This window comes from Hibiscus syriacus, unplaced genomic scaffold (genome assembly GCF_006381635.1).
Source record: "Hibiscus syriacus cultivar Baekdansim isolate YM2019G1 unplaced genomic scaffold, ASM638163v2 tig00116958_pilon, whole genome shotgun sequence".
Lineage (NCBI taxonomy): Eukaryota > Viridiplantae > Streptophyta > Magnoliopsida > Malvales > Malvaceae > Hibiscus > Hibiscus syriacus.
Genome location: NW_024063484.1, coordinates 1525118 through 1586065, shown reverse-complemented (window position 1 = coordinate 1586065; position 60948 = coordinate 1525118). Strand labels below are relative to the sequence as shown.

Sequence of the window (60948 nt, the reverse complement as noted above, 5' to 3'; positions counted from 1 at the left end):
AACCCTAAATTTTATTTTTTTTAATAATCCGAAGTAATTACAAAGTAATATATATTCAATTTTTTTTGACTTATTGATATTGTACACGTACTCTAAATTTCCTTTTACTATTGAGATTATTTTCAAAAATAGCGTTGTAAATTAAACAATCGTTAATATGAGACTAATAAGTGATAATATGTGACAAGTGATATAAAACGATCTTTTAACTGTTTGATTTCGTGTCGAATGTTTTAATTTATAAAATATATAAAAGACACAATTTTAATGATAATTGATAACCAGGGCGTGGCTGAGGGGGCGCAAGGTGCGCGACTGCGCAGGGTCCCCAAAAAATAGGAGCTCGAATCGAATATCTCTATCAGTTGTTGCCATTAATAAGCATACAAATAGGGGGTCTTTAAATCGAATATATTTATCAGTTGTTTCTATTAAGAAGCATAAAAATAAGGGCTCAGAATCGAATATATCTAAAAAATAGAGGCTTCTTTAAGAGAATTTAGGGCACCCGACAACCTTGCCTAGCCCTGTTGATAACTGACGTGTACACAGAACCCTAACGTGTCAGACAACGAAAGCGAGTGTATTCACTTTACGATACACCGAGAAGCACCCAATAATTAACAGAAATAAGACAGTTTGGAAGCCGTTCTAGCTCTTCGCTGTCTATTAATGGGAAAAACTAAAAGCCGTTCGGCTCTTAATTCCCTCTCTGTTTCCTTTACTTTATCAGGAGAAAAATGGGTATTTTTCTCTTCCCGCAACCTCTTTTCCTATCTATTTACAGCCAACCGCACAAAAATGCATTTTGTAATTCGTTAAATGGTTGTTTCCTCGTGTAAAATTTGACAGGATGTGGAATTCTTTCATGGACAAACGAAAAACCTTGCTTTTTAAAGGGGTAAGCATTTCTGGGTTTGTTTTGTCTTTGTGTTTTCTGCATTGGGTTTATCAACTTTTATTAGTTAATTGGTTTGCCTTTTGCATCATCGTTGTTTTCATTTATGGGTCAATGAGGTGTGTTTGTTTTCTGTTTCGTTGGGATCCAAATAATTTGAAGAATTTGCAATTCTTGTGATTCAGTTGCTGATTGTTAGAAGTTCAAATCAACCCGTAGGATGGTTTCTTGTTAATGTTCATGCTCATGGGATCTAAAGATGAGTTATTGATTTGGATCTTCTATTCTTAGATTATGTCTGTTTGTATTTGTCAAAATGCAATCTATAAGGATGCTTTCATGAGGGATTCTTGGTATTTTAATGCTAACTGGGATCTAAATCTGAGTCATTGAATTTGTTTTCTGATTTTCAGATTCTAGGCTTGAGGATCTTGTTGGAAAGTTTGGCTGCTAGGTTAATTCAAATTGGATTTTGAATCCGGTATCGTGCCAATTGGTAATTGGATTCTGGATTCATTGGGTGTAACTTGCAGGCGAACTTCCGGCTAGATTTTTCTTGTTCTGCTCAGATAATCTTTAGATATGTCTGCGGGGAAAGCGGATGATTCGAAGAATTCATCATCGGTCCTAAAGTCTACCACGGCCGATATAATCATCGAAGCAGAAAAAGCCACTTATGTTAGACACATAAACATTTATCTCGCGGATGATCCGTATTTAAAGCAGTTTCTTCCTCTGGATCCAGCTACCAATGACATTTTCGATCTTGCAAAAGATGGTGTACTTTTATGGTATTTTTATCTGCGCTCCATTATGTATGTGCTCTTTCGGTTTTAATAAAAGCTGCTACGGAGGGTTGACACCGGTTCTGTTCTCATGAACTTTTGCAGTAAGCTTATCAATATTGCTGTTCCCGGAACAATACATGAACGAGCTATTAACACGAAAAAGGAACTTAGCATATGGGAGAGGAATGAGAACCATACCCTTGGTCTCAACTCCGCAAAGGCTATTGGTTGCACCGTGGTAAACATTGGTACCCAGGACTTAATCGAAGGAAAGGTTAGCACTGATAGACATATTCCTATGTGAGAAGAAGGATATTTCTTAGTATCCGATGTTTTTGACCTTGGTTACTTGTACTGCAGCCTAATTTCTTATTCGGTTTGATCGCTCAAATTATAAAGGTAGGCATTTAAATTGACGTGATAGATCGATAATAGTAGGGTGTTAAATCAAGTTGTTTTCTGCTACTCTTTTTCTTATCCATTCTATCTGTGACAAATGCAGATTCAACTGTTGGCAGATCTCAACCTTAAGAAGACACCTAAGCTTGTAGAAGTGTTTAAGGATGACGATGGAGGAGTAATCTATTTCTTTATCCCTTGATTGATGTTTAACTAAGGATTAATTCATGAAATAAACATTTCTTTCGAAAAAAGTGACTGATTTATTTCTGTTTGGACTATCGGTACCTACAGGATATCGAGGAACTTACGGGGTTAGCTCCTGAGAAGGTCCTACTAAAATGGATGAATTACCATTTGAAGAAAGGGGGCTATGAAATAACCGTTACAAATTTTCTTCAGATCTGAAGGTATTTGACTATGTTAATACTACGTTTAGCAGCAAGCATATGAGAAAGTGAATTTGGGGTTCGAGGTGGATGTTCATACAAGAATTCGATGAATGGCTTTATTTGCTTGCTTCGGCAGTGTAATGTTTTAGTCATTTCCATACCTGCAGGATGCAAAAGCTTATGCTTACCTGCTTAACATACTGGCACCGGAGCACGGTAATACGTTGACCCTTGAAACGAAGGATCCGATGGAAAGGGCTACATTGGTACTTGAGCATGCAGAGAAAATGGGATGTAGACGATATTTAAACCCTCAAGACATTGTTGAAGGCTCGTCAAACTTGAATCTTGCATTTTTAGCTCATATCTTTCATCATAGGTGAGAAATCACAAACCAAAAGGGATAAACTGGTACACTTTTCCCTCGTTGCATATTGTCTCTAGTTTATAATTGGGTAATAAAAACATGTGTGCTTTTGCAGGAATGGCCTGAGAGTAGAGAAAGAAAATATTTCTTTTGAAGAAAAGATGACAGATGATGTGGAACTTTCAAGAGACGAGAGACGCTTTCAACTATGGATGAACAGTCTCGGAATCGAGACTTGTGTTAATAATCTCTTTCAGGATCTCAGAACCGGGTAAGTTTTCGAAGCTGGCACTTGTTGCATATGTTTCTGGAATTTCAATTTCAGCTTATGAAGTAAGGCGTCGAACTAGTTCCGTAATCCAATATTTCAACCGTCAACATAAAGGAGCTTGACTTTGATACAGATGGGCACTTTTAGAGGTGCTTGAGAAGGTTGCTCCTGGATCAGTCAACTGGAAGCATGCAACGAAACCTCCGATTAAGTTTCATATTAGAAAGGTGGAAAATTGCAACCAAGTCGTAAAGATCGGGGAGAGGTTGAGATTTTCCGTTGTGAATCTTGATGGAAATGATATAGTTCAAGGAAATAAAAAACTTATAGTCGGTAATTTCCTCTGGCTTTTTTCTTTACTTAATATGATTATCTTCACGGCTTGGCACGTTTTGATTCCATTCCAAAGTTCAACCAGCACTTTAAGTCTGGTGTAAATTGAATACCTCAACCTGCATGAAAAGTCTGAAAGCTGTTTTTCATCTTTCGATGTGTATAGTTGTTGATCCTATATATGCTGTCATTTGAGCTTACGTAATTCGTATACAATGCTTTTTGTTGTTTAATACCGAAAAGAAAATTCAGATAGTTTTTGAAAGTGGATTACATGTATTACAGCTTTCCTATGGCAATTGATGAGGTATAACATGCTTCAAGTTTGAAGAGCTTGAGATCTTGCTCCCGTGGGAAGGACATAACTAATTCATATATCATAGCTTGGGCAAACAGCAAAGTTAAAAGCACCGGAAGATCCCATCAAATAAAAAGCTTCAAGGTTTCACAACGATTTCCGTTTCTTCTTATGATAATAATATCTATTTTGATAGTTAAAACTATCGATTTGTAAATGTTATCCTAAATCTGCAGGATAAGAGCCTTTCGTCTGGACTGTTCTTCCTTGAACTTTTAAGCGCAGTGGAGCCAAGAGTGGTCAACTGGAGCCTTGTAACCAAGGGTGAAAGTGGTACGATTACTTGCTAACTCGAATCAACTTGAAAGTTCTCTTTTCTTTGTCGGAGAAAATGTCGAGATACAACCGATCTTAACGGTTTTTATCCTTTTTGGAATCCTAGAGGAAGAGAAGAGGTTGAATGCAACATATATCTTAAGTTTGGCGCGTAAACTCGGGTGTTCCATCTTCCTGTTGCCTGAGGACATCATGGAGGTAACGTTGCAACTGTACACATTTCGCATTGTGAATCTCGAAATTTTTTAGTTTTTTACACTCTACAAATGACAATAAATAGGAAATAATTAAATTGAACATGTGGAATTCGCACATGGATGTTCTTATGGTCTGGCAGGTAAACCAGAAGATGATGCTCACTTTAACAGCCTGCATTATGTGCTGGTGCCTCCAAAACTCACCGAATAATAATAAATCGGATGCATGTCCAGCACCATCCAATACCGCCTCGAACATTTCAGTCTCACCATCCCAGTTTAAGAAGTGAAATGCTATTGTTGAGTAAAGGGTACTGAATGGCAATTGTTGTTTACCTCCATACGTTGTCAGACCATGTAGAAAGGAAAGGAATAGTATACTTGCAATCTATGTTACTCGGACTTGGCGGTAAGTGTTGGACAGTGACATTGTTAGTTTGTTTTCATCATATGTTCGGCAAGTGTCGAAACGAAAGGGATCATATTCTTTTAGGGTTTTACGGTTTAGGTGTATGCAGTGGATTGATTGTGATGCTACTTGTGTGTAGGAGAAACTTACACCGCCGACGCAGAGCAAGGAGTGGCTCTTGTTTCCGGCCAAGCAAATTCGAAATCGATCTTGAAGAAGCAGGCGAAATCGGGTATAGAAGTCGCCCGGATCAAGACCGGGAAGCCGAGTACTTACGGCAGCCATGGTCATGGTCCATGTCTTTAGTACCCTTACCAATATCATCAGCGTCCTGATCGCCATTACAACAGCAACTATTGTGAACCCTATGGAAATCCGTTAATTATTAGGGTTTATATTTGAGGCATCGAAATCCGTTTATTATTAGTGTTCACATATTGATGTATTATTTTTTTATGATATTGAAAGTCTTAAGTTTACTTTGTTTAAAATAAAGGCTTATTATGCTTAATTTATGATCTAATTTTATAATTAATAAAATAATTAACATTATTACATTTTAAAAGAAAATCTTTTTCGATTAACATTATTACATTTAATTTGTAAACCACATACACGCTAATGAGAGTTTGGTTGATAACGTCACGGACCGTGATGCTACACGACCTGTTAGACCTTAACTCTAATATTACGATAGTTTGAGCTTCAAGGTTCTAAGGGTGTGACAATAGGACCAAATTTTTAAGAAGTTTTATTAAAATTTTAAGTGATATAAAAAGTAATAAAAATATATTTAAATTATATAAAAGTTCAAAAAATTATATTAAAAATTTAAGTGATTTAAAAAATAATAAAATTATATAAATTATATAAAAATTTAAAACTTTTAAGTACCACTGCTCCCTACACTTCCTTCTGTTCATCCATGGTTAGCATCTTCAGGTCCTATGAGTATGACAAATTGAATTTGAACCTAAAAGCTCCACTTAAAAATTTGGGTAAATTACGTATTTAGTACATAAATGATCGATTTTAGTACGTTTTAATACTTAAACTTTTAATTTTTTTTCTAAATCATATATGTTGTTTAGTTTTTATTTTTTTTAGTACACCACCATTAAAAACTTAATGCCTTTAGTACCTAACATGTCATTTTTGGTCTGTTTTAGTACATAAACTTTCAAAAAAATAATTCAAAACTCAACGTTAAGTTTTTAACGAGTCCTAAAATGAAATAAAAAATAAACATTATGTATACTTTTGAAAAATTGAAAGTTTATATACTAAAACGGACCAAAACTGATTGTTTAGGTACTAAACGCATAATTTGAGCCTAAGTCCATTTAAATTCAATTTAATAAAAAAGAATTTGAGGTAAGCTTTATTGGTAGTTCCTAAACTTTTAAAACACTTAAATTTATAATTTACATTAAAATTAGTAATATTTTAATTCATTTTAAACCAAAATTGTGTTATATATAAGTCAAATATATGTAATGTAAAAATTAAATAATTTTTAAGTCCCATGTGTACTATAGTTAGATCATCAATTTTTTTAATTGTTAAATCAGATTTTTGTTACTAAATTAATGGTAATTAATAGTCGAGGGACAAAAATCGAACAGACTAATAACGAAAGGGATCAAAATTGAATCAATTATCAAAATTTAACAGATCAAAAATATAAGGGACCACGTGTGTAATTTACCCTATATTAATCTATAAAAAAGTTTGCATTAATTACTATTGTCACACCTTAGAGGTATATATATAATTTTACATCAAAAAAAGAAGGAACGTCATGAAACTTAGAAATGATATCATTTTGAACTAATAAAGTGATTCGATAATTAAAGGGAATGTTGTTTTCTTGAGATCTTAGATTCGAGTAGCTCAATCTGTAATGTGTTGTTAATAGTTATTTTTTTTTTAAATAGATATTCTTATAATCACTTAAACTATTTAAAAAAACAACGTTGTACGTCTTGTTACCTATATCTTATAATTAGTACCGTTGTCGATCGACAAGGAAAAAAAATAGATGAACGGCATATTAATTAAAGAAAACTATTTATTCCCATATTTAATATTAATTCTGTTTGTATATGATATAATATTAGACATGCTTTTTAAAGTAGAATCCCATGTGTACACACAGATTCGCTTACGTGTCAAACAACAAAAGCGAGTGCATTCTCTTTTAGAATAGCCAAGAAACACCCAACCATTAACTGAAATGAAAAAACAGTTTGGAAGACGGTTTCTCTTTGCTGTCTAATAACGTGAAAAAAAAACTAAAACCCGTTCAGTTCATAATTCCTCACTCTTTCCCCTTCACTTTCTCAGGAGAAAAATGGATCCTTTTCTCGTGGACAAACCGCATCGCCTAACCATGCTTTTAAGAGGAGTAAGCATTTCTGGGTTTGTTTTGTTTCTGTGTTTTCTGCATTGGGGTTTATCAGCTTTTAGTTAGTTGGTTTTGCTTTTTGAATCGTCTTTGTTTTCATTTATGGGTCAATGAGGCGTGTTTGTTTTCTGTTTCATTTGGGATTGAAATAGTTTCTGAAGAATTTCCAGTTTTCGTGATTCTTTCGTTGATTGTTTAGAAGTTAAAATCAACCGGCGGGGTGTTTTCATTTATGTCAGTTTGTATATGTTAAGATGCAATTTATAAGGATGCTTTCATGAGGGGTTCTTGGTACCTTAAGGCTAATAGGGATCTAAAGGTGAGCCATTGATTTTGTTTTCTGATTTCCGGATTCTGGAATTTAGGAATCTTGTTGGAAAGTTTGGCTGCTAGGTTTATTCAGATTGGATTTTGAATCTGGCATTGTGAAAATTGGTAATTGGATTCTGGATCCATTGATTGTAACTTGCAGGCGAACTTCCGGCTAGGTTTTTCTTGTTCTACTCAAATAATCTTTAGATATGTCTGCGGAGAAATCGGGTGGTACGAAGAGTTCATCATCGGTCCTAAAGTCCACCTCGGCTGATGCAATCATCGAAGCAGAAAAGCCACTTATGTTAGACACATAAACATTTATCTCGCGGATGATCTGTATTTAAAGCAGTTTCTTCCTCTGGATCCAACTACAAATGATCTTTTCAATCTTGCAAAAGATGGTGTCCTTTTGTGGTACTTTTATCTGTGCTCCATTATGTATTTGATCTTTTCGGTTTTTAATAAGAACTGCTACGGAGCGTTGACACTGGTTCTGTTCTCATGTACTTTTGCAGTAAGCTTATCAATATTGCTGTTCCCGGAACAATATATGAACGAGCTATTAACACTAAAACAGAACTTAGCCTATGGGAGAGGAATGAGAACCATACCCTTGGTCTCAACTCCGCAAAGGCTATTGGCTGCTCCGTGGTAAACATTGGCACCCTAGACTTAATTGAAGGAAGGGTTAGTACTGATAGACATATTCTGATGTGAGTAGGAGGAGATTTTCTTATTATATGATGTTTTTAACCTTGGTTACTTGTATTGCAGCCTAATCTCTTATTCGGTTTGATCGCTCAAATTATAAAGGTAGGATTTAAATTGACGTGATAGACCGATAATGTGGGATGCTAACTGAAGTTGTTTTCTGGTACTCTTTTTCTCATCCATTCTGTATGTGACAAATGCAGATTCAACTGTTGGCAGATCTCAACCTTAAGAAGACACCTCAGCTTGTAGAAGTGCTGAAGGACGAAGATGGAGTAATATATTTCTTTATCCCGTGATTGATGTTTAACTTAGGATTAATTCATGAAATAAACATTTATTTCGAACAAAAGGACTGATTTATTTCGGTTTGGATTATCAGCACTTACAGGATATCGAGGAACTTATGGGGTTAGCTCCAGAGAAGGTCCTACTAAGATGGATGAATTACCATTTAAAGAAAGGGGGCTATGAAATAATTGTTACAAATTTTTCTTCTGATGTGAAGGTATTTGACTATGTTAATACTACATTTAGCAGCAAGCATATGCTAAACTTAATTTGGAGCTCGATTTTGCTTGCTTCGATAGTTTAATGTTTTACTCATTTCCATATCTGCAGGATGCGAAAGCATATGCTTGCCTGCTTAACATACTAGCACCAGAGCATGGTAATATGTTGACCCTTGAAACAAAGGATGTGATCGAAAGGGCTACAATGGTACTTGACCATTCAGAGAGAATGGGATGTAGACGATATTTAAACCCGCAAGACATTGTTGAAGGCTCACCAAACTTGAATCTTGCATTTGTAGCTCAAATCTTTCATCAAAGGTGAGAAATCACAAACCAAAAGGGCTACACTGGTGCACTCTTCCCTCTTTGCGTATTGTCTCTAGTTTTATAGTTGGGTAATAAAAATGTGTTTGCCTTTGCAGGAATGGCCTGAGTGTAGATAACGAAAAGATTCCTTTTGAAGAAGGGGTGACAGATGACGTACACCTTTCAAGAGATGAGAGACGCTTTCGACTATGGATGAACAGTCTCGGAATCGAGACTTGTGTTAATAATCTCTTTGAGGATGTCAGAACCGGGTAAATTTTCTAAGCTGGCACTTGTTGCATATGTTTCTGCAATTGCAATTTCACCTTATGTACAGGCATTGTAGTAGTTCCGTAATCCAATATTTCAACCATTAACATAAAGGATCTTGATTTGGATACAGTTGGGCACTTTTAGAGGTGCTTGATAAGGTTGCTCCTGGATCAGTCAACTGGAAGCATGCAACGAAACCTCCGATTAAGTTTCATATTAGACAGGTGGAAAATTGCAACCTAGTCGTAATGATCGGGGAGAGCTTGCGATTTTCCGTTGTGAATCTTGACGGAAATGATAGTTCAAGGGAATAAAAAACTTATAGTCGGTAATTTCCTGTGTCTTTTTTCTTTACTTAATATGATTCTCTTCATGGCTTGGCACGTTTTGCTTCCATTACAAAGTTCAACCAGCATTACGTCTGGTGTAAATTGAATACCTCAACCTGCATGAAAAGTCTGAAAGTTGTTTTTCATCTTTCGATGTATATAGTTGTTGATCCTATATATGCTGTCATTTGAGCTTACGTAATTCGTATACAATGCTTTTTGTTGTTTAATACTGAAGAAATTCCGATCGTTTTTGAAATCGGATTACATTTATTACAGCTTTCCTATGGCAATTGATGAGGTATAACATGCTTCAAGTTTTGAAGAGCTTGAGATCTTGCTCCGGAGGGAAGGACATAACTAATTCATATATCATAGCTTGGGCAAACAGCAAAGTTAAAAGCACCGGAAGATCCCATCAAATAGAAAGCTTCAAGGTTTCACAACGATTTCCGTTTCTTCTTAATAATAATAATATCGATTTTGATAGTTAAAACTAATGATTCGTAAATACGTTATTCTAAACCTGCAGGATAAGAGCCTTTCATCTGGACTGTTCTTCATTGAACTTTTAAGTGCAGTGGAGCCAAGAGTGGTCAACTGGAGCCTTGTAACCAAGGGTGAAAGTGGTATGATTACTTGCTAACTCGAAAGTTCTCTTATCTTTGCCGAGATAGAGCCGATCTTAACAGCTTTTTATCCTTTTTGGAATTGTAGAGGAAGAGAAGAGGTTGAATGCAACATATATCATAAGCGTGGCTCGTAAACTCGGGTGCTCCATCTTCCTGTTGCCTGAGGACATCATGGAGGTAACGCTGCAACTGATCACAATCCACATCGTGAATCTCGAAAATTTTTATGTCTACAAGTGATACCAAGTAGGAAATAATTAAATTGAATATATGGAATTCACACATTGATGTTCTTATGGTATGGCAGGTAAACCAGAAGATGATGCTCACTTTAACAGCCACCATTATATGCTGGTGCCTTCAAAACTCACCGGAAGAGGCTGAGGCTGGTAATGGTTACAATAGTGCTTATACATCGGACGCATCTCCAGCGCCATCAACAGTCGGTGAGGATGAAAGTTCCTCACACTGTGGTGAAATCTCAATCTTAAACATCGGCAATGCCGCCTCGGACATTACGGTCTCACCATCCCTGTTTGAGAATGGAGATGCTATTGTTTAGTAAATGATAATGGCAATTGTTTACCTCCATAGATCGTAGATTACAGAAATTGTATTTTAGATAATATAATTTTTAATATAAAAGCATAAATTATTGTAAAGAAGAACAAAGGAAGTTGCATAGGAGAAGAAAGGAAGAATTAAATGAAACTGATTAAAATTGATGAATTTGTAAATATAAAGGACCAAAACTGTTATTTTCTCAATTTTTAAACTGTCGCGTCAGCCTTCTCATTATTGACATCAAAATAAAATTTTAGTGATTTAATTGAAAAAAAATGTTCAATAATCAAAATAAAATCAACACCATAGTTTAATGGCTAGTATGATAATTTACTCTAAAAAATAAAGTGAAATAAGCATAAGATTATGGATAAGAAAATTATTCTTGATAACAAATTTTTTTTTATTAAATATATTTATATTATTAAATTTATAATTGATCTTTGGATAAGATTATGGATAAGAAAATTATTATTGATAACAAATATATTTTTATTATTAATTATTTTTTATGTTATTAAATTTATAATTGATCTGTGGATAAAATTATGGTTAAGAAAATTATTTTAAATTTACTAATGCATGAGCAACATGGCATTGTGCAGTACCAAGAACGCAGGTCGATAGGGGTGTTAAAAAAAAATCGATATGATTCAACTCGTCGACCTAAAACTAAAAATATTGAGTAATTCTCTAAAAAAGTTTACCCGATCGGGTTGGGTACCAGACCCGTGATTTTTTCCGGGTAGTTGGTTTGGGTCTGAGCAGAAGTTTTTTTATATTCGGGTACCCGACCAAACCCGGCAATATATATATAGTTTAAATTATATTTTTATTTTAAGTTCTTAATATTTTTACGTTAAAATTAAATTTAAATCCCTATTTTTTTCTTAAATTTGTATTATGTACTTTTAAGTTTTAAATTTTACAATTTTTTATTAATTTGTCAATATGAGATTAAAAAAATCAAGATCAATATTAATAACTTTAATTTTTTTTCTTTTAGAAATAAACTTTAATATATATATATATATATATATCCTTAAAACTAACTTCAAATCACTAATTTTTGTGTATGAATTGTATATAATGAACCTTTAAATTTTTATGAATTTTCTATGTGTGTTTTTTAAATATTAAATTAAAAAAATAAAAAAAATAGATGAATCAGGTATCTGTGACCAAAAAATGTGGATAGCCAGCTTTTACGGGTACCCAGACTTAACGAGTTGGGTCACGGGCCGACAGATATATTACCCGATACTTTGGGTACCTGAAAATGCAAGTACCTGATTTTGAACACCCCTACCGGTTGCATGTTGTTTTTATGCATAAATGAATTTCTTCGATTTCACACATTTTACAATAACGTTACAAGTGTTGTGAAAGGAGACTCGTCAATTAACTAATTAACGGAGTCGGTTTAAGTGATAAACATGTTGATATCATTTAAGCATGTCTTAAATTTGAGTATTTGTATATGTATAAAATTTTCGATGGGAGACTCACTCACTAATCATGTGTGCGACGTAAGATCAGTTCAGATAAATCAAAACGAAACCTTAGAAACTAGAATGACAACGAAAATATGAAGTGCCATGTTTGTAGGATATTTAAATATTTATTGTCAAACGATGAAGAGAATACTTATTGTTTTTCAATTGCAACATTAACCATCTAAATTTTAGTTTATTTGTTATAATTGTGTAATAATGTGAGTAAATTTAATTTATCGATAATAAAAGTTGAATGATATAATCATGAACAAATTCAGAATTAAATATTGATAAGGGTCGAAATATTAGATTATTTAAGAAAGATATTAAGACTTATTAGGTATTTAAACTCGAAATTCAATATGAACCCAGCGACTTTAGTGATTAAGGGATTGTTGTTATCCTTAAGGTCTCGAGTTCAATCACATATGTAGGGGTATGAGCGTTCATTATCAAATAGTTAAAAGTTTCGTTAAGATATTACATTGTATTCACCCTAAATTAGGGGAAAAAACTCAAAACTCAAAAGACAACTTCTAATTTGTCTAATATTTAAACTTACAATGACTAAATTGTAATTAGACCAAGAAATTAAGAACACATACTTATCATTCTTTAGTTCGACCCTTACTTGATTAAATATTTAATATATTTTTATATTTTTAAATTTAAATATTTATTTTTACATAAACTAAAATACTATTAAACTAAAATTATATTGAATATATAAATTTTAACAGAAATCAAAAACCTCCTAAGCCCGGAGCTCCATCCCTAAATACAATCTATTTAAAAGGTAGATTACTCGATGTTGTTTTAAGCTTTTTCATTAAGGAGCAAATTTCATATGAAATTTTTTATAAATATTTTAAATTTAATATTAGAAGTTTAATGTGTGAAAAAATTTCACAAATTTATTCTTTTTTATAAATTTTTAAATTTTTTAATTAAACATTATAATTTTACATTTATATGTGTGAAAAAATTTCACGACAACTTGATCAAATTTATTCTTTTTTATATATTTTTTTAAATATTTTTTTAATCAAACATTATAATTTTATATTTATAGCAAATAAGTTAAACAAATTAATTTAAAATTCTAAATAATATATTTTAAAAATAATAATTTGCATTAGCATAATAATAAAATTACACCCGATGTTGGTACAAATGATTATTTTTTATTATTTTTTATAGCATTTTAATATCTAAGATTTTTTTGTCAAAGCAGTTGTTGTTGGATAGAAATTATTAGTTGATTAACAATCACCATATGTTATTGTTATTGGGGTTGTAAACGAGCCAAGTCGAGTTCGAGTATTGTTGAGCTCGACTCGACTCAAAAACTTGGAAATGGAGCTCGACTCGACTCAAAAACTCATGGGCCTAAAATTTTTAAGGTCGACTCGAACTCGAAATCATGAACTGAAGCTCGTAGAAGCTCGAAAAGAAAAAAAATCTTAAACTTAACTCGATTAAAGCCTCAAACTCGAACTTAAACCTAAACCTTAAATTTATGAAAACTTTATAATGCATTTTTTTGAGAAAAAAATCATCACATAAATGTTAATATTATTAATAATTTATTTTTTTAAATCTTAATATATTATATTTCCGAGCAGCTCACGATTTTTTTTGAGTCGAGTATCAAGTAGCTCGTTTCGGGTTGTTAAGAACTCGAGTCGAATCCTTTTAAGTTGACTATTTATCGAGCTTTGATCGAGTCAATTTTTAGTAACTCGTGATGTGTCTCGTCTCATTTACAGCCCTAACTATCGTGACATTTTTCATACATATTTAATTATTTACGTGACACATATCATATCATTATTTGTTATGATATAACATATGTTACGTCAGTGACTAAATACATATAAAAATATCATATCAATAATTCTTGTTTATTATAAATAACTATAAGTTTTCATCTAAAGTGATTTTGATCGAAATCGCCCTGTGAACCCTCAGCTCAACCTTCTTCTTCGATACAATCTCCATATCCACTAAAATTCCCTGTAAAAACAAAGAACCAAGTGATCTCACACGTAGGGTTTTCACGCAATATGCAGTAATAAACCAGTTCATGCATAAGGCCCAAGGTGACAAACGTTACGAAAACAGCCGGCAAGGAATGTTGCGGAATACGACTATCGGATAGAGAAAAATCACAACTGATAATTTGAGAAAATAAAAATGAAGATAAAGAAGACATAAATTTTACGTGGAAACCCCTAAATAATATAGGGTAAAAACCATGAATAATGGTAGAAGAATTTTACTATGAGAAAATAGGAATTACAACTTCTCTCGATCTAACAAGAAGAAAACAATGATAATTCTCTCTTGATAAAAAGGAGAAAACAACTCTCAAGAAAACTCTCTAAATTCTCTAGTATTGGGAGAAAACTAAAATAATTTGGGATGGTTTTGAAGCTAAATGAGCTAGGGTATTTATAGTTGAAGCTTAAGGACTAATCTTATAAATACCCTAAAGTTTAGTGACTAAAGTTTGTAATTTGCCCATTTAATTTTCAACCATTGTTGCACCTAATTTTGACATTGTATATTCGGTGCCTAATTTGGACCAATTTCCAGCCGCCCATGCTTTGACATTTCAACAATCTCCCCACTTGAAGATTTGATTGGAACAACCATATCTTCACACCATTCTTTCTACTTTGTACCATCATGTTGCTTACGTCTCTGACAGGCCACAAGAGGATCGACACCAGGTAAATTTATCAACATTGATTGTCTTCGTCATGAAATATGCTATGTTGTCTTTTGTATGGATCTTTTGCATATCTACCGTTCTTTCTTCCACCTTTTCACACATGAAATGGTATTGAACTTGTATGTGCTTTGTCCTTGAATGAAATGATGGATTCCTTGCTAGATGCAAGGCGCTTTGACTGTCACAAAATATAGAGACATACTCTTGATTGTGCCCAAGCTCCTCCAATAGCATCTTCAACCAAATCGCTTCTTTACTGGCTTGTGTAGCTACTACATATTCTGCCTATGTTGTGGATGTAGCCACAACTGACTGCAATTTTAAAACCCAGCTTACAACTCCACCAGCAATTTTGAACACATATCCTGTAGTAGATTTGCTTTTATCCAAATCCCCTGCATAGTTAGAATCTATATACCCATTGATTAGTAAATTTGATCCTCCGTAACATAATGCAATATTTGAGGTCCCTTTGATATATCTCAGGATCCTCTTTACTATATTCCAACGGTAGTTGACGCTTTACAACATAGAGCATCTCCATCATCTGAAGTGTTTGCGTTATTGCCTTGTGGATTGGAGTTTTTATTTGACTCCAACAATCCTTCTTCAAGTGACCCTTCTTTCCACAGTTGTAACACTTTAAATTCTTCTTGCTTCTTGACTTTGATCTATCATGTTTGTGATTGCTGCTTTGGCCACGTTCCGTTGATCTCCCTCTCATCGTTGTCAACGCTTCTGCTTGTTGCAGATTTACTTGTCTGTCTTCCTTGTTCTTGTTCCGATTCTTCTTGTAAAACAGCAGCCACAACGTCATCGAAGGCTAGACTGGTGACATTATTGTTTGTCAAGTTGATGATGAGTTGATCATACGAATCAAGTAGACTTTGGAGTAGAAGTTCAACACATTCTTGTTCTCCTATTGTATATCTTAGGGATGTAAGCTGAGAAAATAAAGTGTTCAGCGTGTTTAAGTGCTCTGTCACTAAAGTAGATTCTAGCATCCGAAGAGTGTACAATTTTCTCTTAAGGAAAATTTTATTGTGCAACGATGTAGCCTCGTACAATTTGGTGAGATGATCTCATATCTCCTTAGCTATCTCCTCCTCCTTGATGCTTGACAATACTTCATCTGCTAATGCTAAATGAAAGTTTGTCATATCATTCCTGTCCATTTCGATCCATTTGTTGTCATCTGTGAAATCTATCGGCCTTTCACTGAAAGCTCCTAGACAACCGTCTTTCCTCAGGATGGCATTCATCTTCAATTTTCACAATGAGAAATTTCTCCCATTGAACTTTTCAATATCAAATTTCGTTGTCATAGCTTCTATTACGGATAGCTCCCATTATTTCACTATCGTGAATAGTTCTCTAGAACCTTCAAAGAATGGGTAATATCTTCTTACTTTCTTATGTTGGAGGATCAACCTTTTGGTGGCAAACACAAAGACAATAAGCAGATATTACACACTCAAATCTGGCTCAGATACCAATTGTTGCGGAATACGGCTATCGGATAGAGCAAGATCGCAATTGATAATTTGCGAAAATAAAAATGAAGATAAAGAAGACACAAATTTTACGTGGAAACCCCTAAATAATATAAGGTAAAAACTACGGGCAACGGTAGAAGAATTTTACTATGAGAAAATAGGAATTACAACTTCTCTTGATCTAACAAGGAGAAAACAATGATAATTCTCTCTTGATAAAAAGGAGAAAAAAAACTCTCAAGAAAACTCTCTAAATTCTCTAGTATTGGGAGAAAACTAGAATGATTTGGGATGATTTTGAAGCTAAATGAGCTAGGGTATTTATAGTTGAAGCTTAAGGACTAATCTTATGATTACCCTAAAGTTTAGTGACTAAAGTTTATAATTTGTCCATTTAATTTTCAACCATTGTTGCACTTAATTTTGACATTGTATATTCGGTGCCTAATTTAGACCAATTTCCAACCGCCCATGCTTTGATATTTCAACAATGAACCCCATCTGGCTCCTATTACACATATCGAAACACTTCGTATCGGGTCGACAAGACGAAGCATGTTTGATACCCTGAGGTTCCACCTATAGACTAGAATATGATAAAATTTGATTTCAGAACTGTTTTGAGTGGGATTTTATTTGGTCGACTCTCCGTTTATATTATATCATTGAGTCGATGTTTGAAATTAACAGAAGTATTAAAATATGATTTTACCATATGTCAATTAGTAAGTTTATGTCTAGCTCATATTATCGTCATATTTTAACGGGAAAAAATGAGTATGAAAAATATGAATAGTCAGTATCCATGTTGTACCTTTTAATAATAGAGAAACTCAACAAAATAATTTTCTATAATCATATGATTTTTTTTTAATTTTTAATAGTTAAATAACTCAATAAAAAACGTTCTATAATCAAATATTATTTGTGAACTTTATCCTATTAATAATTTAGTATTGTAATGTAATTTATTGCAAAATTAAAAACTTAGCAGAAACGTAGGTCATGAGCTATGTCGTACCAGTCCATTTCTTATTTTTATTATTTTTTTCAAAAAATCGAAACAAATCAGCGCACTGGATGGAAGGTCAGTACAGCAGCAGCACCAAGGAAAGTATCCATTGGTTCTCATTTTCAATAACTTTTAGGTGCGATTGGTTTACAAAATGTAGGATTACTAGTAAGAATAAAAGATTATCAGGGAATAGGATTACTAGGAATGTTGTGTTTGATTGGTTTAGCAAGAATGTAAGATTATCGTGTTTGGTTAAAGGAATAAAATATTATTAGAACGTATATTTAACCAAATTATCTTTATTATATATTTGTTTTTTAATAATTTTGAAAATATTTATATATTTTCTTTAAAAAATTTAAATTCATAAAATTTATATAATTTTTTTACAAAATTGAAAATATAAAAAGGTTTAATGAAAGGGTAAAATTTTATTTTAACCATTGAACTTCATATAAAATTTTAATTATAGATTTTTTTTTTGTAAATATAAAATAGTTTAAGGATAAATTTGTAATTTAACATTCGTAGAATTTTTATTATTCAATGACAAAAAATGATATTTTTGAAAAGGAAAAAAAAATTAAGGGCATTTTAGTCTAAAACATCGGTAATCCAACAATACCTAAGGGAAGAGAGGTAATGACATTCCCGATAATATACCCCAAAAAATCTACTATTGATAATAAAATATGACTGGGAATGACATTCTCGGCTAACCAAACGAGGGAATGTGATTACATTCTCATGGGAATGTGAATCTCATATTCCCCCAACCAAATGCACCCTTAGGGTAAATTACATGGATCATCATTGTATTTTCACTCACTTTATTTTAAATTCGTTCAATTTTCTCACTGAACTTAACATAATTAGTATTTTTAGTCACTCAATTGTTATATATTTAACGGCGTTAAAACGATGTTGTTTTAGAAAAATAAAATTTTCACCAAAACGGCATTGTTTTGCATCTATATAACAGTTCATTTATAACGTCGTTAAGAGAGAAAATGGTCGAGTGACAAAAAATACTAATTATGTTAAGTTCAGTGTGGAAATTGAACGGATATAAAGTAAAGTGAGTGAAATAGGAAATAAAACAAAGTACAATAATTATCCGTGTAATTTACCCTAAATTTTAACATATATATATATATATATATGATTTTGTGTTTTATATTATATTTTAAGGGCAAAATTAAAAATAACCATTAAACTATCTCAAAATAGTCTTTTTAGACACTAAACCTTTTACAAATTAAGCATTAAATTTTGGATTTTTTGTTTTTACTAATTATTTCTTATAAATATTAAAAATAGTACTAACATGAAATTTTAATTATAGTCTAATGACAAAATAAGATATTATCCATTAATTTTAATATATCATGTCATCGTGTAAAAACAACTAACACCATGATATTTATTTTATAACAAAATTTAAATTTCATATTCATTTTATAATTTTAATAGTTTAACAAATTATTTTAAAATAATTTAATAATATTTTAAAAAAATATTTTTGAATTATGGTATATTATTAAGAGAAGTGCATGAACCATCATCATAGATCCAAAATGCAAAGGATATGGATATGAATACAATTGAGAAGTCTCCTTGAAATCCTCACCATTCATTCCTCTTGCTGTCAGAATTCAAATAATTTATAATTTATAATTTATAATTTTATTTTAAATTTAAATTAAATTAAATTTTTTTTAATTTTTTTAAATGTTATGTTTTAATTCATTTTATATTGTATCACCAAATTTAGTTGACCTTTATTCTCATATGTAATAGGGTAAGGGGGAGGTAGGATAGTAGGCTGCCCCCAACACTAGGTCGAGAACAGCTTCCGTAGGAGATCTCCGAATTATGAAATGCCCTCCGTGTAACTCGATCCTACGACCCTAAGGTTAAGAACTTTGTGCTCTACCAACTGAGCTGGATATATGTATGTTGTCAATAATTTAAAAAATATTTTAAACAAATAATATTATATAATCACATTAGAATTAAAAAACTAAACAAATAATATAAATTTAAAATTTTTAAATATATATATATATATATTATGTCACACGAATTATTATTATTTATTTATTGAAAGGAAATTTAAATTGACACATTAAATTGAATCACAACTAAGGACTGAGAATTGCTCTCTCTTCACTCTTGTGATTGAATTTAATGCATGAATGAAGTGCTCTTTCTTTCAACCCCTAAACCCTTTCATATTATTATAATTAGTAAATATTATAATTTAAGTTATAATATTTTTTAAGGAATTTAGTGTTTTATTTTATTAGATTAATTTTTTATTATCTTTAATATATATATATTATCGCATACAAAAATATAAACATACACCATTTAAATATATAAACTATTTGAAAATAATTATAACTATTATATTTTTTCTTTACTAAGATTAAATATGTATGGTTTAAAAATGTGAAAGAATAATTTAAAATAAGTATAAATGATTGAAATATAATTCAATGATATTTAATGTCGTTAAATTTTAAAAATAAAAATAATAATAATAATAATAATAATAATGTAACATCTAAATTTTTTATTTAGTGTAGCTTTTAAATTTCTCTTTAAATAATTCTTTAAATTTAACGTAGATTAAAAAATAAAACAATTCTTTAAATTCCTGTTAAGAAATTAATTAAACTTTTAAATATTTTAAAAATTAACTAAATACTTATATCACGTCATCATTCATCATAAATTTCTATATCGAAATCATACAATATAATTTCAATATCATAATGATTGATATTTTAATTTATTTAATCAAAAGTTAAAACTATGTTTTTTCCAATTTACAGACTATCGAGTACAAATATAATTTGAAGTCCACATTAATTTTATTTAAAAAAATTAAAGACTCATAAGCCTTTAATTATTATATAAAAAATTTAATATAAAAATTAATACTTAAATTATATTTAAAATTAACTTTTTAATAATTATTTTTTAAACAAATACATAATACTTTTTCCTTTACACTTTTAAATATCTATCAATAAAAAATGGTAAAACTTTCGAGATAATGTTCTGAAAGAAATTAATTCACGAACTAATACGCTCCCAAGATTAATTGCTCAAATAGGGTGAAATCCACAGTGTTGGCCGTAGGTCTCCATGTACTCCGGGCGACCTTGTAGGTCGCCATGCACTCATGGCGACCTCATGCACTCTGGGCGACCTACCCTTGCTTAAACAGAGAATGAACGTGTTGCATGGCACATGCACGTCCCAACACATAGGTCGCCATGCCCCCGGTAGGTCGCCATGCACTCCGGGCGACCTACCTTCGCTCGGCTTCCATCGGATTCCCTCGCATAGCTCGCTCGGTTGCCCTCGGATGCCCTCGCATAGCTCGTTCGGATGACCTCGGTCGGATGACCTCGGATGCTTTCGGATGGCCTCGGTCGGATGGCCTCAGATGCCCAGCGTATTAGGACGTGCATGACACATACAATCTCTTGTAGTTCGCCAAAAAGACATGACGACCTAGTAGGTCGCCCGAAAGGCATGACAACCTACGGCTAACACTGTGGATTTCACCTTATTTGAACAATTAATCTTGAGAATGTTTTATCTCGTGAATTAATTTTTTCTAAAACATTATCTCAAAAGTTTTGTCATTAAAAAAAATAGATAAATGACATACAATATGTATATATATTTTTAAAATAAAATATTATCTAAATATAATACGTGTAGCTTAATTATTTATTTTAAATATTTAACGATTTTTTAACAGTAAATATTATGTACACATTTTTATAATAAATCAGAACATTAGGGTTTTAACTTCGAATCCAATTTTAGAGAAAAATCCATAAATTGAAATACGATGAATGATATCACAAACCCTAAATCATAATCATAATTCGGAAAACAAAGATCTATGAGGCGATAAAAATCAAAGACAGATTCCATACCAATTAAGCCCAGTTTCATCAATCGTCTCTCTTTTTTCCCTTTAAAAAAGAAAAGAAAAATTCAATAATCTGTCGTCATCATCATCATGGTGATCAAAGGCGTAGAACAGTAAACTGGAGATCATCGGCTTCATCCAACGGTGGAAAATTGAGATCAAAAGGCAACATTATCCGGCACGAACCGATATCCACATCATCAACGACCGACGACGACGAATCGCAGTCACTATGACAATCCTCCGGCACCAGAGGCGGTGTTCTCGGATGACGCTTCCGAGCCGAGACCGCCGCGAAATCTGTCGAGATCTGTGGCGGTCCAGCCGTCGGTCTCGGCCCACTGAACGAGTCCACCGTACTGCTCATGCCACTCCTCGCGGGTCTCTGTGGGTTCACTTCCGGGTCTTGAAAATTACGGCGGTCAACGAAACCATCTACGAAAGGTGGGGTATCGGTGAGATCTACGGGGAAATTCGTTTTCGCTTTGGCTCCACGGAGTGACCTCGCAGCCGCATCGTAGGCTCGAGCGGCGTCTTCGGCCGAGTCGAAAGTCCCGAGCCAAACTCGGGTCTTTTTGCATGGGTCTCTTATCTCGGCGGCGAATCTTCCCCATGGCCTTTTTCTAACACCTCTGTACCTCGGTTCTTTCAAAGATCCGTTGTGTTCAACTCCCGGTTTCACTGCTGCGGCGGAGACGGCGGCACCTCTGGCTCTCCCCATCGGTAAATAATCGAAATCAGATGAGAAAAACGAAGTAAACTGAGAAAATCGACCCAGAGAAAACTAAGATTCTAAAGAAATTAAAAAAGAAGATTGAAGATGAAGGGCAAAATCAAGAAAGGAAATGGGAAAGGGAGACGAGGGCGGCGGGAGGAAGAAGATAGGTGGGATGGGAACATGAAGGCACCATCAAAGAAAGAGTTCACACAAAAACTGATATATTAATTATTTTAGTGGGTTGGTTTTAATTTTTTTTATTTTATTTCGTTAGGTCTAATTTGCTTTTATTCATTTTTAATATACTAAAATTTAAAATTTGATCCTTCAACTTTAATTTGGCATATTTTGATCCCTCATATCTTGTGATGTTATTTGTAAATTCAAATTGATAACGCTAAATACAAAATTAAGTGCCCAAATTATAGGCAAAATTAATTTTTGACGTCTAAATAATATTTTGTTAAAAATATATTTCTAATGTTTTATCCTTTATTTTTTTATGTGCCTATTGTTAGAGTAAACTGTAAGTGATATGTGTTATATTTATATTTTTTAATTTGTTAAAAATAAAATATTATTTAAAAATATTTTTTTAAAATATGAACGTGACATGTCATTTGGATTTTTTATCATTGAGTACTTAAAATTATTTTAAAGAGAATATTAGGTACCTATTTTTAATATAAAAAAAACTCTATGAGCATCAAAGTTATTTTGAGTATAATTTGAATTTTTTTTTACATTAAGTAAATTGATAATATCTTAAGTTCTTAATTCTGTTACCTTGAACTTGTATTCCTCTACATCTTCGGATCCTTGGGATACATTACAAATGGCAGAAGCTAACCTGTTCGAATCACCATCTACTTCTAAATCTTCTGTTTAAGAACATGTCGTAGTTAGACCTTCTGAGTTTCGGTTCTCGCCTCCGAAAGCTTCGCCTTCAAACTAGTTGTCTGCGTACCGCAGGACGATCCGCTGCACGTTTCGTTAGTGGATGAGTAGAGTCGGGTGACTCCAACGTCCCACCATTTCCGAGAGACTGAAACCACTGTTAATGGACTCTTGATCCGGGGACATAATGCCCCAATTTAACTTCCTTCCACTTGAAAGCCTGCCGTTCGTTCCTTCTACCAAGATCGTTTTTTTAGTTTTCGACTTTCTTTTGGCGTGATCTCCAAAGCCCTGCCATGGAAGAAACCTTCTTCAACTGTCTATCAGGCAAAGAACACACTCTGCTAATTCCTGTGCTTGAGGTATATCCGAATTCATTATCTGCCCCTGGTGAGCAGCTCGACCTCGGGTACTCGAGATGGCCTTCAGTTTCCCATCCACTCTCGTCTTCTTTCTCTACGTTTGCATTTGAATGTCTCAGAAAGCTTCCTTTGTTTTCATACTCATTTCGACTCGCCGTGTGAAATTTCGAGGCATGGCTGGCAGAACCACATGCAACACAGGATTCGATTTCGGTTTCACTGGCTTCGGGAAAAGCTTCATCTTCAAAAACAGCTAAAATGTCATACAGGTTTGGGCCATTAACTGTAGGTGCTACATATATGCAGGTTTTTCTTTCCAGGTTAATCTTGTTTGCTGCCAAAGTCTGCCAAGGATTTTACACGCCGTCTTTATCGGCCGCAGCCAGCATAACAGACTGTATTTCTTCTTTAAAGCCGAGTGAATCGGATTCATATTTGTGATACATAGATCTTTAATTCGACGAAAAGAATTGGTTTGAAGAAAGATCCTTGATCCTTAACCAATTAGAACGGTTTTGAACTAGTTTCCCACCCATATATCTAGTTACCAAGTCATATCCTATTCTGTACTGAAAAGTATTGCTTCAGCCATGGATACAAGCTTAACTTCTTACAGTACTCGGTCTGCGGTTTCGGATTCTTTTCTGATGTTCTCTTCCCCGGAGAAGTAGAATGCAATACTTGTGTTATCTTCTTAGTTGCATATGTTTTACTATATGTTGGTCGTCGGTTTCAATCTGCTTACAAAAAGGCAGAGGTATACATGTAATTGAGTTGAGTTGGGCCGAAATAGAAAAGTTTAGTTTTATATTTAAAAGTTATATTAATGTTTATAACTTTATATAATTAAATTAATTAATATATTTCATTGAGTTATATAATATAATTAAGTTTAGTTTTACCATTTTTTGATTGGAAATACATCTTTTTATTATTTTTATTGATTGTATATATATGTTATAATATTTCACCGAGTTGCTCTTGCACCGGCTGTTTTGTCTAGTTTATATAGGGACTTGAATCGTTGAAGGATTGATTCTGTGGCTCGATTGTGGCGCAAAGGTAATGGGTTGGTTAATCTTTATCACACTTTCAGTTAGTGCAGGTTTGGTTTGGGATAGGTTTCCAGGGTTGCGTCCGAGGCCTAATTCGATCTCGCGTGGTGAGCCGAGGGTAGCGGATGGAACAGGCTTAAGGTGAATGTTCCTGATGTGAAGCTAGCTATGGAGTCTGCAGGAGGAAGTTTCAATGGCGGCCCTATGTTATGTCAATTGATGTTGGCCTTTGTCAAAGTTTTATGGTGATGAGGAACAACATGTGTTGATCGATTCTCGTGTTTGTTTTAGACGACGAGATTCATTCGTTTGCTAGATGTTTGAGGGGCAGTGAGCTGTTGGACTAGGCAGCATAGAGCAGTATCTCCCACATCGGGTTTCGATGCAGTTCGGAATGGATCAAGATCTTCCTGAATGTTTTGCTAGATGCAATGAAAACACTGATATTGCTTAGAGAAATTACAGCAGACTGATTCGAGATGCAGCGTTGTATGTACCGCCAAGGCTTTTCGAATCGGATGTTACTTCACAGTACTGGCATTGGTGGAAGCAATCAGTGGTGGCTCATCGTGATGCTATCAAGCCATTTCTTAAGGTGCCTAGGAATCGAAGAAACATGATGTTTCAGGAAGGGAAAGGTTGCAAAGGAAATTCGAGCAAGGAAAGGAAGATGAAGAGGTGGAAGCAGGGGATTCTGTTCCGGATGCCGACGTGGAAGATCGATTAACGATAAGAGAATTGTTGATTTGTGCTTAGCATAACAGTGAAAACATGGTAACAAGTGGTGCGAGTGAGTCTCCCCTAGGTGCTCAAAGGCAACCATGCTCAACTAATGAAGTTGAAGCACTTGCAGAGATGAAAGCAAATACGAAACAATACGCAGTTGACGCAGAAAGTTCTGATGAAGCTAAAAAGTACAAAACCTTGGACAATATCTGTAAACGTTTATCGGTCGGTGAATGTCAAAACATGTCAACGATCATGGCAGTCACACATAAAGAAGATATTGAGAAGACCAAATGTGAACCGAAACAGGATGCCGATGTCACAAAGAATGCAAATTCAATCGAAGAATCAAAAGGATTGGTCACAGATGATGTCAAGAGCAACCAGATATCAAAGATGGACAAAGGCGTTGACACTACTGATCTTTTCACCCTTAGTCTTGAGCACGAAACTCGGATTTGCAGGCTTGAAAAAGGGTTCGCTAAGCTGAAGAAGTGAAGACTTTTACAACAAAACTGGTTTTATGCGCACATATGCTATAGAGTCATTAGATCTAACGTTCTTGCAGCATCATATCGGCGCATTACTTCTTTACACGTTCTCTTGTAAGTATCCGATCCCAGAATAGACATTGCAGAAAAATAGTTAGAATTAAGGTTTTTTTTGTGACCAGATAGTGTCTGATCAGAAATGTGAAGCTTATATTGCATAGACAATGAAAAACAACACTGTATGACCATTTTGCTTGAAGAATTTATGACAACGAGAAGTTGTCAACAAATGTGAAAATTATCTGTTAGTTTCTGTGTTAGCAGATGTGATTTAAGTTATTTTGGGCTATCTGATTCAATGGAGTTCGGACAGAGATGAAGAAAACAAAACATCATGAGACATTGTTCCTCGTTCCCTCACAAGGGACCAACTACGATTCGGTTGCTTCCGGGTGGAGGTAGGTTTCCCGTTTCCCATAGATCAGCTGTTGATTTTCCTTCATTCTTGAGCATATGTATCAGACATTTTGTTCATGATTTTGGGATGTCTTCCTTTGCAAGGAGACCGAAATGAACTGTTTGTTGCATATCGGATGAGACACTAACAAGAAGGTCATCACACAAGAGCATCGAGGAACATCATGACACAAAAGTCTTGGCTCCATTTGCTTTAACCCTGATAGTTTTTAATTGGTAAAGGCGTTTCGAATTGCGATTGCAGTCGGGTCGTTTTATATATCGACAGCAGATTTTCGATGTCTACCATAAGCTAAGCATCAATGGCAGCTCAATCTTAAAGAATATTATATGTATTGGCTCTGTTATTCATGTCTGCTGGAACATGTTTCCATCAAGCCTGAATTAGAAAAACAAAGCAAAAAAAAACCTGCCTAATCCCTTAACATAATGATAAGCCGCCTGCCGGCATCCTTTTCTACCGAAATCCGGCCATCATGGTTCGCCGAAGACAGTGAACTACGATCTCTTCAGAGCTATCTCTTTCGTTTATGTTATTCGATGAATCGAAATTCTTTAAACCAGTATCTCTCATGCTTTTGCCTGCAAAAGAGAGAGCTTATGAGATTGGGACAGTGAAATGATCGAAGACCGAGCATATTTTGAATGATTTAAGAAAGAATACAGAACATGTCGAAAGTATCTCCATCAAAGGCATGAACAGGCAGCAATGTAACGAGAATGCATCGTCGTTCATAATTTACGACAATCACTCACCCGGGAATACAAGAAGGTCCTAGGATAGCAATGGCTGCTCCGAGAGCATTGATCGGCTGGACAGGCGTGTGGAAGATGATGATCGACGAGACTATAACCGATACGTTTCATGGTGTTGCCGATGCTAAACGTCAAGGGAGAGATCTGATCGAGGGACATGTATGAGACCTGGTTGTATAGATGATAGAAAATACTCTGGCAGCCACCACCTACCATATGAATATATCGACAATGTTTGTTAGCACATACCGTTACGATTAGATCCAAAAGAGTACCGAAACCGGCACGGAATAAAGATAACACCGATATCATCTAATGCTCATGTTACGAGTCCCTGTCTGGATCGTTAATCGAACTCAAAAAGTAACCACGAAGTTCAGTAAACATCGATCGAACAGAATCAATAAGCAATACGAATTGACATCATGAACCAGAATTCAACAACTTGAATCTCCCAATATGTTTTTTCTGTCACATAGGCAATGGGGCCTCTAAAATCCTTTAATTCTAACCTACCAGCAAGAGAAATTCCGAAAGTTCATCGAAGTCCAACAAATAAATCTACACGATAATTACGACTTAGTACGGTTATGTTATTACCAGATGAACTGTGGTCCGATTAGATACGGCCTCTTTCCATCCTGCTGCCCACATGTGCGGTCCCTCCACGGCGATTGCGAAAGGTGTGAGAATTACAAGCGACAGCATACACAAACAGGCGTAGTAATTCATCCCACTAACAGCATTCCCCTTCATGCCCTTCTTCGAGAATATGTTACGGAAGACGAACGCCAAGTTTGATATCATAGCTCCCATAAAACCTGAAAATACACGACGAAGAACCACCGAGTTCACCACTCCGGCTGGCCATAACCTCAAAAACAAATCGAGTAAAAGTACAAGCTCAACCCAAGTAAGGATCTTCAAGCATCATAAACAAGACACCATGGTAACTAATGTTCTTTACGGTCATATTGAAGTTGAGTCGGTTAAGGCAGCAAGACCGCAACCGCCGATGATAGGAAGAAGGGACAGGTAAACCGCCGGAGGGAAGGTCTCGCCGAGCAAGAACCTCGACAATGACACTGAACGCCGGTTCACTGCTTTTAATGATGTGAGTGAATGAAATTGCAACCTTAGACATGCTCACAGTAGCTGCAACATGTCCAATGGTATGTGCCGCAGCAACCTAGGAAAAATGAAACCAAAGAACATACATTAGAATTTGACATCTTAATTTCTCAGAAACAAGAACATCACCAGAAACTGAATCACAGACTATTTGATATGATATGAATTCCTATGATTTCTTTCACTTTCTCACCAACCAAACAACAAAAGTGGGAAAATCTCACCGGAAACATAGCCTTCCAGAACTCAATATCGATTTTCGGGGGCTCGGCAATCCTTTGGGCCCAAAACCAACATCATCAAAGAACCACAGGCAAGGGACAGAGTTGAAGTTAACCAAGGGAAAGGATAAACATTCAAAACCTTCTTGTTGTAGATATTGAAAACCACATTCAAAGCCCACCAAGTTGCAAAATAATCCCAATTTTCACTCTCTGGGCGGTTTCCGATTTACCTTCGGCCCCCACCGCCGCCGACGGTGACTTGTCAGCTTCATACGCCTTGTAATGGATCGCCGGTGTTTTCTCCTTATGAAAAACAACAACTCTCGATGGATGAGATGTGCAAAGGCTTTGACACTGAAATATGGCTCTTTTGTTGGTGTTGTTTTGAAGGTTTAAAGATGGTGAAAACGAAGATCTAATGGAAGGAGTTCTTTTGTGAACAACTGAGCTGGAAAATCCATGGTTAAAGCTGATTGCTTGATGCCGAAACTCATTTTGTTTCTCGAAATTTCTGATCAAATTCAAGCTGGGAATTTGCTAAAAACTTGAACTTTAAAGTTTTTAAGATCAAGAAACGACAAACAAAGATAGAAACTCTGAAATCAAATTAAAAATACCTGTAAACCCAACTTTTTTTTCTTCCCTTTTCCTTTCACCAGAAAAAAAACAATGAATTTACAAACTTCAAGCTACTACGTTCCTATTTATAAGGAGAAAATACCAAAGGTAAAATGGAAAGGAAAGAGGATTTTATGGAAAGTTCTTACTTGGAGTTTAGAGAGAATAACAAGGCGGTGAAAACTTTGAAAAATTAAGCTATGGAGAAACTTTCTTAAGCTATTTAAATCAAAGTCTAAATCCTAAAGTTTTTCTTTGTCAATTGAAGGTTTCATTTCTCTTGAAAAGGTCCTCCATTTTAAAATTAGGGTAAATTATATCATTCCTCACTTAACTTTATTCTCTCTCTTATTTCACTCATTGTATTTTCAAATTTTTTAATTTATTCACTGAACTTTCAGATTATTTCTCTTTTAAATTATTTTATTATTATTTTTTTATGACTTGACATTTTTTTTATTATTAATGATTCAAAATATAAAAAAAAAACAAAAGGTGTCAAGCGTCATCGTCGATCATCGTAGATGGTGGTCATCTGATCCCACATTTCATGGGTTGCTTCGCCTCAACACCCTGAGTACGAATCAGACCTTCATTTTGTCGGAACTTGCTTCAAAGTCCACGAATTGGAGATCGGAAATGAGAAAGCCTAAATGTTTCAGTCGAGATTCACGAATTTTAGGATACTTTTTAGTGCAACCGCCGCCAAGTTCGGACTCACTGGTTGAGGCAAATCGACCTATGAAATTTGAGACCGAATAACCACCATCTACGATGGTGGTGTCTGACCACATTCTATTTTTATTTGATATTTTAAATTATTTGTGTATTAAATAATAATAAAAAATATCATGTCATATAAAATAATAATAAAATAATTCACAATGATAAAAACAATAGCAATTCTAAATTTCACTGAATAAATTAAAAATATTAAAAATACAATAAATAAAATATGAGATGAAGAAAAATTCAATGAGAAATGATGTTTTTTACTCTTAAAACATAATAGAGAGTTTAAGAACTTCCACCGATGCTACATCAACTTTCTGAAGTCGGTTAGTCTTTTATTTTATAATTTCTTATTGCATGATAATATTCAAGTAATAGAGGCGACAATGCGTCATTTGGGTGGTACATTTGATTCGTCGTTGGATGATTGTCGTTCAGTGTGGGAGAGGAGGAGCTTGCAGCTGAAAGAGATCACCCGTACTACGTTAGCAACTAGAATAACGGGGCATGCAGCTTGTGGCGGTGTTATTCGCTATCATAGAATAACGTGCATGGGTGGTGAAAACTGAGTACGTTGCGAGAGAGGGTAACTTAGCATGGATGGATTAGTTAAATTGGCTAATGTTGGTGATCTCCAATGACGTTCGATGTTCCCCCTTATTCGATTGTTGGTTAAAGTATATTTGTTGGGATTTCTTGTTACGTGTATTCTTTTCCTCCGATTAGGTTTAAGGGGCTTCCTCGTCTATAGAGGGTTGTGGGAAAAATGATTTTCCCATATAAGACATTCACCATATTATTTCCTGAATTAGGGCTTCTTATTAGTCTGAAGACGCCATTCACTCCTAGGGTCTTCTCCATTTGTCTGAAGACGTCATGCAGTCGTGGGGTCTTCTTCATTTGTCTGAAGACGCCATGCAATCATGAAGTCTTCATATTTAGCTTGAAGACGCATGGAGCACCTGACATCTTTAGGTTGGTACTGTGCAATTCACCCTAGATGTGGAAATAATCCCCGGGTGGATTATATTGAGATTTTTTTCCCACATCATTTACTCAGTTATTTTGTCAGGTTTAAGGGATTATTTGATGAGGCACACGGTGATCTCTTTTTCACTAAAAAGATAATAATTGTTCATAGTCTTTCTTAACTATTGAAACACACTTTACAGAGGCATCTTTTGAACTCATAACTTCTAAAAAGAACTATTCTCCCCTAGTCAGACTATTATTTGATGGATTCATTTTCGTTCCACTTAATTTAATGATATTTACAAGTTATGATAATTATTTAAATATTTCATAATTATATAATTATATTTGTTGTGATGGTACATATAACGATTTATAATTAGGAAGGGCAACAGGTCGGGTTCGGGGCGGGTTTTGCTCGCCCCGTCCCCGAATCCGAAATGAATTCTCGTCCCCAATCCCGACCTGATCCCCGACGGATTTTTTATCGGGGCGCCCCGTCGGGGATTTTTTTTGCCCCGTCCCCGAACCCGACCCTAAATATTATACCCGAACCTGAACCCGAAAATATTTTATATATAATTAATATAAAATATATAAAATATTATATATATAATTAATATAAAAAATAAAAAATATTATATATATATATATAATCAGGGCAGGTCGGGGATACCTTTCCCTGAACCCGACCCGAACAAATCTCCGAAAAATATCCTCGAACCCGAACCCGACCCGATATCATTCAATCCGACCCGAACTTGACCAGGTTTCGGGTTTCCCCGTCGGGTTCGGGTCATATTACCATCCCTATTTATAATTATATTTATCGTCATTGAGATGTGATGAATAAAGAGAATTAAGTATACTGGACTCTTATTTAAGACCCTTGCTTTATTCCAAGCTGACAAATTGGTAAAAAATAATGAAAAATTTAGACAATGAATGATGATGATGAAAAATTTAATGAATGAAAAATAAAAAATAATTAAGTTTAGGTACTAAAACAAATCAAAACTAATATTTAAGTACTAAACATGTAATTTACCGAATCTTCTTTGTCTTTGTCAAATTATGCCATTGCTGTTAAATTTAGATAAAAGAGTTGGAAGACAGACAGGAGAAGCAAAGCCAGTGAAATTAACGAATAAAACGGCTGATTGTTTGTTTACCATTTGTCTCTGTCACGTCCCCTTATGTTTTGTGAGATACAACAATGGCAGAAAAAAACCATAATTAACCAGAAAATAATAAAAAAATAGTTTTTTTCCCTGAAATAAAAAGAAACCCCAAAGCAACATATACTCTCCTCCTCTCCTTTTATTTGCTGTTTTGAATATCTTGGCTGAGCTTTCTAAGTTTTCCCCTACATTTTCCTTTGATTTCTCATTGAAAGCTCCAGCTTTTTGGTGCTGTTTGCTGCTCAAAACAAGAGCAAAGATTTTCCTTTTCTGGGTTCATAAAGGGAAGTTTGTTGTTAAATGTGGGGGGCTCCTGCAGAACCTGCGGATTCTTATTATGAGGTCCGGCCTGAATGCACCGATGTGCCTGGAACCAAATTCAAGATCAGGGTTTGTCTTCATTCAAATTCATACATACACACACATATATATATGTATATGTATATATAAACGAAAACTTGGATCAATGGTTAAGACAATGCTGGAAATGAAGCATGTTTTGATGTGACGGGGTTCTTTTGATTTTGAGATTCGATCTTGAATATATGCATATATATGACAATAATGGTGCTTTGATTCAATAAAATGGAGATTTCATTTTTATTTTGCTTGTGCAGCCTGGTAAAACTCTAAGTGTAAGGAAATGGAAAGCTGCATTTTCTCCGGACGGGCAGCTGGATATCGGCCAAACACTAGGTCGAATCCACCGTGGGGTGAGTGCTCGTATCGGTCGTCGTCGAGATTCGAACTCTAAAGCTCTTATATTGTGTTGAATTCGGTGACCAATTACCTGCAAAATCAAATGCATCAATAATATATATATATATATATATGTTCTGTTTATGTTTGTTTAAATGCATATATTCATAGGGGATCCATCCAACAATTAGAGGAGAAGTCTGGGAGTTCCTACTAGGCTGTTTCGATCCGAGGAGTACATACGAAGAAAGGGAGCAGCTCCGGGAGGAACGAAGGTTAGCTCTCTTACCGGCAACCGATCTTATATCGGAGAATTATAAGTATCTGTAACGACATACAAGTCGAGACTTAAACTCGAGTCGCATGTATATCTCAGGGAGCAATATGAAAAATGGAAGATTGTATGTCACGAAATCTTTCCGGTTGTCGGAAGTGGTGAATTTATTACCGCGCCTGTAATAACCGAAGATGGTCAGCCGATTGAAGAACCTCTAGTGCTTCAAGAGGCACATAATGCAGGCCAGTTACTGGTCTAACATAATTTGTTTTTGTTGAAAATGAAATAAACCAGTTACTAATGTGTGATTAATTATCATTCAGCTGAAGCAGCAACTCCTAATAGTACAGAAATTGTGAATGATCTAATCAGTAATGGTCCTTTGGATAAGAGAATAATCAACTGGCTGCTCTTATTACATCAAATAGGTATCCCGATGATTCGTTAATTCAACTCGGGATGAATGTCGAATCCGGATATGTATCTAATGAGGATCTTGTTTCATTAGGTCTTGACGTTAAACGAACCGACCGGAGTTTAATATTCTATGAAAAGCAAGAGAATTTAGCGAAACTTTGGGATATTCTCGTTGTTTATGCCTGGATCGATACAGATGTTGGATATTGTCAAGGTAAGTATCGAATTTCGTCGAGTTTTTTTGTTTGGGAAGTGATGATTATATAGTTTTATGGAATGTTTGATTGCTTCATAAACAATGTTGACCAGGGATGAGTGATATATGCTCCCCCATGATAATTCTTCTAAAAAACGAAGCCGATGCATTTTGGTGCTTCGAACGTCTGATGCGCAGATTGGTATGTATCTGGCATATGTATGTTTGAATATGTGATGGATACGGGTACTCATCGTTGCATGTGTTTTCCGATTCTTTCGATTTTACCGTTGTCCGTGCTGTTTTCTTTTTGTACGTGTTTATTTCACTTCTTACAGAGGGGGAACTTCAAATGCACTGAAAGCTCTGTTGGGGTAGAGTCACAGCTTAGTCATTTGGCTATGGTAACTCAAGTAATCGATCCGAAACTTCATCAGCACTTAGGTACGAAACGGAAGTTATATCGATTCATTCTCTAGTGTTCTACATTGTTACGTTACTCGAACTCGGGTAGGAGTATCCGGATGCCGAACATATTTTGCTGATCTTCTCATATTTGCTTTACAGAGACACTGGGTGGGGGTGACTATCTGTTTGCTGTTCGAATGCTGATGGTTTTGTTTCGTCGAGAGTTCTCATTTTGTGATTCGCTGTATCTGTGGGGAGGTACGATACTGATGTCCGAACACATATCGAATAGCCGAGCATGAGGTTAGCATAACCCGGGCGTTTTTTACTCATAAATTTAGTTTGGATTGAATTGGAACAGATGATGTGGGCTCTAGAATACGATCCGGATTTGTTCTACCTATATGAAGAACCAACATTAAGTATGGAGGAAGCTAAAATGAGATCAAGATCGATGCGTCATTACGGGAAGTTCGAGAGAGAAAACATGAAAATAAAAAGCGAGGAAGCTCCCCTCCCGATTTCTGTTTTCCTTGTTGCAAGTGTCTTGAAAGATAAGAGCACCAAGCTACTCCACGAAGCTCGGGGCCTCGACGATGTTGTTAAGGTGAGTTCCGAATACGGAAACATTCTATACACAGAATCGAATTCTTATAACCGTGTTCGAATGCGTACCAGATTTTGAATGACATAACCGGAAGCTTGGATGCCAAGAAAGCTTGTAACGAGGCAATCAAACTCCATAAAATATCTGAAAAAAGTAAACGGTATGGTTTAACTTCTGTTCTCACGGGATCAATCAATTTTACCATGTCCTGATTTTAATTCCGATGTCTATATCGTGATGAACAGGCTAAGACGACGTAGCCCGCGAGGTAAATTCGACGGCGATGTTTGCTTCCCGGTCAAGAAAGTAATAATGAGAGTAACTTGTTTTGGAAGATTACAATTAACATATACATACAGACAAATAAATTTTGCAGGGCGAGGCCGAGGCCGAAGAATCCTGGGTTAGCTGATAGTTGTATATGGTGATACCAATCTTCCAAATTAATTGTATACTAAAACACTGTTTACCATTTCATTCATTTGTTGTATTAACCTATAGGTTAATGAAAACCAGTTTTTTGTGCTTATATTTTATGTTTTACTCGATATTTTCATTTTTTATCCGTATGACATTATGCGTAGTCGGGGACAAAACCAGGATCCCGACTCGAGAAGGGCACAGCAACTCAATGGTTCACCTTAACACCATTTCTAGACTCACTGGTTCAGAACTCGGGCTCATCGTATTCCTGATTCGAGCAATTTGATCATCCTCGGCACAGCAACCCTCTAAATCATCATGCACCGTGGTCAGTGTTTCATCTGGACTCCGGAGGTTGCCAGAGGATGTAGCTGCTAATTGGAATGAAAGCCAGCTCTGTAATAGCATCAGCCGTCCTATTCCTCTTCTTGAAAAACATGGGTGATTCGGACTTCCCACTCTCTTGCTAATAATCTTCAAACACCATGAAGTATGGCACAGTGGTCGGCAATAGTATCATCCTAACTGCCTCTTGGCTGTCCATCTCAAGCATGATTCGGCCAAGTCCCAGCTCCCGAGCCCGATTCAAACCAGCATATGCAACCCACGACTCAGACTCGATGACGGAACATACCCCTATATTGAGAGAAAAACCAACCAGCCAAAGACCTGCATGTTCTCTAATTACGCCGCCAGAAGCAGCAAGAAGCTAAGTGCATATATCGTCAATGAATACTTCAGATCAAATGAAACCGCATAAATAACATAAATAGAGAAGATGAAGAAGGAAAAGTGCTAATCAATGGGTGTAAGTCACGTAAAGCAACTAAATTAAAATTAAATGAAAAGTTCTATAAAAAAATAGAATAAAGAAGGAAAAGGCAACTGAAGAAGTAATTGAATTATAAAAAATTGATCCTAAAATATTGGGGGGATGAGAACAGTAAAGGAAAGAAAGTTTTTTTTTTTTTGTATCCCAAGGTGTCCCCAGGCTTCGCCTGAGACTAATCCTCCGAGGTACTGTCGGGCACGAAAGGTGGGAACCTCTCCCAAGAAGGTTTTCTGTATCCACAAGGGCTCGAACTTGAGACCACTTGCTTAAGCGACCAGAGCCCCTTCCACTCAGGCCAACCTTCGTTGGTAAGGAAAGAAAGTTTATAACGAAGCAAAGTTTGACCAAAAAAAAAGTTAAATCAAAATAAATTGCAAAATTTTAGGAAATAGGAAAATAAATTAAAATTTTTAAAACGACTACAAATGAAAATTAAAATCACGTAAAAGAGACATAACCTTAAACCTAATTAGATGAGTGAAAAGAGTTTAAAAAGGACGAAATTAGAATAAATACAGAGTTTTGGGGAAAATCTGAAAAAATAAATCATAATAAAATAAAGCGAAAAGGACTTAAATGAATTTTCAAAAAGAGATGAAGGGACTGAGAACGTAATTTGATCCTACACATTAAAAACGCGCGGTTTTTGGGGGCTCCGAACAGGTCACTGGGTCAGTATAAAGGCCAAACTTCAAAAACAAAGTTCTCTCAACATGTTCTTCGCGTTCTTCTTTTTCTGAATAACTTTTACCATTGTAAATTAAATATATTACTTAATTTAAATATTAGTAGGATAATTAATTTATTTAAAAAGATATTTGTTATCTTTCTAACTTTGAATATTAAAGAAAATTATATATTTTTATATATTTTAAATTAAAATAATACGTATTTAAGTTTGAATGGTAAAAGAAGTTTTATCATTTTAATATTTCAAATTAAAATATATAAAATAATACGTATTTAAGTTTGAATGGTAAAAGAAGTTTTATCATTTTAATATTTCAAATTAAAATATATTATTATCGGTTTAATGTTGAATATTAAAATATATTTGGTTAGATTAAATATCTCTTGAAAATACCTTATAAATAGTGAGTTAATTTGTTCGGTTAAACACAAGTTAAAACATCTCAAAATACCTCACAACTCAAATTTTCAAGAATTTCTCTTATCTTGAAAAAATTATCTTCTTCAGATTTTTCGGTGATAGTTGAAGGCAAGGATTGTTCGTGATCTGTATAGATGTGCTACTGTAAGTGATCATTAGTTGTTGTATCCTGGGAGACATATGACCAATGAACTCGAGCAGAACTCGAGCACCAAAGGAGTGATCAAAAATCTGTCTTAAGAAAACTGTGCAACAACAAGCCTCAACTGATTCCGATCGATAAATCAAAATAAAAAAAAAGTATTTTATTTTCATTTATTTTTATCTTATCATCTAAAAAGTTTATTTATTTTTATTTATTTTCTCAAGATTGATTTTGTCTTATTTAAACAAGCTATACAGTAGCACTTCCAAGAGGCTTACATTGCTAAATTCACTTTGGAGGTAAGCTCGGATCAAGAGCACTGGAGAGTCATGTTTTTCGAACAGGAAATTTTCCAAGTTCTTAAGAATTCTGATAGGAACCGAGCCCTAGGACCCGACGATTTTAACCTTAATTTTTTAAAGAAGTTCTGGTCAGATTCAAAGGATGTTGTGTTGCAATTTTTTGAAGATTTTTACAACTGTGGCAAGTTGAATCCGTCGTCGTTGGATGATTACAAACCCATCAGTCTTGTAGAAGGGATTTATAGACAATTGGGCGGCCGTAATTGGATGCTTGGATGGTAATTCACCGACAGAATATTTAGGCTACCCTTAAGGTGTTTGGATGAGGGAATGTGAGATTCTCATGATAATGGAATTCACATTCCCGTTTAGTTAGATCGAAAATCCTATTTCCGGTAATGTAAGATTATAAATAGTAGATTTTTTGGGATATATTACAAGAAATGTCATTACCTTCCTTTCCTTAGGTATTGTTGGATTACCGGCGTTTTGGACTAAAATGCCTTTAATTTTTTTTCTTTCAAAAATATATTTCTTCTGTCATTGAATAATAAAAATTCTACGAAGGTTAAATTACAAATTTATCCTTAAACTATTTTAGATTTACAAAAAAAAGTTTATAATTAAAATTTTATATGAAGTTTAGGGGTTAAAATAAAATTTTACCCTTTCATTAACCTTTTATATTTTCAATTTTGTAAAAAAATTATATAAATTTTATGAATTTATAATTTTTAAAGTTATAATTTTTAAAGAAAATATATAAATTTTTAACAACACAAAATACAATATTCCCAGTAATCATATTCCTTGGTAATCTTACATTCCGTGAACCAACGCACCCTTAGGAGCAAAGCGTAATGCTCGACCGTTGTGGGAGCCAGTCATTGGAAGCTCGACCGTTGTGAGAGCCAGTCATTGGAAGAGTTCCAACTTAACAAAGATAATAATTTGTCTATATTTTCAGTTTTTCTGTACTTAATTCATAATCACATTCATCTATTAATAGAATGTTATTAAACTATTCAATAAATTAAACACCATTATTAAAAAATTAAAGAGATCATAATTGGGTCATCCAAAGAATTTGAAATTTGAACTTCTTTGATAAATACCAACAACCAATTAGTTTAGTGAAATAAATTCTAAACATGACCATTGCAAAATAGAGTAACTAGGTTGGACGATCGTCCCAATATGAATTTTGTAAAACTCGATCTGGATTAATAAATCATACCAATTGTTAATTAAAAAAATGAAATTAAAACCAAACTAAAAGGAGAAAATAATCGGATGACAAAAAGACCACTAGTTTTAACATTTGAGTCATAAAGAAACAAGCTTGCATACATTTCATAATCATCCAATGAACTGAACACGCAATAAGTAAGCGATGCATAAGTTGTTATCAAACCAACATAGAAAGGACACAGCAGTATAGACATACTATAATGGGGGACATGTTCCCTGCTTCGACACAAGGCCCGTGCAGATTAGAAGAAAACTATAAGTAGCAACGACTTAGAAACCGTGAATTTTGATGTTGTCCTTCTTCACAATGCCGGCCTGATCGAAAAGAAATGCAATGAAGATTAGGAACTCGAACACCAAATTGCATTGGTTCTTTAGACATCTACGTATTCAAAAGACGCAAAAGAACAATACCTGAACAAGAAGGTGGAGACATTCTTGCGCTGGTCACCTTGAAGTTGAATAACCTACACATAAACAACAACATAACAAACTTAACCACCATCCGATAAAGGATATCAACAATGTTAACAATATCTAAAGGAGTTATACACATACCTGTCCTAATTCAGGGTCTTGGACCACAGTACCATTGCAGCAAAACTCCTTCTTGAGGTCTTTGAGTATCTTGTTGTAGCTGAATTCTTTCTTCAATCCCTGGACGGTTGTCAAGCTTTTCCTGCCGTTCCGTTGCTGAATACGAATGTGCACGTACTCCTTTGCACCGGCACCCGAGTCATCAGCATTTGCATCAGCAAAGGGGTCTAGCAAATTATTAGAACACCCCAAGTTAAACCCAAAACTAATAACAGACATCAACAATTACGATAAATAGCAAAGCACAGGTAGTTAGGATATGAGCATACCAAAGGCGGTTGGGATATGGACGTCGAGATCAGACATGAAACTTAGTTGATCAAAGGAGGCTTAAGAACCACAAGCTGGGACCTAAACATGAAACTCAATACCAACATCAGATACGACTTGATATAAAAGAGAATTAGGAAGCCTCTAAATTCTATGCTGGCAACTAATCCAAAGTATTTTTTCAATCAATAGGTTGAAAAGAACAAACAAAAACCTTAAAAGCCCCTCAACAGGTAGATTGAAACTATACATAATCATTGTAACATCAAAACCATAAGCCAACGCGAAAACAATCATTATTCAAACTTGTTAGCAATAAGCCAATAACCCAGACTAGGCAAATATTAAATCCTACGGTTCGAATTCCCTATCAATATTTGACTTCCTAAAAGAAAACAAACCAATTAAATAAATAAAAAAAACTCCCAAGCGCTTTAGATTATGCATTATGGAATAAGTGATAAAGAATTAGCTCCAATTCATTCCAAAAACCTTATAATTAATCTAAGTAGCACATTGTGTGAATCAATTAAGATATGAAGTCTAAAATTTTCAATATAATCCAAATATCTAAAAAATTAACAACGAAGATCCAGAAGAAAGGGGGGAGGGTAACCTTGGATGCTAAACGTTGTTCCTTTATAGAAGCAAAAACGATTCTTAATTTGTAATCATGAACAATTAGCACAGAAATTAAAGAAACCAAAGGAAATCTTGACGATATAGACAAAACACGGTAAGAAAAAGGCTATAATCAATTAGATGATGCTAAAACGTTAATCTTTAACCCGAAATTAGAGAACCTAAAGAGAAAAATTACCTGATCCGAGGTTTTAGAGCTCCTTTCAGAGAACTGAAACTGGGATTATTAGCAAATTAAATATAAAAACCCTAAGGAACGGAGAAAGTTCTCGATTTGGGGATTTCGAAGGTCGTATACGCTAATAGAGGAGCACTAACGATGATGGCATTCACACTCGCGAGATAAAGCTTTATAGGGATCGAAAAAGGACACGTGGCGATTTTAAAACGACGACGTTTGGTAACTTGTGGAACAATCTTAAGAAAGGGTAGTCGTGGACGTTGTCCTAGGCACGTGGAACAATCTTTAAGAGGTAGCATCCGAATTGAATTTGATAAATTTTAATTTGATTTTATAAATATATTTTTTTAAAAATTTGAATTCAATTTGAATATTAGATAAATTCTTTTTAGGTATAAAATTAAGTTGCGTCAAATTTGAATTTACAGTAAAAAAATACTTGATCCAAGCCCAAAATAACAATAAATATTTAAAGATAACTGTTAATAATATTGTTTCTTTATATTTTCTTAAATTAGATTTATATTTTATTTAATAAAAATGAATCACATATATAATTATGTATGTCATGTCATTTCGGACGAGGGATGGATACGAATGAGTTGGGTCAGCTTTTCGGCCAACATGACCCGATATGAAAAATATATATCTTTCACCCTAAATTCGACATAAACTAAAAAATATATACTCTCTACCCTAAACTCAACCTAACATGAATTTATGGTGACTTCACTCGATCTAAACCGGTCTGTCTTTTTGAGATAAAACTTTAATTTGATCCAACTCGAAACAAATATATTTATAAAAAAATATTAATTCTATTCGATAAAAATAAGGATCTAATTAAAAATAATATATAAAGAGATATTACTGTAATTATCCTTAGATATATAAATTATAATTGGATTATTTTTCAAATCAGATCGAGTCGGATTTTTTGCCTTAAACTTGAACATGATCTAACCAACCTGAACTTGATTTTTTCAAAAAAAAAAAACTCAATTCAATAGGGTCAAGTTGGAACTCGTCGGGTTTAGGTCCCGTGTCCATCCCTTGTTCGGATGCAGGTTTTTACTTAAAATCGAATCAGATTTCGAATATGATAGTCTTCCTAAATTTAAATCATAACAAATAACAGTTAGTAATACTTAAAACCACAACCCAACCGTACCCATACATAGGTGCAACCCTGACAGGAATGGGCACAAAATCAGTAGTGAAAGCAATCGAGAAACAGAAGAAATAACAGTTCCATTGTCATTCAACATCACACCAGGCACGAGTAGACAACACAGGTCCAACAACATAGAGAGAGAACCAGATAAACATAGTAGAATGATATACAGTAAATAAGTTCATCAGTAGGTAAGATTTTCAGCTAGTAAAGATTCCCAGAAAACTTGGGAGCTGCAACTTAAGAACCATGGATCTTCATGTTGTCCTTCTACACATGTCAGTTTTAAGGATGTATATAAACCAGAGCACAATGACAATAGCCTGAACAAGAAAAGTGAAGACGTTCATCACCTTGAATAACCTACACATAAACCAAGTGCATAAAAGACTTCAGGTCACTTTATAAGTAGGTTAGACACAGGATGACAGGAATAGATAAAGGGGTGTTGGGATGTAGGGATTTAAATAAGGTCCGATATCGGAATAGTGGCTGTTATATAACAGTAACGACGCATCTTAAACTAATATTGTGCAATCATATTACTCGCAATAACATCTGTTATGCATGTAGTTGCATTAAACATAACCGAAAATGCAACCAGAAATTTAAATCTTTAATGCGGTGAGTTACGTCTTAAAATTTTCAAATTCTTATATAGTTTAAATATCTTCTTTGATATAACTTCCTAAGTTTGCACCCTTACATAAAATTCTGCATCCGGATTAGACACACGTCTGACCTAGCTCAGGATACTGGACAACAGTGCCATTGCAACAGAACTCCTTCTTGAGGTCCTTGAGAATTTTTTTACAGCTGAAGTCTGTCTTCAACCCCTGGGCAGTAGTCAAGCTTTCCTACCATTCCGCTGTTGGATACGAATGTGGACGTACTCCTTGCCTCCAACACCAGAGTCCTCGGCATTTGCATCAGCAAACGGATCTAGCAAAACCGGATAGCATACGAGTTAGAATTTCCATGGAGGATCCGATTTAATCAGTAAGAAGGGAAATGCTTACCAAAGGCAGTGGGAATCTGGATGTCGAGCTCAGACATGAAACTTGGTTAACAGAAAGAGCCTAACTCAGAGATCTGTCTTCAACCCCTGGGCAGTAGTCAAGCTTTCCTACCATTCCGCTGTTGGATACGAATGTGGACGTACTCCTTGCCTCCAACACCAGAGTCCTCGGCATTTGCATCAGCAAACGGATCTAGCAAACCGGATGCATACGAGTTAGAATTTCCATGGAGGATCCGATTTAATCAGTAAGAAGGGAAATGCTTACCAAAGGCAGTGGGAATCTGGATGTCGAGCTCAGACATGAAACTTGGTTAACAGAAAGAGCCTAACTCAGAGATCTACAAGATCAACTAAGACTAGGGACGACTAAAATTCGACTCGACTTAAAAAATTGATTTTTTTAACTCGACTCGATTTGAAAAAACTCGACTCATATTGACTTCGAGTTGTAATTTAATAAACTCAACTCGAAAAAACTTCAAGTTCAAATCGAGTTGTAAAATATAACTCAAAATTTTTAATAATTAGTAGATTGATTTTCAAGTCTGAGCATAAGTTTGAGTAGAGTCCCTCGACTTTGTAGTATATGTAAATTACATATGAAAAAAAATACGAAAAAATATATATGTATCGTATATGATATAAAATATCATTTAAATTGGAATCAAATAATGTAATAATATTGTTAATATTTATAATTAAATTTAAATAGAAACTCAAAAATTTGACTCGATTTGACTAAAAAAAAATTCAAGTCAACTCTGAGTTATAAAATAGGAGTTGTCAACTCGAATAACTCGAAATTTTTTTACTCGATTCTATCGAACACTCACCCTTAACTAAGACGGTTACTTTCTATCTAAAGATAATCCCTACAATCAATTAGTCAATATTATCAATTAACATCAAATTGATCATTCGACATTAATAATCCTTGACTTTAGTAACATAACACTGATGTGACATATTAAATTAATGACCTGACTTATTCTTTATCACATGTTAAATCAATTAGTTAATTTGGTACTAATTAATGATCATTAATGTCGAATTATCAATTTGTTACAAACCGAAATCATGCAATATTTTACCTTCCCATTGATCCCCTTCCTTGGCCATCGTCCATATAATTTACTTTCCCGTCCTGGGATGCGCTTGCGATGGTAGATTTTGGTAGCCCTAGATTGGGCGCCCAAGCGACATCCCGTACCCAATCCGTATGCATTTGAAGAGCTGGAAAGCAGTCCATCTTCCAGATTCCATTGTAGAGCTTCCACACCTTTACAGTGTTATCACATCCACCAGAGCAAAGTTTCTTTACAGGATCCAGCAAGCCAGAACCAACTAGAGCACCAGGTTCCGTCGATGGATCCCATGAAACAGATGTTACACCAACCGGGTGAGCCTGATCGATCCTTGATACATCCCAGCCTCCATCTGCTCTAGATGTGAAAACCGATACATTTCCGTCGGAAGAACCACACGCCAAACAAAGTCCCAATTCAAGAGGGGCCCAAGCGATTGAATTAACAGATGACTTATGCTCATCAAACTCATGAGCCTGACTCCATTCATTTTGATTGCCTTCCTTCCAAATAATCACACGGCCATCATAACAAGAAGAAGCAAGTAAAGAGCCAAACTTTGGATGGGCTCAATCCACCTGCTATACTGGTCCTTGGTGACCTGTCAGAGTTGCTAAATGCTGATGTGTATTGTTGCTCACCCCAACTATCTTAATCGTGCTGTCTGATGAGGCGGTAGCAATACGCTTACCATAAAAATCCATGGCCACATCATGAACCGTGTCCTGGCCGGTTTCAATCTTCTGCGAAGGCATTTTCCCTTTTATCTGTGAAGTATTCAGTTTCAGTATCAAAAACAAGAGCTGAAGTTTTCAATAAAAATCCAATTATTCCATAAGAGAAAAAGAACCAAACAGGATATACCTTAGGTTTGAGAATATACCTTGATTATAGGGGTGGGGGGAAAGGGCAGTGACAACTGCCAGAGCTCCATCAGCATAGGGATCGCTTTCCTAGGCCATCAAGGCCAATAATTTTATTTCGATAGGTTTGTGAAATATTCACTAAAATTTATTGGCATGATAAGGTTTCTAATCCTAGATTCCCTTGTATCCGAGGAATCAAATATTAATCATAACTATTGTTCTGAATTCCAAATTACGAAACTCATCTCACTGTAAATGAGCAATTTCAGAATTTCTAACTTGGAGCTCAAATCAATACAAGTTGGTTACAGAGCTTAGACGCAAATCTATAGGCAATCCGAAAATACAAGAGATCTGGAGTAAACTAGCTAGGTAAAGTACCGATGCTTCGTAACTCGAGCTTAACCCGAAGTTTAGGGGGGACATTGATGCTATGTGACCCTGGTCTTCCTTAATTGTCGTAGTAAGTAAAGAGGAGTGTGAGTTATGCGAGGTTAAGTGACCCCGAACTACACCATGATAATGTTGCTCTAGTGTTTACAATTGTTCATGACCATACTTGCAGAGTGCTTATTTGTTGAATGCAAGTAGTAAAGTAGGGTTATTTATGTGGCACTAAGCTTGTGAGCTCAACGTATGAAATGTGTTTCCGTGCACAGGTTTTTAGGTGCCAGTTTGAGGAGCACATCGCAAGATCGTAAATTTCCAGACTTGATTGCTATCAAAGTACATCTCGAGTATTTAGTAGGCATGTACTGTCATAGACCCTTATTTATATTTGAGTCGTAAACTCTGTATTTTAATTTATTATTATATTTTGGAAACTTTGTTGGGAGCTCCCCATGTTTAAATTACTCATATTTTGTACGCGTATGACAATTGGGTGATATTATTACTCATTTGATAAAATGTTAAAATAAATGATTAGTCACTTACGTGGTTCCATGTGACATTATAATTCATCAATTTTCGAGTTGGATACAATATCAACACTATATTTAGTTGTAGTTTGACGATGGAGAAGCCTCTAATGAGAAAATCAAGTGGATTAGGAGTAGATGTTATTTCATAGATTATGTTTTATGAAAATGATGTAATTATGGAAATAATAAGGTCAAATATGTCATTTAACATCTTATTTTACAATCAGTTCTCCCAAATCGTTGGATTTTCTAATATTTTCATTTTCAACTTATTTTACACAATCAACTATTACAAAAAGGTATTTACCAAATACTAAAAATAAAAAGTTTAGAGATCGATAAATTATTTATACTTAAATAAATTAAAAACTCGTCAAAAAAATTAATCAAACACCCCAAATATCTATTTCAACAATAATTTCAAAATGCACTCATGTTGATAATTAGAGTTAGGCTACAAGGAACACCAAAGGAGTTGGGTAGGGAAGAACAAACGAAGGGTGAAAATATAAAAGGGAGTGGGTAAAGAGAAGGATTAACTGAGTATCAAATCAATCATTTAGAAAGACGAAATCCAAAAGCGAAAGGAAAAGAGGAATCTTATCTCGTCCCCCCCCCCCCCCACCCCTAAATTCCTTCATAATTTCATTTCTCTTTTCATCGGGTTGTTTCATACTCCATAAATCGTAATTATCCAAACCCTTGTTAATTTCATTCGTCTTTTTTTTGTTCTAATTTTATTAATTTCCTGATTAATTTGTTCCGAAAATTGTAATTTATTTCTCATATCCCAAAAAAACTTGTTCATTTGTTGTGTAATATATGTATGTATTCGTTAATTCCAATCAAGAGCTTTCCAAAATTTTTAGCTTGCTTTAGTTTACTAAAATGATAAAATTTTGGGTTCTTCATCTTTGTTTTGTTTGTTTGTTGGGTTCGAAGTTTGTTTCTTTTAGTTTTCCTTTATTTATTTCTGTTAAATTTTTTTTCTCTATATATTTCAAATGGAGACACTTTTAAACCCGTAAATCTCTTCAATTAAGAGGTTTTATCTTTCTGGGTTTTAATCAATTCCTCTTAATTTCTCCGCTTAAGCAAAAACCCAGCAATTGTTTTTTCTTTGTAAAGAAACAACCTTTGGTGTTAAAAGGAGGAATTGGGGGATTTGTCGGGGAAGATTTTGATTTTTCTGGGCCCTTTTTAAAGTCTGGGTTTTCTTGTGGGTGTTTGGGATTATGAGGAATAGTGGAGATGGACAAGGGCAAACCAAAACGCAAGGTGGTGGGGTCGCTTCCAAGTCGGCTTGGAGTTCGTTGCGCGCAATTTCTAGTTACTTAAGGATTGTTTCTTCCGGGGCTTCCACCGTCGCACGGTCGGCGGTGTCCGTGGCATCGTCGATTGTGGAAAGGGAAGATGATTCTGGGTATGATCAGGTAATAAGAAAGAAAATAAATGTTTTTTTAAATAATTTTTTAAATTTTTAGAGAGTTTGTTATATGGAAAACCCATTGTAGTTCAAATTTTATGTTTCTTTAAAGAGAAAAACTGTTCGGTATTCTTAGTATGTCCAAGTTGAGTTTTGTTATATAGAAATGGAATGTCTTAGTGGGTTGAACTTTTCATAAGAGGAAATGATTTTTTCCGTTTAATTGGAGAACTTTAGTATGTCCATGTTGAGTTTTATTTCTTAAAATGAAAAAAGAAAAATGGTCTTTTGGTTATAGGCATATGATTTTGGGTTTACTTAGGCGAAGTTAGTACCTTTAAATTTGCTATTCACTCTTTTTGAAGATTCTCAGTTTACCATTTGTCCTAAAACTTGAAGGTTTTTAGGGACCAATATATATATGTGTGTGTGTGTGTGTGTGTGTAACTGTGTATTAATTCAAGGTTTTTTTTTTTAAGATTTTCAGTTTACCATTTGTCTGAAAACTTGAAGATTTTCCTCTGTCACTTTTGTTAATGTAAAGGTTAATTGGGCTGGCTTTGACAAGTTAGAAGATGAGAAAGACATCATCCGACAGGTTCTTCTACTTGGTTATCGATCTGGTTCCAGGTTTGGGATGTTGAAGAAGCAGATAGTGTTCGAGTCTTGGTTTCAAGACATGATGGTCCTGTTTCATTTATGCAAATGCTACCAAAACCAGTAGCAGCGAAGAGATCAGAGGACAAGTTTGCAAACAGTCTTCCCCTTTTGGTAGTTTGTTCTGAGCACCCCTTCTCTGGGGGTACTAACAATCAGGATCAATCTTGCAATGGAAGTATCCCACACAGCAATGATTCGGGGAATGCTAGCACTGTTGCCTCCATTGTCCGGTTTTATTCCTTGAGATCTCAATCTTATATACATGAGCTAAAGTTTAGATCAGTTGTTTATTCTGTAAGGTGCAGTTCTCGAATTGTTGCTATAGCTCAAGCAGCTCAGGTATGCTACCTTATGCACAATGGTTTTTAGCATCATTACACCTATCTGATTTTAGAATTAAGTTTTTTATCTTGCAGATCCATTGTTTTGATTCCACAACATTAGAAAAGGAATATACAATTGTTACAAATCCTATAGTCACAGCCTGCCCGGGTTCCGGAGCTGTAGGTATGGACCTTTGGCAGTTGGTCCTAGGTGGCTGGCATATAGTGGAAGTCCAGTTGTAAGTTCCAATTGGGACGTGTCAGTCCACAACATCTTATGCCTTCTGCAAGTTTCCCTGGTTTTTCTTCACTGGGAGCCTGGTTGCACACTATGCAAAAGAATCCAGCAAGCAACTTGCTGCCGGGATTGTGACCTTAGGAGACCTGGGATATAAGAAAATATCGAAATATCTGCCAGACTCGTACAGTTCTCAGAAATCAGGAAATCCTGGCTGGGGAGGCAATGGAAATGTTAATGGTCATTTTCTCGATACTGATAACATCGGAATGGTACATATTTTCTCCCCAATTCTGATTAAACCCGCAATTTGGATATTTATTTTTCTGCACTCCCTTTTGTCGTCCTCCTTTTCACCTTTGGCCTCATATATAATCCATAATTTAATATCTGCAATTTGCTACCTTTCTTGTTGTTAGACATGTATAAAATTTTCTGTTTAATATTTTATGTATTTAGTAGATATCGTTCAGTGCGAGACTTGTGTAGTGTAATACAAAATGACTTTTCAGTTTTACTTTCTTGGGTTTCAATCATCTGAAAATAATACAAGCAAAATCATTTTAACATATCAGTTACTATTTTTTATATGGGCTTATCAGGTTATTGTCAGAGATATCGTCAGTAAGGTTATTATTGCTCAGTTTAGGGCACACAAGAGCCCTATTTCAGCATTATGCTTTGATCCCAGTGGGACTCTTCTTGTGACAGCTTCAGTTCAGGGTCATAATATCAACGTTTTCAAGATTATGCCTGGATTTCAGGGAAGCACATATACTTGTGATGTATCAGCATCGTATTCACATCTCTATCGATTGCAGCGTGGTTTTACAAATGCTGTAAGATTAATGTTCAGTGTAATTCGTACCTGCTTTTAGCAACTTGAATATTTCTTAAATCTTTTCTCCATTCTATTGGGATATCAGGTAATACAGGATATTAGTTTCAGTGATGATAGTAATTGGATTATGATTAGTTCTTCAAGAGGGACAAGCCATCTATTTGCTTTCAATTCAGTGGATGGATCTGTAACTTTTCAGTCCGCCGATGCTGGTTTTGCTCCTAAAAATGGCGGTTTGGGGGTTATGACTAAGCCACAAGTTCACTGGCCTCCTAATATAGGAGCACAAACACCTACTCAAACAAGTCTTTGTGTTTCTGGACCTCCAGTGACACTTTCTGTTGTTAGCAGAATAAGGAACGGAAATAATGGTTGGAGAGGCACTGTAAGTGGTGCTGCTGTGGCTGCAACTGGCAGGATGGGTTCCCTTTCAGGGGCAATTGCTTCCACTTTCCATAACTGCAAAGGCAATAATCTTTTGTTTGCCGAGAGTAGCTCTTTGAAGACAAAGTCACCTCTTGTTTTTCTCTCCTTCTGGATGTATGATACAGTATGCTTTACGACCATCTCCTGACCGTGATCCAACATCAGTTGTTCTGGATTAAACGGATCATATGATCATCTGCAGAATCTGATTGGAGGCTAGTATTGAGGCAATACAGAAGTGGAATATTTGTCATAAACAAACCCGAAGAGAACGAGAAGATAATAGACATATATGGCGAGAATGGAACATCAGAAATTGGTAAAGTGTATCCTGGAGATATCAAAGAGGGAAATACATTCCCTGACCCGTCCACTGTTGACAAAGCAAATACCAACACCGAGGAAAAACATAATTTGTATATTCAGAAGCTGAATTGCAGATGCATCAAGCTCAAACACCATTGTGGGCAAAACCAGAGGTATTATTCTGTGGCTGGATTTCTTTGATGTTTGCTTAGAACTTGGTATTGAATCTCGGTTTCAGTAGGACTAGGAATACTCTACTTTTTTTTAAGAAACTTGTTTTGTCATTTATTTTCAGATGTACTTTCAATCAATGGTGATTGATGGCACTAACATGGCTGAAGAAATTCTTTGTCGGGGAAATAGAGATTGAAAAGTTGCCAACTTCCATGATTGCAGCACTGAAAAAAAGATTAGTTCCGGTTTTTGATTACCGTCAAACTTTTAAGTTCCAGCAAGCAAAGTGTGCTGAAAGTTTTTTATGGTGACCTGCTTTACTGATTCTAAGGATGCATGCCAATTCTTTATACCTTTGCAAATTTCCTGATAGTTAAAGTGATTTTTGAAATAAAGCTTCTGCATCTTAAGGGTTCAGCCCCTGTAAGATGCATGATTCAATCAGTTGCATAGCGTGCATCAACTTTTGGTTTTTAGTCCTTGTTTTTTCCTTTATTGTCAGACATTTCTTCGATTTGCTTACGTTGACATCCATGGATATGTTGTTAGCTCTTCTATTCTGGTTTACAGGATTCCAACAGTAGATAGCAATAGCAATGGATGCCTGCTGCATCCAATGTCCGGTTTGTCTGAAAATGGCCAGCTTTCAAGTAGAAGTAGCTCCGGCACTCTTAGCTCCATGACCGGAAATGGTGCTACGGTTGCTGAATTTCTAAACAACATTGAAGAAACTAGATTAGATGGTCCTCAGATGCCTTTAGGAACAAATGGTTTTGTAAATAAAAATGACAGCCCTGAAACCAACACTCTGCTTGAGATTGTAGATAATAATGAGAACTCAAGAATGGAAGCTCAACTCGAGTTTGTAGATAATAACAGTGAAGACCTCCAGATGGGGAATCATTTCGAAGAAGATGAAGGTGATGAATATGATTAGAGGTAATCATATTATTTCTAGTTTAAACTATTTGTTTAGTGTTACCTTTGACGTTCCTGAACATATCATCGTAACTAGAACAAGCTTTTGCTTAAACCACAAGGAGACAGCTTAGCTAATTTAAAAATCACGAGTTTCACCTGCACCGAGATGTTCATTGTTACTTGTCATATTGATGTGTTATCACTTGCCTTTTGATTAATTTAATGGCTCGATAAAGCGCTGCACTTAGAACACAGTACTCTTTTAGATTATGAACCTGTCTTCTGCTTGAACGTGGGGTCAAACCATACATTTTTCGGGATTCCGTTGGATTAATATTGATTCGGTTCATCTATATCATTTTTGTCCCTCATTTTCCTTGGGCTTCTTCTAGTTAAACTGATCAGATAACAAGCTTTCCGGATTATGATTATGAACCGACTTTTGGCCTTAATCTCCTTTTCAGGTGTGCATGTTTAATCATTTGATTCTCCAGAGGCTGATTAACAGTGCTTAATACCATGTTTAGAGACGAAAACAAGGGACAGAAGGTTGCTTTTGACTGTGAAGCGAATTGTTTAATACTATGTTGTGTTTTTCCCTATATTTAACTGTAAATTACAGTCAATGGACTTCCCTATAGTTGTGATGTGTAAATAATAGAATTACAGCTCCAGCTCTCTTCTATTCTATTAATTTAAAAAGTTTATTGGTTGCCATTCAGTTAGGTTTTGATCAAGTTGCAATTATCCAAGTAAAATATTTTTAGTTTATGTTATTTTAAACTTCAAAGAGTGTCGTATATGAATATTTTATGTCGACGCTTGCCGAAAGATATGATAATGTTTGTGACATTAATAGTTCTACATGTTGCACTGCAAGACATCTCTAAAAATCCAGGCTTTGCAACCCGGACATCGGACCGGCTTCAATGGTTTCTGGATGGTGCTGCCGGGGACAAATGTAGTTCTTGTAGCTTATTCAGCTTACTTGTCCCGTTCGGTAGTTCAAGAGATCCATCATCTGGATTTTATAGAGAGCTCAGACTGGTGGGATTTTCTCTAGATAACAACAGTCTCTTAGTAGAAGAGCTCGAAGCTCGCATAGTTGACTAATGGAAGCTGACAGAGAATCTATAAGAGATTGTCATGGATTTTGTTAATAGGATGTCCGACTCGAGAAACTCGACGATTGCTCGGTAACTTGGTGACGTTCGTAAATGAAATACTTGTGCAAGGTTCCTCCGAGCCTTGTTTTGTCGATACCAATGTGATTACGTTCCAGACAACATCATGCGATTTCACAGTTCCAGGAGACTCACCATAGTACTAAATTATGGTTGCTGTTGCAATTGTGGCTATGTTACCACGGTTGAGAATGTTACGACATGGTTTATTTTCTAAAAAAAATAATTACGTTTTAATGACGCGAATGCGACGTTGCGGTGAACATAAAAAATGTTACTATATGATTGCATATGATCGCAATTTAATACCATGAGACTCACCCCCTCCTCTAATAAGCAAGAGACCTTGAGAGTTTCATCAATGCGATTCCATCGTTGAAACATTCTCTCATGTGACACCCTTTATCACATGAAGAACTTTATGTGATTCCATCTATCAAGTTTGGGTCTGCTTTTGGGGTGGTTCATACATACATGGTTTTTTTGGCCCAATAGTTCATGCGGCGCAATTATTTTGAGATCTACGACATTTTTTACATGGTGAACTTTTCACATCGAGTTGACAAGTTTCATAGGATATTATTTTTATATTACAGGCATAATATTTTAATATTTCAAGAAGTGACAAGTTCTATTAAAAATATTTTTCCAGATTATTATGTGAATTTAATTTTTGGAAAAAATATATAATGGAACTCATCACTTTAATTTAAAATTTATAGCCGTTTTAGATTTGAAAAATAGTCGCTGGTAGCCGTTGGAACTCGTCACATCGGAACTCGTCACACCGATGTGACGAGTTCCAACGTTCATTTTCTCAAATTTTAACTATAAATAGGAGTTGAGTTAGTTGATAGAGTTATACGAGAACCAAAACATGCACTTGTGGGAAGAATATTTTAAGCAATTTTCGAAGAATATCTTTGGTCTGATCACTCTGATATTGACGATTCATATTCAAGCTCGTCTTCAGATGAGGAGCGAGTTAAAGAATCAATAAATTCTATTCTTGATCAACATAAGGAGTTGATGGAGGAGGAGTAGAATAAGAAGAATAAAGAGGAGAAGAAGAAGAACGAAGAGTTAGCGAGCCGACGCAGCAAACGACACATCGAAAGGAATGGGAATAAGAAAAATAATGTGAAATTTGAGAGGAAAAGATGTTTATTTTGTTGAAAAAAATATTTTAAATAAATGTATGAAATTGAAAAATGTTACTGAAGATACTATTTTTTTTTATCCATATTATTATTATTAATATTATTATTATCATTTTTAATATTATTATTATTATTATTATATATTATTATCATTGTTATATTATTATTATTATTGTTATTATTATTATATTATTTTATTATTAAATATATTAAATACATATAAATTACAAACCAATTACAATTAAACCGGCCCAGTTACAAACCAACTGAAACCGGTCCAAATCCAACCAGAAACCCTAAATATTTGGGTTTCCAGTTAGGGTTTCCTAACCCTAATCATCCTCAGCCGCCTCATCACAACCGTTGGATCTGGCACGATCCAACGGTCCACATGGTTCCAGAGAGAAACCCTAGGGTTTGATACCCTAGGGCCACGCGCGCCGCCCCAGCTTCCATGCGGCTGCCGACAGTCTTCTCGCCGCTCCGCCGCTGCCACGTCCCAGCCGAAGACTCCAGAAGCTAGAACACCAGCTGGCCACGCCAAGGCTACGGGGTGAGTCACCACTGGTAGTCCGGTGACTCACCGAAGCCCCCTCTTCGGACCGGTCCGAGATGAACACCGGTGGTGGCTATAAAAGCCACCACCCACCTGCGAAAAAAAAGAGAGAGAGAGACGCAAGAAGAGAGAGACTGAAAAAAAAAAAAAAAGGAAAATAGAGATATAAAACTACCAACGATCCCAACAGAGCAAAAAACAAAGAAGAAAAAGAGGGAGAAGCTTACCAAGGAAGCCTTGACCGTCGCTGGAAACACTGAACATCGCCGGAAAACCGAAAAAACCGAAGGTATATTTATAGATCTGCTCCGATTGGGAGCCATTTAAAGAAAAAGAACATCGGAACCGTCCTTAGGACGGTCCGATCTATTCATGGTGTTAAAAACAATTTTCCGGCCACCGGATACGGTGGCCGGCGGTGATAAACACGCGGCACACGGTGGCCGACCGGTGACCGGCTTCCCTCCGTGAGGGAAGCTAGAGAGAGGCGAGAGAGTTTTTTAAACTCTCTCGGTTTAGAGAGAGAGAAGGAAATGAGGAATGAAATGGTTGGCCCTTCGGGCCAGCCGGTTTGGGACTTATAGTCCTTCCCGAACGACGTCGTTTCGGGAAGGACTATGCGCGTAATTACAAAATAGTTAAATCCCTTCCGCAGTCCTTCATATTTGTAAACTTTACATTTTGGTCACTAAACTGAATTTATAAGAATTTTAATTCGGTCTTTGAATTTTAATTTTATTCATTTTAGTCTTTTTAATTAAAATAATATATTTAGGATAAATGACAGATTTAATCCCTTAATTTTAATAAATAATTTTTTAGTCCCTAGTTCATACTTTTAATTTTTTATTATAAAATTTGAATTTTAGATAATTTTATTTTGGTCATTAAATTATTAAATTAGAAAAAAATATTTAATCCCTATAATTTCAATTAATTAGGAATTAGATTTAGTTTTATTTTATTCATAATTTAGTTATTTATTTTATATGTTTTCATTTTATTGCTTAAAATATATTGTTTAGTGATATTTTATTTTATTATATGTTAAATATTTTTATATATATTCATAAATATACATATAAATATTTTTTAATATTTGTTTTTTTTAATATCGAAGAAAAGGACAGTCTTAATACAATGGATGTCCTATTCTGATATTTTAAAATTAAAAAGTAAACAATATTATTTAAATTAATATTTATCAATATCAAAGAAAAGAGCTGTCTTAAGGCACCTAGAAGTTCTTTTCGGATATTTTTAATAAATAAATATTTTTTAATAGAATTATAGATTAAATATATTTTTGCATTTTAATAGAGACAATTTATAATTAAAAAGTACCAATTTTGGGCGTTGTAGGGGTGCTAATCCTTCCCTAAACGTAACCGACCACGAATCCCTTTTTATTATTAAAAAGAACGAATTTTTGGTTATAAAACGCAGATCAGTTCATTTTAAATATGGTTTTCTTAAAAACTATTTTAAAAGAAAATTTTTAGGTATTCGACCTACCTAATCCAAAAGGTCGATGGCGACTCACAAATTATTCTCAAAATTATTTATTAACATCAATTTCCCTGCCAAATTATATTTCGTGCCCGGACGAAAACCGGTTACGACAGCTTGGCGACTCTGCTGGGGACTGGTCAAACTTTTAAAAATTAATTATAAATTGTCTCTATTAGTTAAAAATTAAAAATTTATATATTTAATTTTTAATTCTTTCTTTTCAAATTTTTTTTTATTTATTATTTTTATAATTTATATGTTTTATTTGCAAGTATTTTATTTCAGTATTTATTTTTATGTCAAAAGTTTAACATTTCTCCTCACACACAACACTTGCATTGCATAACATAAAGCTCTATAATTGAGTTGTCCCTTTTAAGTGGGAGTGAAAGCGACGTCTTCGTGAGAATTATTCTCCGTGTCAGACCTAGCAAGTAACTTTCGGGGTTCATATGCTCTATGTCTTCGTGAGAATTTATTCTCCGTGTCAGGCATAGAGAAATGTATCCCCTCGAATTGAACTCAATCCACTTTAGTCTGTAATGGACTAGGATTGAGGGTTAGCAACCCAAGGGGGCACTAACAAGGACAATTCGGGTACCTTTACTCCTAGATCTGAAACCCTGCATATAAAAAACCTTAGAAACTTTTCCAATCCGAAGTCATGCCGAAATTTTGTCCAAAATAGGTGTACACACAGGAGAAATGAATTCTGTCTTTCCTGTTAATATTTATTGTTTAATTACATGTTTATTTAAATTATTTAAATTTAGAAAAGCATGTTTAAATTAAATAAATGTTATTATTGAATTTTTTATGTAAACTAATTTATTTTCTTTTTTGTGTTCTTTATTTTTCTGTTTGCATAGCATCATACAGGATAAAGACATTGATCCTTGTGTTAATAGTCTCATTGGAAAACCTTCATCCATGGATAAAAGGGTTCAAGTCAAGTAATTCTAAACTCAGAAGTAAGACAGTGGGCTGAAGATTTACAAAGACAAGAAGGAGACAGTCTGCAGGATGATTATGTATCTGACTTGGCCAGTTATGCTTCAGTTTCACTAAAAAGAAATGATCTGCAAGATTTGCGAGGTATTTGGGAAAGTTGGGATTCAAACAAAAATTGCAGTTTTATCAGACTTATGGAGACATCCCATATTTGCTCTATGTTGAAGTTGATGATGAATTACTCAGAGCCCTAGTTCAATTCTGGAATCCAGGGTACAATTGCTTCACTTTCAATAAGGAGGACTTGGTCCCTACTATTGAAGAATATACAACTTTGTTACATCTTGAAGGTGCTTTGGAGAGTCGAATATATTCAAAGTCAATTAAAACTCAGCCCTTCGAGTTAAATTAGCAAAGATTGCTGGGGTACGAGAAGAATGGGTAGCATCCCGTACAAAACAAAAAGGCGAAAGCGAAGGCATTGCTTGGACCAACATCAGGAGCTTATTCAGAGTCATCCAGACGCTAAAGTACGATTCGATCTATTTGCTCTGGGTATATATGGTATGGTCATCTTCCCAAAAGTATTGGGATATTGAAGCTGCAGTAGTAGACTTGTTTGAACAACTACCAAAGAAGATTAATCCTGTTTCTGCCATCCTAGCAGAGACCTTCAGATCATTAAATGCTTGCAGAAGGTTAGGAGGTGGACGATTCTCAGGGTGTACTCAGTTATTATATGTTTGGATCCGTAGTCATTTCTGGAGAACAGAAAAGGTTTCATACCGACGCTTCAATACGGGTTATTCACCATTAAAGGAATTTCTGGAGCAGGAATGGCCGAAAGAAATTAAGAAGGATATGTGGATTAATGCCTTTAGAAATCTGCAAAGCAATGACATTGTTTGGCGAGCCCCGTGGCAAATACAAAGGGAATTCTTTTACAGGTGTGGTAATTTAATGCTGCTCGGATTATGGGGAGGAATTGGATATGCACCACTGCTGGTTATAAGACAGTATGAAGGTCGTCAATTTGTACCTGTCACTGCTGGATTACAGTCATCTGAGTTCGCATTCACAGCAAAATTATAAAAGAAACATCATGGAAGCCGTTACAGCTTGGAAAACAACTTTTTGTATTCGAGCTAAAGCAGCAAAGGAAATGCTAACTCCTGATTATGAAGAATGGAGATCTGTCAGAAAAAACGAAAATATTCCTCTACCAGATCAAAATGAGGATATTCCTATGGAAGATCACATTAAGGTGGTTCCATCAGAGATTGAAATCCTGAGAGCTGAGTTTGAAGCAGAAAGAGAAGGTTGGTCGAAAGAGTTAGATCAAATGAGACAAGATAAAGCTATGTTGGGGGTTGACATTGACTTTCATTCATCACAATGTGCAATGTTGAGAAAAGATAAAGGTGAGGATGAGTACAGAGCCTTACAGAAAGATTACCAGGAGTTATATCTCGAAAAGCATCAGGACCCAGCCAATCGACGGTACAGATGACCAGAGAATTGAACATTGAGAAAAGACGAGTTGAAGATCTGAAAGGAAAGAATAGCCGTCTACTCAAAAGCCTGGAAAAAGGAAAGCAAAAATGGAAGATTTCGAGGTCGACAGAAGAGAGCGAATTATAAAACACAAGGCTGAACACCGTGAGATCATGAATGAAATGCAAAGAGAAAGAGATCGAGCCAAAGATTTAGAAGAGATGAAGAATGACATCTTTGTTAAATTTGAAGGCGAGAAAAATAGCATGTTCAAGGGATTTGAATCTGAGATGAACCAGTTGATTGCTGAACTTGAAGTCAGAGGCCAAAAGATGGAAGAATCCAATGTTGAAAAAGAAAATGGGAGCTAGGAAAAATTTCAACACCAGACTTGAGGTAGAGCAGGAGGTGGCTAGCAATTGGATGCATAGATGCAGAAATAAAGATGTTCAAATCCAGAAGCTTAATCAAAGAACGCAAGAAGCACGAACAAAACTGGAAGAGGATCTGGATCAGTCTAGAAACAAAAACTCAGAGTTTAATACTTACATTTTACAACTTGAGGAATCATTGTTTCAAGAAAAGGTTCGTCTAGGACCTAATGATCTCAAGGAAAGTAATGAGGAAAATGCTTCATTGCGAAGACGCATTAGAGATCTTGAAAAAATTCTGCACAATTGCCAAGTCAGAATCACTGAGTTAGAGCAAACTCTTGAAGGAACAAATGAACAATGGCAAAAGTCAACTGAGTTTATGTGAAAGAAGTGAAGAAAGAAGCAATATGGTGTTCGAGGCCATGGTACAGATGAGTGAAGTTGCTAGATATGTTGGGGAACTAGCTGTTGAAGCCAAAATAATTGAGCATCAAGTTGATCCAGTTTCTAGATGTGGAAAGAAGGTGTCATGGTTAATGAAAGAAATTATAGAGCTTAATAGGAAAGCTATGCCTTATCTGTAGTTATGAAATATTATAAAGAAACTTTTGTATGCCGATGAAAGTTGTTCTATGACAGTTAACTTTTGGGATCAATGTTTTTACATACATGCATTTTGCATACATTCATCATTCATTTCATAATTTTCGCTATGAATTATTATTTTATTTATTAAGTTAAAATTCATTAATTAAAATTTGAAAAAATAATATTAAAAGATTTTTCAATCGCAGTTACTCTGGCCAAAAGAGAAATACTACATCACTACGGTACTAGACAAGCTACTAGAGAATTATGGATGATAAATACAGCGTATTGAGGAACAGCATCATAAAGAACAAGAAGAAATGAATGAAGTTGGAAAAAATTGAAGCCAGTATTGCAAATTCACAAGACAGTATGATGAAGAAGATAGAGGACATGTTTAAAAGGCAGGCTATCAGTGGAAAAATGCATGAAAATCCTGTATCTTTTGATCAAGATCCTATGTATCCTTAGGTTTTCCATCAGAACCAATTTATCATTCTGGTACTACCCCTATACAAATCAATGCTCGTACATCTGCATTACAAGAAGTTAAACCACATGAAGATCAACAAGTGGATCCTGCATCTTCAGGCAAAAATCCACTTATATCAGATGTGAAAATAGGGGATCTTAATACTGATCAGTTGATCCCAGATTTAAATGAGCTGAATGAGAAACAAAAAGTAAATGAGCTGACCAGACAGATCAAGAGCTTAGAAGAACGAATGAAATCCGTGGAAATAACTGAGTCATTCTATGGGTTTGATGCTAGTGAGTTAAGTTTGGTTCCAGACCTAATCCTCCCTATCAAGTTCAAAGCTCCCGAATTTGATAAATAATGGTACTACATGCCCTTCATCCCACATCACTATGTTTGTCGAAGAATGGCAGGATATGTGAAGGATGAAAAATTGTTAATTCATTGCTTCCAGGATAGTTTGACAGGACCGGCTTTAAAATGGTATACTCAATTGACCAAAGCCAACATTAGATCCTGGAAAGATTTGGCTAAAGCATTTTAGAGCAGTACCGCCATGTGACAGACATGGTCCCTGATAGATGGACTCTCCAGAATTTGGAAAAAGAATAATGAAACATTCAGACAGTATGCCCAGAGATGGCGTGACATTGCAGCCCAAGTTCAACCACCTTTGTCAGAAAAAGAGGCCACAGTAATGTTTGTCCATACATTGAAGGCCCCTTATTTAAATCATCTAATGGGGAATGCAACCAGAATTTTTGCAGATTTGGTCATTTCTGGAGAATTAATTGAAAATGTTTTGAAAAGTGGCAAGATTGAATCGAATGATGGGTCTAGTTCCAAAAGACCTACATACCGGAAAAAGGAGAATGAGGTCAACAATGCCAATTCTTACAGCAAAGATTCATCGAAAAGTGTTACAATAACCCAGCCAAGGGTTAAGAAAGAGGAAACAAACACTAATCGAGCAGAGTCCAGAGGATCTCGAAAAGAAAATGAAAGGTTATCTTTTACACCTTTACAAGTATCATATGCAGAGATCTATGATTCGCTGTTAAAAGCAGATATTATACGGCCCTACCCTTTGGTTCCCATGCAACCACCATTCCCTCCTTGGTATGATACAAAGGCACACTGTATTTACCATGAAGGAATTACAGGACATTCTATTGAAAACTGTCTAGCTTTCAAAAGGGTGGTTCAAAATTTGATCAACACTGGGAAGTTGGAATTCAATACACCATCTGCATCAAGTCATCCATTGCCAAATCATGGAGATAAAAACGTGAATGCAATTCAGGAAGAGAACAGAAAGAAAGCAAAGACTGACATTTCTGAAATTAAATCTCCGTTCGTTTGGATATTCCAACAACTTTCTTTAGCCGGTATAATTCCACAACAATTCATGCCAAAGCAGAATGAAGGCAAGAATTATTGTGAATATCATCAGGAGAAAGGGCATAAAATTCAACTATGTCCTGAGTTTAGAAACTTGGTGCAAAAATTGATGAACAACAGAGAATAGAATTCTTTGAAGAAGAACCCGGAAAAAAAAAAGATGATGTTTGCTCATCAGAGGATTCTAAGCCGAGTCAAAGAATAAATGATCCTGTGATCATTAATGTGAAATCATCTACGGATTCCTGCACCAATAAGGCCAAAAGTAGTTATCACCACTCCTCTACCATTTCCATACAAAGATACCCGCAGGGTACCTTGGAATTATACTACCAATGTTTCAATGGTAGAGGATCTGTTTCTCTAGAAAAAACAGAAGAGAAAAACAGAGTTTGAGTACAACATCGACATCTGAAGCAGTGAGCGAAGTCGGTTTCTTTACGAGAAGTGGGAGATGTTACTCTCCCGAAACATCTAATGCTTCAGAACAAGTGAAAGCAAAAGGAAAAGCCATGCATATCTCAGAAGGTATTTGAGGATGAATCCCTTCCACATTCAATGAACCTGTGACAGAAAAGCAAGCTCAAGAATTTTTGAAGTTCTTGAAACATAGTGAGTATAGTGTGGTTGAACAACTACACAAACAACAGGCGAGAATTTCTATTCTTGATCTTTTGATGAATTCAGAAGCGCATAGGAATGCTTTGATGAAAATCCTCAATCAGA

The 60948-nt window shown here is 35.1% G+C and overlaps 2 protein-coding genes and 6 pseudogenes across 2 annotated transcripts; 4 read left to right on the top strand and 4 right to left on the bottom strand.

The window, feature by feature from the left end:
• Positions 1-1480: 1480 nt before the first annotated feature.
• Positions 1481-4699, top strand: LOC120189625 (annotated as a pseudogene).
• LOC120189624 lies at positions 4598-10762 on the top strand (annotated as a pseudogene).
• Positions 10763-21411: 10649 nt separating this feature from the next.
• Positions 21412-22358, bottom strand: LOC120189430 (ethylene-responsive transcription factor 3-like). The gene has a single exon (XM_039192713.1). It carries the CDS (start codon positions 22161-22163, stop codon positions 21540-21542), a length of 624 nt encoding a protein of 207 aa, XP_039048644.1. The 5' UTR covers positions 22164-22358; the 3' UTR covers positions 21412-21539.
• A 4158-nt stretch (positions 22359-26516) lies between these two features.
• Positions 26517-29159, bottom strand: LOC120189623 (annotated as a pseudogene).
• A 2923-nt stretch (positions 29160-32082) lies between these two features.
• LOC120189622 (GTPase-activating protein GYP7-like) lies at positions 32083-35254 on the top strand. Its single transcript, XM_039192850.1, has 13 exons — positions 32083-32172; positions 32400-32495; positions 32653-32756; positions 32858-33000; positions 33082-33186; positions 33267-33389; positions 33485-33573; positions 33710-33815; positions 33939-34037; positions 34157-34386; positions 34458-34546; positions 34632-34692; positions 35111-35254. Exons 1-13 carry the CDS (start codon positions 32083-32085, stop codon positions 35252-35254), a joined length of 1479 nt encoding a protein of 492 aa, XP_039048781.1.
• A 6300-nt stretch (positions 35255-41554) lies between these two features.
• On the bottom strand, positions 41555-42637 carry LOC120189621 (annotated as a pseudogene).
• Positions 42638-43397: 760 nt separating this feature from the next.
• LOC120189620 lies at positions 43398-44270 on the bottom strand (annotated as a pseudogene).
• A 2165-nt stretch (positions 44271-46435) lies between these two features.
• LOC120189509 lies at positions 46436-51245 on the top strand (annotated as a pseudogene).
• The last annotated feature ends 9703 nt before the right edge of the window (positions 51246-60948 follow it).

Coding starts and splice junctions, on each gene's coding strand:
- LOC120189430 (XM_039192713.1), bottom strand. CDS start 22,163: ATGGGGAGAGCCAGAGGTGCCGCCGTCTCCGCCGCAGCAGTGAAACCG.
- LOC120189622 (XM_039192850.1), top strand. CDS start 32,083: ATGTGGGGGGCTCCTGCAGAACCTGCGGATTCTTATTATGAGGTCCGG. Junction 32,496..32,652: donor TAGGTCGAATCCACCGTGGG/GTGAGTGCTCGT, acceptor ATATATTCATAG/GGGATCCATCCAACAATTAG. Junction 34,038..34,156: donor TTCGCTGTATCTGTGGGGAG/GTACGATACTGA, acceptor TGTGGGCTCTAG/AATACGATCCGGATTTGTTC.